General features: G+C 47.7%; 1 long non-coding RNA gene across 1 annotated transcript; it reads right to left on the reverse strand.

Moving 5' to 3' along the window:
- Nucleotides 1–9,754: 9,754 nt before the first annotated feature.
- On the reverse strand, nucleotides 9,755–37,519 carry LOC116567856. The gene is made up of 8 exons (XR_004276388.1): nucleotides 37,450–37,519; nucleotides 27,283–27,444; nucleotides 23,272–23,316; nucleotides 21,536–21,685; nucleotides 15,655–15,794; nucleotides 14,943–15,115; nucleotides 13,838–13,917; nucleotides 9,755–10,176 (listed from the first exon to the last, which is right to left on the reverse strand). It is a non-coding gene; the product is annotated as an uncharacterized LOC116567856 (long non-coding RNA).
- Nucleotides 37,520–61,361: the final 23,842 nt, after the last annotated feature.

The raw sequence follows: 61,361 nt of genomic DNA on the forward strand, positions 1-61,361 counted from the left end.
TTAGTTTCTTCCTTATTGTATTACATTGGGTACTAGGGCTTCAATGTAAGAATTTTGAGAAACACAATTCAGGCCATAGCAATGGTCGAACCATGTGATCCTCAGGGAATATGGTGCCATTTAAGGTGTTGGCTGCCCTCATCCTCTGGCCTACCCATGCTTCAGGCTTCTTTCTGCATCTTTGAATCTGACTGTGTTTCTGCCACACCCCCCAGGCGGCAGGGTGCGGAGCCTCTGAGGCACAGTGCAGGACCACAGGCTGGCAGAGCCGCCTGGGTAGCCGTCTGTCTGGTAAGCCCACCAGCACCTTGCCAACACCTGCTTGTCCCTGTTCCCCCTCCCCGCCATCGGTCAGGCCCTGGGGGAGCCTGGGGGAAGGGTAAAAGGTAGCAGAGTGGGGACAAGCTGTTACTTAGCAGAAGCAGGAATCCACCTGGGGACAGAACACAGACGCCTCCCAGAGTCCACTGGGGCAGGCTTCCTCACACACTTCAGAGGCTAAGCCATTGACACTTGGGGTCCTTTGCATGCCTGGCCTGTGATGTGGAGAAAGCTCGTCCTCTGTGGAGTCCAGGTTAATCTGTTAAATAAAGACAGGAGTGAATAAAAAACACTCGCAATTTGCCCAACACGGCCAAGAGCCCAGATGGTAGCCTCAGAAAAGTCTCCGGTCCCTGTCGTGCTTCCCTTTCTACTCTGAAAAGTGCTTGTGGTTCTCAGTCTGCACTCCCACCCCTGGCTGCTACCCTCTCTCTGCCTTTGTTTCCTAGCGGTGAAGAGCAACACCCTTCCAAAGCTCAGGGGACATTCTTCCATTGTCACAGCATCCAGCCGTGCCACCCAAGCTGCCCCCACTCAAAAGTTTATTCTTCTAGGGATGAGTCACTGGTACCGTCTTGTCCCTGTGCTTCCTGCAAGCAGATAAGGCAAGGAAAAGGAAAGGAGGGGCCCCCGGCTAGCTCACTGGCACCTTGTGGGGTTGGGTGGGCTCCAGCCAGAGGAGTCTATGGGGAATGGAAGAGACCATGAGGGAATCAGTCCAGCTGCCCTGGACAGGGGCAAAAACCTTGTCTCCATAGCATGGGAGGGTCACATGCGGCTGTCTCCCAGGTAGGGGCCAAGGGCAATCTCACCAACAGAGCATGGGATTTGGGCTCTGATAGGTATGATTTGGAAGTCCAGATCCACGGCCTCCAGGATCCTAGGCCCACTACCCACCCTCTTTGCACCTTAATTTCCTCATCTGTAGGACAGGGCCCCCAATGTCCTTCATGGGATCTGCATGAAGGCTAAAGGGCATGACCCCTGCAAAGCACCCAGAGCAGTTCCCCCTGGATACAACAGGAGCTGGGCCTGTATTAGGGTTCCCCTTGCACAATCATCCAACTGTAGAACGCTGTCCTCGGAAAGGTTCAGCCCAGAGTCAGGCCATTTTACAAAGGCCGGCTGCCATGTGCACAGAGAGAACACTTCTTGCTGGGAAACAGAAACAGCTGGTGACTGGGGAACCAATGAGCCCGTGCTCCCTGGACCAAGGGGGCCCTATGCACGCTCCTTCGTTTTATCTCAACACTGGGTTTGGCAATGATTTATTAGCTCATTCTCACATCTCAGGCTTGTGTCAAGAATTTGAATCCCCCGTTAAAGGCAGTTCTTGTCATCCTTCAGATCCATAGTCATCATTCATATTTATTATGTTCGGAGCCGTCTTCCAGACACTATATATATTTACTTCAGTCTGGAAAGCTGAAGGCGGGGAGGGGCTGCTGTAGGTGTCCATCATGTCCCAAAGGGCAAGCAGGGTTCAGGGAGTAAGTCCTTATCCACACGAGCCTGGCATTGGAGTTGAAGAAGGGATCAATGACCCTGGAGCAAGGGGACTTTTAGGTTAAGTGAAAGGTAATGCTATTCTCTTTCCAGCAGGTAATAAACCCACAGAATTCACTATCCAACAGGGAGTTCAGTGTGAGCATGAAAGTATATCGAAAGGAGTTTTAGGTAAATTCATAGTTGGCTTACCTCTGCATAGTGTGCCTTGACCCTCTGAACTTGTTGCCAGGAAGGGCGGCCAGCATTTTGCAAGGTCTAAAGAGAAGGAGATCTGTGCCCTTGGGCCTTGAGTTCTGGCCCATGCAGCAATGACTGTGTTCATGGGTTTGCCCTCGATCTCTCAGATTTGTGATTTTTCAATGCCATTTTTCTGAATTTGGGAGACAAAGGAGGGAGCATTCCTGGGAAAATGGGGTAAGAATCTTCCAGGCAGATACTGGAGAGCAAATTTTTTTTTTCCCTGCTTAAAATTCCAACGGCCTCCACCCTTTTAAGACTGCAGCAATTTCACAAGAGCATAGAACATTTGCATTGGAAGGGAGTTGCTGGACCATTTCACTCACTGCAGTTTCTGCCCTGAACGGTTTTGTGCAATAGCAATTAGAGTCAGAAATAGAAACAGTGACAGTGCTAGAAATGCAGTTGCTGAGCTGTGTATCTTTGATGCAAAAAAAAAAAGTCTATGTCCCTAACGACTGAACGTTTGCTCATTTATACAACAAATTTTCTGAGCACTGATTCTGAGCCATGAGCTTTGGATACAAGGATGAATAAGACAAAACAGCAGCCTCCTGAGAGTTTAGCAGCGGTGAACACAAACAGCTCTGATATTGTGGGTGTGGTGGGAGCAGGGAGAAGGCGGGGTCCATCCGCACCTGCAGGAGTCAGGATGGAAAGGACAGCCAGGAATTCCCCGGTGGAAATGAGAAGGGGCAGAGAGGGTTTTCTGCAGACCAGGGAGTGTAGAACAGCTGGAGAAGTGCTGAAATTCACTTGGGCTGCCTGAGACAAAGGGGCAGGAGGCGAGTCTGGAGAGAAGACAAGACAAGGTTGACATTGAGGGTGGTGGTCCAAGCTAAGGCATGGGGTGTCAGTGGTGGAAGGGAAGCTGGAAAGGGATATAATCTGTTCCTAACTGTAGAGAGATGACCGGGGTAGGGGGTGACGTGGGTGAGGACAAGACTCTAAACACACAGGAGTCAGATGGCCATTGCAATATCCAGGAGAACATGGCCGGGGACTATAGCGAAGACCTGGGGTTACTGGAAAGGCAGAACCAATAGCCCTTGGCTGCCAGAGGCACAAGGCAAAGGGAGAAAAGAGGGGAGGTCAAGAATGACCTTCTGGGTTCTTTGAATGGATAGAGGTACCATTCCCTGAATGGTAACTGGCTGGTAATAGGAAGAACGTCATGTTGAACATAACGAAGTTTTGCTAGGTTGCCCTTGATTTCTGTATGAGGCAGCTCGAGACAGCCATCAGGCTGTGTGTGTCAAGATCCAAGTTCTGGAGAAGGGTGGGGTTTGCAGACTCTAGGCCTTAGAGACATCAGCAGAGGGAGGTGAAAGCTTGCCGAGGGAGAAAGCAAACAGGACCGGGGAGGCACGCCGAGGGTGCCGCACCACAGAATGGCGCGCGGGGAGGAAATGAAGCCCACCAAGGAGAGCAAGTGAAGAGACGGAGGAGACAGGCTTACGGAAACACAAAGGAGGCTGATTTTTGAGGAAAAGGACAGTGTTGCATATGCAAAGGCCAAGGAAAAAAGAAGGCAGTAATGGGGTGCCTGGGTGGCTCAGTCAGTGAAGCAAGTGCCCGATTCTCGATTTCAGCTCTGGTCATGATCTCAGGGTCATGGGGTTGAGCCCCGCGTCGCGCTCCCTGCTCAGCGGGGTTCTCCCTCTTCCCCTCCCTCATCGGCTCCCCATGCTCACTCTCTAAAACAAATAAATAATCTCAAGAAGGAGGAGGAGGAGAAGCTGCCAGTAACTCTGGCTTCCAGGTAATTTTGCTGTCCAGGTGAAAGACTCTGGGGGGGGAGATGTAGGGAAAAGCCAGAAGGGCAGGCAGTGGATGAAAGCAGGGAGCTGCGACAGCAGGTAGACTGTTTCCATCCAGAAATGCAGCCAGGAAGGGAAGAAGAGAGCTTGGAGGGGGCGCTGAGAAGCCAGTTCAACAGAATAGCCTTGAACATCGTGACCTGCATGGGGGACATGGATCATCCAGGACATCTAAGAGAGCACATCTGCTGGGGCCGCCGGTGGAGGGTGCTGGGAGCTCAGCTCCCGCGTCACAGGTGCCATTTCCCCTCCCAGGTCTGTCCGTTCTCTGCAGCCCGACTGCGTTCCCCCAAGCCTCTCACGCCGAGATTTCACGTTCTGCTCTACAGTATGGTCACTTCTGTGGACATCTTCTAGGGCAGGAACTCTATCTGAAACACTCCCATTGCAATTCAGAGTTTTGTTTTGTTTTGTTTTGTTTTAAGGGAAACTGAGTTTTAGGAACTTTAAACTGAATTTGAAGGGAACTTTGGTTATAGCATTTTTTTTAAAAGATTTTATTTATTTATTTGACAGACAGCTCACAAGTAGGCAGAGAAAGAGAGGAGGAAGCAGGCTCCCTGCTAAGCAGAGAGCCTGACGTGGGGCTTGGTCCCAGGACCCTGGGATCATGACCTGAGCCAAAGGCAGAGGCCCAACCCACCCAAGTGCCCCGGTTATAGCATTTTTTAAAAGCTGAAGGACAACTTGCATACAGTAAAGAACACAAGAATGGTACAGTTTGACAAATGCTTACATCTGTATACATCTGTATACCTGCCACTCCAACTACATAAACTATTTCCAGCTCGCTGGGGGCTCTGTCATGGCCCACCCCAGTGGGGTCTCACCTCTAAGTAACCTCCATTCTGATCTCTATGCTTGTATACCTTTGCCTGATCTTGGTCTCATAAATAGGACCAGATGGTATATGTTCTTCTGCACTGAGTTTCTTTCTCTCAACTGTATGTCTTTTTTTTTGTCTTTTTTTTTTTAAGATTTTATTTATTTATTTGACAGAGAGAGATCACAAGCAGGCAGAGAGGCAGGCAGAGAGAGAGGAGGAAGCAGGCTCCCTGCTGAGCAGAGAGCCCAATGCGGGCCTTGATCCCAGGACTCTGAGATCATGACCTGAGCCGAAGGCAGAGACTTAACCCACTGAGCCACCCAGGTGCCACCAACTGTATGTCTTTTGTTGTGGGCAATGGTTAGCAAGTTCTTGTTTAGTCCATTGCGTAAATATAGTCTGTCCACCACAGTGTTCCTATCTGCTCATAGATGCCGGTGGGGATACCAGTTTACTATAGTCTGGGGTGACTGGAGGTAGTGCCAGTAGCCATGAATAGTCCTGCCTGAGCAGTGGGGGGTCACAGCACTCCTTCTGCTTAGTGTTTGCCCCAGAGCAGTATGTCAGGGCCCCCGGGGAGACACTTGTTCACCCCAGTGGGCACTGCCAAAGTGTTCCTGCCGACTTAGACCCCCCTTGCAAGGTGAGTGAGGGCTCTAGCTCCGCAGTACTTTTAAATAAAATGATTCTATGAGGAATGCATAAAACACTGCAAAAAGCAATTGCTTTCAACAACCTTCAACACTTCAAAAGTATCTCTTGATATGATAATAATTACTATGTAAGTAACACGTCTCCACTGAGACTGCCCTTATAGGACCCCTGGTTGGCCCGGTTTGGGTTAAGGTAAATTTGGGGATATAAAATAAGTGAGCTCCTTTGTAATTTTTATCATATGCAAAATCATCACTCATTTAAAAAGGACTTCTCGGGGCGCCTGGGTGGCTCAGTGGGTTAAGCCGCTGCCTTCGGCTCAGGTCATGATCTCAGGGTCCTGGGATCGAGTCCCGCATCGGGTTCTCTGCTCCGCGGGGAGCCTGCTTCCTCCTCTCTCTCTCTCTGCCTGCCTCTCTGCCTACTTGTGATCTCTCTGTGTCAAGTGAATAAATAAAATCTTTAAAAAAAAAAAAAAAAAAAAAAAAGGACTTCTCGCCTTACAGTCAGAGTCATGAGATGTTACTCTAATACTCAATTGTGGATCCGATTTTTCCCTGGGAGCTGGCAGAACCATCTTATCCCAACCACATGATGTATGAATCTTGGATGACACAGGAATCTGTATTAATTCTATTAGGTATTCATGTGCACCCAATAAATACACACCGAGCAGCTACTCTGTGTCAGGCACTGGACTAGGCACTGGGGGATCCCACCCCACCTCCCACCCCCCGCCCGCCACTGGATACAAAGAGCCAGAATGCCAAGGAGAAAGTGACCAAGTCTCAGACTTCACTCAAGGTGTTTCTACAGGGCGGGCCAGGTGCCAGCTTGGGTGGAACTTAAGCGAAAGAAACTGCCATTTTGGTCGCCTGGGTGGCTCAGTTGTTAAGCGTCTGCCTTGGGCTCAGGTCATGATCCCAGGGTCCTGGGATTGAGCCCCACATCTGGCTCCCTGCTCAGTGGGAAGCCGACTTCTCCCTCTCCTACTTCCCCCTGCTTGTGTTCCCTCTCTCACTGTCTCTCTCTCAAATACATAAAATCTTAAAAAAAAAAAAAAAAGAAAGAAAGAAACTGTCATATCATCCAACTGCTTGTTTTCTGTCTGGATAGAGAAGACATATCACTTGAGGGCAGATTTTGTTCTCAAATCACTTGAGTATCCCCTCAATGTAAGCCTCTCAGATACCCACTATCTAAAGGGACAGAAGGGGCAAAAACCTCTGGTTTGGACAAAGCCTGCCCTTTTATGAACACCCCCAGGAAGAAATTGGGCCAAACTGCTTAAAGCCAAGGAACCTCTTGGAACCTAGAAATCCTAGACCCTGACATGGTTCTAATCTTCCCAATTGTTGAGATGGTTCCAGGTGGTGTTACCTGGCAGGAAAGGGTCCCCAGAGAAATTTGTTAAATCCAATGCTAGGGTCTAGATGGTTGACCCAAGAGTGCTGATTCTGGCACAGTAAGCAACTGAGGAGATAAGCTTCTCCCTCTCGACCCACCAGGCTTGCACAAAGAACCTACTTTGGGAACAGGGGCTGAATATGTGCATGTGACCTTGGAATCCAAGCATAGAGCATCTTTAGCTGAATATAACTCAGGAGAGAGTGGGATGTGAACATCTAAAAGCTGAGTTCCTATTCACACTTCGAGCTGCTGAAGACTTTCATACCAATTGCAGGCTTAGCAGATATCGTTGGTTATTATAGCACTCTCTGCATCCCATATTCCCTGCAGATCCCTTTACTATTCTTGGGCATATGGGCTTCTGGGGCCTTCCTGCAGGAAGGGAAACTGTCAGGGAAAATGGTCTGCTCTGTGGATCCCGCTTCTAAGTTCATCTCAACCAACCTTAGCCCTTAGGAGTGGGTCACCGCAGAGGGCTCCTGTGGGGGGTGACAAGCTCACCTAGCTAGAGAGCAGAGAGCAGAGAACAGCACATGGTAAGGAATACGGGCCAAGCTTACCAGAGCATTCTGTCCTGGGTTGAAAAGACAATAGAGTGAATCTGGGCATCTCCCAACATGCCTGTATCTTGACTGGTGTTATAGCCATCGAGGCTGCTGGCCTCCATGTTTTCCACATCCTCCTGGAAATCCCCTCTACCTCCCTCCAGTGTTGAAACTTCTGTTCCTGTTACATCTTTCCCTTTCTCGGGGAAAGTCTGCATGGAAAATACATTCTTGAGACTTTGGTGTCTGAAAATGTCTTGATTCTATCTTTGTGCCTTTTTTTTTTTTTTTTTTTTTGTAATTTGGCTGGGTATGGAACTATAGGTTAGGGAACATTTCCTTTCAGAATTTGGAATATGTTGCCCCATTTTCTTTTTGTTTCCAGGGATGCTATGGAGAAGTCCACAACCATTCTAATTTCTGATACTTGTATGTGACTTTTTCTTTCTCTAGAATCTAGTGGGCTCCTTATTTTCTCCAATTTTTGGAAAATTTCCAATCATGTACCTCAGTGTGGATTTATTTTCATTCACCGTGACCCAAAATTTGATGTATTCTTTGAAGCTGGAACCATTTGTCTTTTTTTAATCTCTGGGAAATTTGGAGAAATACTTTCATTTGTGATTAACCCTGTTTTGTCCTGTTTTCACTTCTCTCCCCACCTCCCACCCGCCCTCTCTATCCCACAGGCTGGATTTCTTGGACTAGTCTTTTATTTTTGCTTTCTTTTCTAATTTTTTTAATCTCTTCCACTTTTTGCTCTACTTCCTGAGATATTATATTGAGTTTTTCATTTCTGCTGTTTTTTTTTTAAGGTTTTATTTATTTATTTGACAGAGAGAAATCACAAGTAGATGGAGAGGCAGGCAGAGAGAGAGAGAGGGAAGCAGGCTCCCTGCTGAGCAGAGAGCCCGATGCGGGACCCGATCCCAGGACCCTGAGATCATGACCTGAGCCGAAGGCAGCGGCTTAACCCACTAAGCCACCCAGGCGCCCCCATTTCTGCTGTTTTTAATTTCCAAGAATTTCATTTTGGCCTCAGAATGCTCCTTTTTTGTTTCTCCCGGTTCTTTCTTCTTGGATGCGGTATCTTCTCCCTGTAAAGATATAATAAATAGACACTTTAATTCTTCTCTCCTCCCATGTTCTCAGTTCTCTCCACTTGCTACTTTGTTTGTTTGTTGTTTTGGTGTTTATCTTCCACATAATTGGCTCTCCTCAGATGTTTGGTAGCATTGGGATATCCCATCATGATTAAGAGTGTGGATCTTGGGTGCCTGGGTGGCTCAGTGGGTTAAGCTGCTGCCTTCGGCTCAGGTCATGATCTCAGGGTCCTGGGATCGAGTCCCGCATCGGGTTCTCTGCTCAGCAGGGAGCCTGCTTCTCTCTCTCTCTCTCTGCCTACCTCTCTGTCTACTTGTGATCTCTCTCTGTCAAATAAATAAATAAAATCTTAAAAAAAAAAAAAAGAGTGTGGATCTGTTAATCTGATGGGAACCCTTAACCTGATTTAAAACTCTAGGCAAGTGGGTGGAGCTTCAGACTTCGTGCCAGGATGCAGGATTGTAGGAGAACCTCCTATGTCAAGTATTGCTAGGTCTGTCACTCTTGAATTACACAGAGTCCCCAAGTACTCTTAATGTTTAAAAGAGTGTTGACATATAAAAAGTGCTCAATATGTGTTACTCTTATTATTGTAGAAATATGTACCCCAAGAAGCAAATATATTCATAACTCAAGTAATCGAAAGCTCAGAGAAGCTTATAAAGGTACAATCATTCTCTAAAATTTGGGCACAAACTTTAAATGGTGGCTTCGGTGCTTCCTGATGGGTGGACGGAGGATGGAGAGAACAAACAGAATGAGGATGCTGGGGGCCAACACCGGAGAAGACGGGAGGCAGCTGGACGAGAAGGAGAAGGGGGCTAGAAGACGCGCCAAGTTGCCAGGGTAGCTTCCAGAGAATGCTAGTGGTTTCCTCATTAAGCTTGTGTCTAAACAGTCTTCATTTTTACAGTTCTACTGGATTGGGTTCTGGCACGCTTGGGGACAAATTTGTTAATTAGCTCCATGGCTCCTTGGGTGGCTGTCCATTTTATGGGTGATGGCACCAGAGGCCCAGCTCTGCCAGGGGAAAGAAGGAATATTCCATTCACTGGGCTATGGGTTATTAAGCCAGTCTTTCTTCCTGTCACAGATTGTGAATAACACTGAGTTCTCTTCCAACCCCTTCGCTGCCTCCTCTTCTGTCCACAGCCAGAGGAGGACAGTGAGTCTAGCAAAGCCTCGTTGTTCTCAGTCTGGTGGGTGCTGGCCTGTGTGGCCCTCAGTAATTGGAGAAGGACCTTTTTCCTTCTTCCCACACCTGTCGATCCCCAACCACCTGGGAGTCCCCTCAAGAAAGCTGACCTGCAGCTTCCGCAGTGCTGGGCCACTGGCCAGAGTGGCGGATTCCTCCCGGGAGCTGGTGCAGCCCTTGGCAGGAGATCAGCCCTGCAAGTCATTGATTTCAACTACTCAGCATCTTGTCTCGGCAATGCTTGTGCGTCTGCCTCTCTCGATTCAATTGTAATAACTTTATTGGCACAAAGAGATGGAGAAAGGATTGCCAAAGTCAATAATCAAGTTTCTGCGACTGGGATGATATGTGCGTGTTTATTTATTTATTATTTAGAGGCTATTTCATCAAGATAAGAAGCATGGGCTCCCATTGTGTATTCTCTTTGGATTGCTCTCCAATAAGACAGTTCCTGCTGGGAGGCCGGAGTCAGATCTTTCCTCCCAGTGATGCAGCCTCATTATTTTCTCTTCTTGTTTTATTCTTGTTTGTTTCCATGTCTTTTTCATGCAACTTCTTGAATGAAAAAAAAAAAAAAGCGAGGTAAGCAAATACTGAACACCTACTATGTCCTAGGCGGGACCAGAGTATTCAAAAACAGACCTATTTATTTGTTCTAAAGTGGGAAAAAAAAACTGAGGCAAGCCATAATGAAGTGATTACATGATGTTACCCATCCATCCAAGAGGACATGCTTTCTATACATTAGAGAGGAAAGAAAGCTGAAGGGTTATATGTGCAGGTGTCCAGCTCTGCCTGACTAGATGTGATTTGGGGCAAACTACTCTGTGCCTGTTTCCTCACTTACAAAAAAAGGGAATGGTAACAGTAGCACCTGCCTCTTAGGGTTGTTATAAAAATCATGCAAGATTGAACATAGCACTTAGAAAAAGCCTGGCACTTAGTAAGCACTACTAAATATTAGCTGCTGCTGTTGTTGTTGTCATTATTATTATTCTTATTATTATGACTTACAGAGATCTTAACAGTTTTCTCATCCAAGCTCTTCCTCTTCCTAATGAGGACGTAGAAGGCCAGAGAGACTGACATGCCCAAAGTCATAATTTGGTCTCTCTCTCTCTTTTTTTTAAGATTTTGTTTATTTACTTGAGAGAGAGAGAGAGAGCATGAGAGGGGAGAAGGTCAGAGGGAAAAGCAGACTGCCTGCTGAGCAGGGAGCCCGATGTGGGACTCAATCCCAGGACTCCAGGATCATGACTCCAGGATCATGACCTGAGCTGAAGGCAGTCGCTTAACCAATTGAGCCACCCAGGCACCCATAATTTGGTCTCTTTAACTGCAGACAAGGATGTTAATTACCTCTACACCATGCTGCCCCCTTGGTCAAGGTGTGAGTTTTGATTCTGGAAACTCAAGCAAAATTTTGACAAGGGATTCCTCTCTAGCCCACCTGATTCATTGGATAGCCTGGCTGATCTGCCCTCCGACCAAAACCTCCAGACATCAGCTACCATGTGGATGGGTGGGAAACCAGAAAACTCTCTTGGCATCAGTTCCCCCAACAACTGTTGTTAATACACGTGGCAGGGCCCTGGGAGTTTGCGGGGCAAGAAGCAAGCAGGAATCAGGAGGCCCTGTCTGCTCAGGGTCTTGTTTTGAGGAGTGTGGGGCTGGGTTGCTGATAGCCATGGAAGAGACTAGGAACGGGACCCTCTCTCTTTCCCTGCTCCACAACCGTAAAGTTCAAACATGGAGGTGGCAGGGGAGAGGGGTATGTTGCGCTGTAATGTAGCTGTGAAGTCACGGAAACACAGAGAACCTGCTCTTCTGATAGTCCTAGAGCCCCTCAGGTAGAGCCTGTCACCCAACCAATTTGAGCAGGTGGAGCTAAGAGGCAGGTGGCATGGGCCCAGGGCAGATCAGAGGAATACGGGCCCAGGCCCCCAGGGGGCAGCTCTACTGGCAGCAGCAAACTTACAGCTTTGGCACAGCTGATTTTTTTCTCTCTTTATTGTTTTATCACAGATACGTGTGGGTGCAGTCCTGATGCTCTTTGTCACCCAGCAAAATCTCCTAATTCCCGCAGTCAACTGTCTGCACGTCCTGGGAGAGGCAAGAAGGGCTCTGTGCATCTGTCTGCATGCCCTCCGGGGGCAGGAGCCAGCTCTGTTTGCCTCCAACGGTCTGCCACTCTCTGTAACTCTTCGTTCATCGATCCCTGGGAAAACTCTGATGGGCATTTTGCCATTCAGCGGTACAGGAGCAGCTGCCAAGGCAGTTGGGCATGGAAAGGAAGAATGTTATAAAAACAAGAGAGGAAGTTTGGCCTCTCACACTGAGAGAAAGGAAGGATGGGGAATTTACGGTGAAGAATGGGAGAGGGGTGCCATGGTGAGAAAACCGGACTTGGCATTCCTGCCTGGAAGAGTGGGAGGGGCTTGGAGTGGGTCCATAGCAGGGGACCAAGGAAGGGCAGGGATGGTGCCAGTGGTGATGGGTAATGAGGAGTCCGGGGTGGCTGCTAGCGTAGGACAGGTGGAGGAGGGGCATCTAGAAGACTGTTCCATTATCCCTTTTTCAGGATTGGTATGTCCTGACTTCACCAGCAGGGAGTAGTGCTTGGCAGTGCCTTAGGGATGTTTCAGCTGATGCCTCTTTTCAAACCAGCTGCTGGAAAATGGTACTGGGCTCAATCTGTGAGTTTGAAAATGACCGTTGCCTCTGGAGGAGAAAACGTCTGCTCCTTAAACCTCATGGAATGCACTATTTTGAATTCAGTAACTCCAATCGGGAAGCAAGAGCCACCATGCTGTTTGGACTTATCAGCAATTAAGTTTTTAAGCCAACGTTTGTAAAACGTTAATGTAAAACAATCTTACACATAATCCACTTGGTTTTGAAAATAACTCCAGTAGTTCCATTTTGTAGAGGTCAAATTGAGGTTTTAAAAAAGATACAAATAAGGCCACATAGCTAACAAAAGTCCATCAGACTTCCCAATTTTACTCTTCTGTTTTGCTTATTTCCTCACACTAAATGTCCCCCCCCCCATACCAATCAGTGATATCATAAGGCTATAATTTGGAGCCCATGAATGAGTGACAGGGTATCAGTGAATCTATCCTAAAATTATTTGTAAAATTTGCATGAAAGTGACTTGTGTGCACTTTTTTCTGTGGAGGGGGTCCATAATTGGAGCAGATTTATAAATGTTTCCATGACAGCAAAACATGAAACAAAACATCATAAAAGGAAAAGCTGTTTGGCTCACACTTCTTATGCTCCTAACACCTGTCTCCCGCGTACAACAGTATCACAACAAACCAAAATGAAATTGTTAACACAAGTGTAACAACTTCTAAAAGCCGTGTGAAACAGATCAATTGAATCTTCAATTCTATTGGAATTTGGGGCTCTGTGTAGGCAGAATGTAGCTCTCTTGTCCTAACTGCTTCCTGGGTCTTTGCTCCCATTCCCACCCAGCCTGGGGAGGGGAGACAGCACACAGGCAGGAGACAGTGTTTCTGGTTCTCCTCAGGATGCCATCCTTCACAGACTTCTACAGACACTCTTGATTTCCCACTCAGAGTCCCACTTTGTTGTTTGCTTTCCAACACGCACATTCCTCAGTGTGGCCATGGGCTCTCCTGACTTTGGCCCTATTCCCAGACCCAGCACATCAGTCTTGATAAACTGACGAATCATGGTAATTTTATTCCCCTTGCTAGGAACTGGCCTAAGAAAGAACATGTAACTTCATTCTGACTGATGAGATTGGAGGCTCACTCTTCTGGGGATGCTTCTGGGAAAGGTTTTTTAGCTTTTGAGAGAACTGAAAAGAATACAGCCATCTCCTTTCTACCTCTGAACATGGCTGTGGACAAATATGGTCACTGGAGCTCTGGCAGCCATCTTGAGGCCACAAGGAAAAATGGCCAACATGGCAAAGGCAGCTGAGCAGAAAGTACAGAAAAACCCCTGGTCCTTGACGAGGCTGTTGAGATACTGAAGTGACCAACCAAGGAGCTGCCGTCCGATGTTTGATGATATGTGAGATAGCAATTGACCTAATAGGTTAAGCCATTTTGAATTGAGTTTATGATCACTTGTCGGCAAAGCCATCCTAATTAATTTACATTAGTCCCATGCTATGTGACTACCTTCTATGAAATGTCTTAAAGTAAGATAATTCTCTAAGTTTTAAGGTTAGACTCACCTTGTAGAAAATAAAGAGCCAGCGTCCCCAGATGAATGACCAAAACAGGAAGTGCTGGGTAAAGTCTCATGCTTTAATCTCTGTAACGCAAAATTCCAAATTTCAGAAGGGACCTTAGGGATAATTTAGATGACTGTTAAACTGACCAAGGGACAACTACAATCATGTAGGGATACATTAGAAGCCTACAGATATCTAACTGAAATTCAGTTAGAATTTTGTTTTACAATTAAAAATTCCTTGATTAAAAAAAATCACAGTTAAATATTTCACACACCAAATGTTTATATACTGGAAACAACTGGCATCTTTAAATTGGGCTTCTAGCTGTACATGCTTCTGTGTATATAGTTCCTGCCATAAATATTTTGTAAATGTTGGTTGATTCAGAATGTCATGGCTCTGTGCAGGTCCTTTCTGTATTATTATAGTTTGGGTTTTGTTTTTTTTTTTTTAAATGCAGGCCTTCCCGTGTCTATTGACATAAAACCATACACATGAGTATCAACTATAGCATGCATGCGCCTAAGAAATTAAATGCCAGCTGAAATATAGATTTGCCCAGCACCTTGTAAGATCACAGTACAGTAATTAGTCTTAAAATAGCAACTGGACAAAGGTTGCTGGGCGATGATCGTTGCACATTACAGTTTCAGCATCTATAGTAAGATCGAATGCTTCTCTTCCTTCCTTTTAAAGGCTGAATGAGTTTACCTTGGCAAGATGAAGAGTCTGGGTTAATCCTAGGGAACTGATCAGCAAAGACACTGAACCTGAGAGGAGTATTCAATGTTTCAAGCAAAGTAGGCGTGTCTATTTTACATTTTTTAGTAAATATCTAACAGAGAGAGGCGATGGAGCAGCTGGGACATCATTGGACATCTCACCGTTGCTAACAATTGTTGTCATCATGTGTCTAGCATTATTCTGGAGCCTCACCTGTATGGACAGGTGTAAGCCACCCACAACCTTCCAAGGTAGGTACCATTAAATGTGCCCATTTTTGCAAGCAGAAGACACCAAAACAGAGGCACTCAGCCAGCGAGGGGTAGTCTCAGGATTTGAACTAACAAAGTGTGCCTCCAGAATCTGGACTGTTTCTCACCACATTAGATGTTTCCTTGAGCAATGAAGATTTCCTTGGTTGAAGAAACTGTTCACCGACTCCCTCCCTCCACACTGGACATTCTCCACTTGAGGAAGGAGAGTAGGTCTCACAGGCTGGTATTGAATCAATGCTGAGGGAAACTGTCATGCTCTTCTTTCAAACTTTCTGACCTGAAATTGCAGGGTGAACACCCTTGTACATTCGCAACATCTCATGTGTGTGAATTAGGAATCTCTCAATGGTATGCAGCTAAAACAATACTATGTTGACTGACGAGGCCAAGGTAAGACTAGTAACTGCTTTGGGTTTCCCTTGTTTTCAAATTTTAGATATTCCTTGAAACAACCTTTCTTTTGTGACATGGCAACTTCGTAAAATGAACTTACAAAGTACACGAAGGGTAATGGTCACATCCGTCAGACCTGTCCCTCCTGTTTCACCAGACTCTGCAGCTGGTTTAGGGCAAATATCAGAAAAGCACTTAGAAGCAAGGAGTAGAAACTCAGTAGTTTAAACAAAGAAGGGTTTGTGGCTCTTGCAGAAGGAGACGCCAGGAGGTAGATGGTGCTGGTGGTGGTCTGGCTTCTCCACACGTTGGCCAACATCTCTGACATTCTCTTGGCCTTTCCCCACAGACCCAAGCAGGCTGATGTCAGTGCAGCCAACACCATCACCCTCCAGACAGAAAAGAAGCAAGGAAGGTACGTACCTCCTTTGCCCCTTCCATCAGGAAAGCAAAATGTTCACAGAAAACTCCTACAGGATTCTGTTGACATCTCACTTACTTCAAAACTGTCACCTGGTCACTTCCAAGGGAGGGTGGCCAAGAAAGTACTTCACTTCCCTGGGCTTTAGAAGCAAAGTGGATGAGAGAAATGAGGTTAGAAATGGATGCTGAGTCAACCAGTCTACTGTGTCTGCTACAAAGGAAAACAAAGACTTTCTGGGTCACCTGGGGTACATGTCCTTTAGGGAACCAAGCAATATCGGCTTTGAGGGATTTAAAAAACAGGACACCCATGCACGCATTTAAGAACATTTGGTTAATTGCTTATTTTGCATGTAACACTGTACTGGGTCCTGGGAAGTCTCAGAGGTCTCGCGTTAGAGGTTCCCCCACCTGAAGAAGGAAGAGATGAGCTCGCTAACCAATTTTTCATCGTGCTAAGGAATCACGGGAAATTCTCAATCTCCATTTCTGTGTTACAAAAGGACCGGCTCTCTAAGGACACAGGAAACCTTAGAGCTCTCTGATTTTGTTAAGATTTTTATTTTTATTAAGATATTCTCTGTCCCTGCTGCAATGTCACTGTGAGGGTTTGCTGTCAGCAACATGTAATGGCCCACATTTCCCCAGCAGCTTAAGTCATCATTACATTAATTTGATGTGATGGAGCAACCAGAATGTGGCATGGGAATTTTATTTTAATGGGAAACAGCACTCCAACCTTCAGAAGCAAGGACAGATGGAAAAAGCTTGGAAAAGACCCGGAAAAGTCAACATTAATAGGAAATAAGAATTTAGAACTTAGGGGAACTTGGGTGGCTCAGTCAGTTAAGCATCTGTCTTCAGCTCAGGTCATGATCCCAGGGTCCTCGGTCAAGCCCCGTGGCAGGCTCCCCACTCCAAGGGGAGTCGGCTTCTCCCCCTCCACCCTCCCCTACCCACTCCCGCTCGCTCTCTCTCTCTCTCTCTCAAATAAATAAATAAAATAAAAAGAATTTATTTGGAGCTAGCATTAATAAACAATTTATAATCACTTTTCATCCTTCCAAGATTCTAACACTGTTTAGACACCTTTTCAGGAGTGAGTGGCCTGCCTGTTTCTGAAGGTGGCTGCTCTTCACTTAACTTCAGGTGCATATCCTGAGTGACCTGGTAGAAACAGTCCTTCATACATTTCATAAATCTTTAATGAGCACCCTTTACGTTCCAAGCACTGTGGTGGGTCCTTGGTCTCTTATCTTGGGATGCTTATGTCTACTGGAAGAGATGGGTACCTTGACTAAACACTGAAATTCACTGGGACAAGTTGCCCTAATAGAACGGCGAACCAGGTACAGAGAAAGTACTGCGAGATCCAGGTCAATCCTGCCTGTTGCAGGTATGGGACACGGAGAGCATTAAGTGGCAGAGGAATGGGAAGAATCTTCACAAGCAGAGGAAAAGCAACCTTTGAGTAGCAGGACAAGTGCAAAGGCATGGAAATATGTTTGGAAAATATCTTCTGGATTACAGCGTATATAGGGGAGAAGGCTGGGTAAAGGACTCAAGGGAGTCCAGCTTGTTTTGAAAGTGTTTTGGGTTGCCTTACATACAGAAGCATAGGCTAGCCAATTAAGGCAAAACTGTGCTGGCTATTGGTTTTCCTTGGCTTTTCTTTGCAACCAGCTTTCATTTCTACCATCTGGGTCCTTTATTACAGGGACCAGAAGCCTGAGAACTAGCCATCTCATGCTCCTCTCTGTCCAGGGCTCTGGACACAATTCGTCAGCCAGTGAGACACTCTTGCTTAAGATTTGGAGATGGAAGGGCCTGGGAAGCACACAGTGTTGGTCTGCTTCTGGCAGCGGCTTATGGGTGCTTGGGCTTTGGCTGAAACAAGGATTTAACAAAGTCCTCAAGGCACCCTGCAGCTATCCTATTCACTGCTATCCTACAGATCATCAGTGATCATCAGTGGAGGTTTTCTGCAGTTTCCTGATCCTGCTGGAAACAACTTCTTAACTGTAGGAACACAGCCGCAGTGGTGAACCCAAAAGCTAACAGCTTCTTCTGACTTCCACTAAAATCCCATTTTCCTAATAGTCTTGGAGGCACCTAATCCCCTCTATGAAATCTCTCTGAACTTCCCCTGCTACAGTATCAATATACAGGAAGGTTAAGGACCAAATGACCCCTAACTGCAGCCTGTGTTAACTGTCTCCATGGAAAATCTAGAGTTACATTTTAGAACTAGAAAGAAAGTTCATCACAGTTGCTGGATGCTAAGACTGTGCTATTAAAAAACAAAAACAAAAACTATTGCACAAGTCACAAACCCGGATGTGATCCTTGATTGCCCGTCACCTCTCACACCCAATCACCAAGTCCTGCTGATTAGACCTACTTGACCTTGCACAAAAGCGTCCACCCCGGCTCCCACCCTAATCAGACCACTAACACGTCTCCCCTACATTACTAACTTAACCCATCTGGGCTGCTATCGAGAAAATACCACAGACTGGGGGGTTGATAAACGACCCAAATGTTTCCTCACAGTTCTGGAGGCCGGGGAGTCATGGATCAAGGTGCTGACAGATTGAGTGTCTGGTGAGAGCCTGCTTCATGGTTCAGAGGTAGATGCCTTTTCACAGTGTCCTGACTCGGTAGAAGGGACCAGGGAGCTCTCTGGCCTATTTTATAAGGGCACTAATCTTACTCACGAGGCCTCCGCCCTCATGACGTAATCACTTCCCACAGGTCCCACCTCCAAACCCCATCACACTGGGGGTTGGGTTTCAACATACGAAGTTGGCTAGGGAAGGCACGGAAACGACACAAACATTCAGTCCACAGGAGCTGCCTTAACATCCTAACAGGTCTTCTGGATGTCGTTTTACCTTCCTGCATCCTTCACTACACAGCTGGAATGGTCTTCCTGAAACATGAACTCAACCCACGCATTCTCCCGCTTCGAAGGCTCCTCATCACTCTGAGGGTTAATCCCAAACTCTTCAATGTGGTTTACAATGTCCTTCACAACCTGCCCTCTGTCTCCCTCTCTAGTTTTTCTCTCTCTACACCACACTCCTCTTTTGAGAGCTCTAGCTTGACTGTCATTCTGTCATAGTCTCAAATAGCCCTTTGCATAAAGTTATCTCTCAGAGCCTTATCTTTCTCCTTAGCCCCTCCCCCTCCTCAGCTCCTAATTGAGCTTCAGGCTGAGGATGGGACCTCACCGTCTCTGACTTAGCAACCTGGGCTCTCCTAATGCCCCTGGCGCCCCTGTCCCACCACAGCCCCTTCTATCCTTCATTGTTACTGCTTGTTGAATTGTTCCCCATCAACCAACTGCAAGCTCCACGAGGCTGGGAATGTGTAAATCATTGGACTTCTAGTGCTGACACATGGAAGGTGCCCATTAAATATTTGTTAAAAAGAAACCCATACTCTAGGCCCTCTTCAGATGTTAGATTGAGGGGTGACGGGTGAGCAGGAGAAGGGAGGTCATGTCAAAGACAACCAAGCTCTACTGATGGGTTACTGTGCTACACGAACCCCCACAGGGGACCACAGGGAAGCTCATTTCCATATCAGCAAACCCCAGGATGAGGTGAAGCACTTGTCTTGGGCATAAAATTTGGGGAGGAATCAGAAAGTTCAGTAATCAAGACAACACTTTAATGAATATTAAAGTGCCATATTAGAGGCAAAAAGAAAAAAAACTGGGAAAAAATACGGATCCTGACTATATTTAATATTTGTAAATTTTAGATATTTTGTTCTTCAAGGTGTTTTTACATTAATTTTAATTTTTTATCACTTTGTATTAAGATATTCTGTTTACTTGATTACCGTGTGTGTTGGCATGCTCTGAATGTTTGCACTTCAGTCAAGTTCATCACTCACCTAACTAGAGTCCCAGCTCATCATCTGTAGACTGTTTTACCAAACTCTGATGCGAGGGCCTGTTGTTTCCTTGTTCAGTATTATGTGCAATGTGTTTTTTAAAAATATGCCCTTTCTGGGCGCCTGGGTGGCTCAGTGGGTTAAAGCCTCTGCCTTCGGCCCAGGTCATGATCCCAGGGTCCTGGGATTGAGCCCCGCATCCGGCTCTCTGCTCAGCAGGGAGCCTGCTTCCTCTGCTCAGCAGGGAGCCTGCTTCCTCCTCTCTCTCCGCCTGCCTCTCTGCCTACTTGCGATCTCTATCTGTCAAATAAATAAATAAATAAATATTAAATGAATCAATAAAAATACACCCTTTATAAATGAGGGACCTTCCTTTTACTCCTGGCTTACTAAAAATATTTATTAGGAACAGTCACTGAATTTGAAAGCAAGTGCTTTTTCAGCATCTCTTGAGATGATCATGTAGTATTTCTCCTCTAATGTAAGAAGGTAGTGAATTACATGGGTAACAGTAAGAAAAGTTGTTCTCATTTTTTTGTTATCATAAACAAACAATAAGCACATCTAGGAGACCATTTTTTTCAGTCATTCGAATTACAGCAATTAGGCCAAACCCCGGGCATTCTCACAAATGGAATTAATGGGTTGCCATTTTATTTGAAGCTTTGTCATTTTGAGCTTTTCCCAAATAAACTACACTTTCAAAAAATGTCAGTATCAATAGCAGCAGCCTTCCCTCACGAGTGGTCTGGGGGGACTTTGACACATTTTCACTTCCTACTTCCTCTCTCACCGTTTTCTGGGCCAGGTCGTGAGTGAGTGAGGGTCAGGCAGGAGTAACAGTGCAGGAACTGTTAAACCTGATGGGAAATTTCAGTACCTTTGCTAGGAAATAAAAGAAAATGCCCCACTCAACCGTACTTCAAGCAAAAATTTAAAAAGAGAAATAAGAAATTTTTAAAAAGAAGAAAAGAGAGAATCCCCACATATGGCAGGATTCTGTCAGGGGAATTTGCTACTTTAGAACCTCCCAACATGTGTGAGTGTTGCAGAAAAAAGAAAGTTGGAGCTTAGGTAGGAGAAAAGGTAGCCAGCTCTTTCATGTCTTCTCTTCATATCTTGGCTGGGAGTGTGGAGTAGAGACAACTTCATGACTGACTCACCAAGCGGCAGGCAGGTCAGCCTCTTCTCTCCTTTCTGGGGGCATCTGTGGACTGTGGCTTAATTAGATAAGTCAGTGTGAAGTCCTGCATGGGAATGAGACAGTGGCACGTGCAGATGCCGAGGAGGTGAGCGAGGTTGCCCAGGAGGCGTGTGGACAGTGGCTGGGGCAGTGCCCAGGACCCCAGTGTAAGCTGCTTGAGAGCAGGGGCGTCATTGTCTGTCTGCAGGGCTGAACCTGCCAAGCTTCATATAAAGCCTGACACACAACAGTGCCCAGTAAATACCTCACAACGAATAAAAGAATGAACCACCAAGTCCTGTTAGACTCCACCATCAAGGACTGACCCGAGGAGAGGAATATGAGAAATGAGAAGAAAATCCGGGGACACGGTACCATGACTGCCAAAGGAAGAATGTGTTAAGTGGAGAGAACAGACAACATTGTGTCAAATTATGCAGAGTAGTGGAAGTCAGCGCAGGTACAAAACAGCCAATTTGATGTAGAAAAGAAAAACATCACAGCAATGACTTAGAAGATAAGGGTTTTGATGTTATTGTTTTGTCTGTTTGGTGCATGGTTGGAAGTTCAGAGGGGCAGTGCCTCAACAATGGCCCAGTGCTTTTCTTTCTCTCTGCTATTGACAGCATGCTGGATTTCCTTCTCCTGTCACAAGATGGCTGCTGCACCTCCAGGGATTGCATCCATACCCCCACCAGAAGGAGGGAGGATGGGCAAAAGAATAAAGTGAGCCAGCTGAGTCTGTCCTTTTTTCTTAGGGACACTAAAGCTTTCCCAGAACAAGCTTTTACTTACCCCTCCCCTTTCCTCTCTAGGTCATGGAGTCACCTCAAAGTCTTAAGATTCCATCACTGCCTTAGTCAATCACATTCATTCACTGTAGCTGAAGAATGGCCTCTCCCTGAAATCAAGGGGTCTCCAAAGGTGGCTGAAAAGAATGGAAATCTGTTGGAGGAACAGAGGGAGAATGCACGTTGGGTAGACCACGGATGATGTCTGATACAGAAGTTACATTTCTAAAAGACCCAGCGGGATCAGCGGTGCAATTTGTGGGGCCTGGTACAAAATGGGAATCTAGAATCCCTGTTCAAAAAATACATGAAGAATTTCAAGGCAGCAACGGTGGAGCACTAAACCAAGTGTGGGGACCTTCTGAGAATTGGTCCCCCTGCCTGCCACTGTCTTCCTCCGGTGCCAGGGAAGTCAGCCCCAGGCCCAAAGCTGTCCATTAAGCTGGGAGCTCACTGGTCAATTCAGGTGAAGCGGGGAGGGGGAGGAGAGATGAGTGCAGTAGGTTGAGGAGTGAATGGGGGGGTGAGCAAGTGGCAAAGGCACCAACACTCGCTGGAGAAAATAGACACAGTGTGGTAGGAGAAGGCTGGCTAACTAGGGAAAGAGAGAAGAGAGGGGGCGAACTGCTGCTCAGGCATTTTCTGTCTCTCTTCCAGGCCAGCTTGCTTTGGAGCCTGGGGTGGGGGGTGCTTTCATGTAGGGCAGGTGGGGGAGGGGCTGGGGCCCGACAGCTGCCCTCACCCCTCACCAAGCACATGCCATCAAACCAGGGGATCATGGAAACAGAACCCTGGGTCAGAAAAATCAGAAAAGCTAGGTTGGAATCCCAGTTCGGACTAGCAAGACTCTGAGTCTCCATCCCTTAGCTCACCTGTCAACAGAGGGTCACACGCTTATGTAGGGGTGACTTGCTACAAAGGGAAGGTGCGGTTATTGCCCTTTGAGCGCACACCCTCCACACAAAAGCTGGGCAACCCTTCCCTGCCTACGCCTCCACCACTGTGGACCCCAGCCCCTCGATACAAATTTTTAGAGGTGGTGTCAATTTTAATAGATTTTATAACTATGCAATGATACTGTCAATACAAGCAGTGGGTCGGAAGGTGCAGGGAAGGAAGGGCAAGGAAGAGGTACGTATGTTTGTTTGCGTAAACCCACTCTGTTCCTCCCCACTCCCACCTCTGCCATCCATTAGAGACCCGCTCAGGGCTATGCCACCTGGTGATGTAAACAGTGCCTCAATGACGTCACCCCCATCAGTGCCAGGAGACATAAATTTCATTTCCCAGAAGATGCCGCAGACAGTAGCTTCTGGGCAAACAGTGACTCTAGCAATAAATATTGGCAGAGGAGAGAGACCTTTAATGGAAAAGCTTTGTGAACCTAGAGCAGCGAGGCTGTAAATCCCAAAACAGAGAGGGATTTAATATCTTAGATCAGAAGACAGATTCATCAGAGCAAATAAATAATTCTATAGCCCATTTGGGGCAATCAACTATTAAAATTTAAGTATTAAAATAAAAACCACATCTGAGGTAAGAAACCATGGAAACGAGACAGAAGCCCCCCAACTAGAAAGAAAACGGCCTAGCCAGGGCTGGCTGTGGAGGGGTGGGGTAGAGGGATGAGCAAGCAGAGCCAATCAGGAGATGGTGGGCGGAGCCTCCGCTGGGTCCCGGGTAGGAAGAGGAGGCGGACCCACAGAGCCCCAAAGGTAGATCCCACCGGGTGGAACTTACCCGATGGCAAACACAAATTGTGCAGGGAGGCCAGCAAGAATTTACCTGGAAAAGAAAAAAGGACACATGACAAGCTAACCTAAAGGCCAGAAAGTGGCCCCCAAATATCACTTATCAACAGAATGCGCTGGGAACGGGGGTGCCATGACATTATGAGTAATGTAACGTGAATTTCCTTTCATGTGTGCTCCTCTGCAGGGAGTTTGCATCAAACACACTGCCTGGCTGCAGGAAGAAAACCGAGGCTTGTCTTCATCTTGCCTGATGTCTGGGCATCCCGTGCTTTGGAACACATTGGTTCTTCTCAAAAGGTGATGCCGACATCCAGGGACAAAATCCCGCTATACTTGACCTAGGACGTTGCACACTAGGCCATGACTGGTCAAGGCCAAAGGCAGACCTAGAGTGGGAAGGATGCATGCCGGCGAGGGTGCTCCCACGCCTCCCCCAGCCCGTTCTTTGGAATGTTTGCACCCAGTGGGGTAAACAGGTCAGGTCTTTCTTGTCTCCTAAGATGCAGAAATGGAAATTCAGAGAGGTTAGGTGACTTGCTCAGGGTCACCTAATCTGGGTCTTCTCAGGAAAAATCGGGAGCTTTACTACAGTGCTAGTGTACTACAAAGCGGTGCCAAATTCCAACTCAGCTTGAGAAACTTTCCCGGCAATTCTACCTCCAGAATGAGAGATTCAAATGTGCACAGGTGGACCTGGCGATTCTCTGGGGCTCCCCAACAGGCCCTGCCACTAGATCCTATTCTGGAATTGACCCCCATGAGGGCACATCCTCTGGACAGAAGGAGCATCCTCAGAGGCCTGGAGTCCATCTTTTCTAGACCTGGCGCTATTGTGAGCAGGCAGAGGTGAGGCAGGGCGCTCAGCCGATGGCGTGTGTCCCATGGGGTGTTAGCCCTGACTGTAGATCAGGATATAATCCACGAAAGCTGGCTCTGAAACTCATCCTTACGGAGAGCGCCAGGGGAGTCAGGGATCAGGCGGCTTGAGAACCAGGATGGGTATACCCTGAGGACAAGAGCCAAGTCTTATTCACCTTTAAATTCCTCCTGCCCAGCACATCGTGTGACATTTACTACCCTCAAAACTAGCTTATGGAATAAATGGAAAGATAAAGCGAGTCTCGGCTCTGTTGCACAGACAGCGCGTGACAGTAAGTGAATTCCCTAAGCTCTCTGCACTCTAGCTTCCTTGGGGAGGTGAGTTACACCTTATGAGTTTGTAAGAAATAAATGAACTAACGCACCGGAAAGAGCCTGACCAATTACAATGCTGCCCCAAATGTAAAGCTTCCAGAGGAATTACTTTCTTTTTTAAATTTTTAAAAATGTTTCGAAAGATTGTATTTACTCATCTGAGAGAGAGAGGACACGCAGAGGGAGGAGCAGAGGGAGAAAGAGACTCCCCACTGCCTGGGAGCCTGGCACAGGGCTGGATCCCAGGACCTGGAGATCATGACCTGAGCCAAAGGCAGATGTTTAACCATCCGAGCCACCCAGGTATCCCAGAAATTGCTTTCTTGACCACCGTTATCTTTCTTTGCTACCAAGACTCTCTCTTGGTGTCCCTGTAATTATGGTCTCCCACCCTGACCTCAAGGCACTGATGATGGGTGGGAGTGCAGAAAGAGAAATCAGGTTCAAGTCATGGAGAGTCTGGCCACACATCTAATTCTCACTGAGAATCGGCAGTCCCCAGAGTGTATCTGTAATTAACACGGCAGCCTGGAGACTGCCCACCCCTCGCGTTGGTATTCGGAGCAATGGACAGGCTAGATAGATCCATGGGAGGGGGGACGGGGTATGGAGTGTGTGGGTGATCCAACTCCTGAGCCACACCCATCCCAATGGCTGTTCAGAGACTCCCACTGGAATGAGGAAGTGGGCCTTTTTTGCTATGTTAGACCAGCGGTCAGTAAACGACAACCCACGGGCCACATCTGACCTGCTACCTGTTTTTGTGCAGCTAACAAGTGAAGGATGGCTTTTATATTTTTAAATGGTGGGGGGAAAAAAATCAAAATAATATTTTATGACATGAGACAATTACATGAAACTCAAGTGTCAACACCCCTACCATAAAGTTTTATCAGAACATCCCCTCACTCCTTTGTGCACATAATTCTCTGTGGCCGCTTTCACAGTTGCAATAGATCTGCAGGGGAGACCCTGGGCAGGTCCCTGGTCTAAGTTTTTAATTCAACAAACTTTCAATGAAAACAGACTCTTGCCAAGCTCGGGGCTCGTCTCTGAGGGTACACCAATGAATAACAGTACAGCTCCGTTCTTGTGAAGCCCAAGGTCTAGAAGAAGGGCACACAAGTAAAACGCCTGTTTCTCTGTGTTCCCAGAGACGCCAGATCCATTCTGGGACCCTGGGTTTGTAGACAGATTCCAGTCTGAGGTCACGTGGCCGCTACCAGGGGTCCTAGCCATTCGTGATTTCAGTGAGGGCACAATTTTGCAGGAGAAGGAGCTGGTCCCTTGAGGCATACCAAGGGGTCCCTGAGAGTGCTTTGGGGTAGGGGCTGGCTCTCACACCCAGGTGCTGGCCTGCATCAGCCTGTTCTGACTGGCTCTTTGCAAACAGGTGTGGGGAGATCTAGTCACAAGAGTCCGAAGTCCCTGGTGCCAACTCTCCAACAGTCCATGGGTCACCCACCCTCTGTGGATGGCTGCGTCCCCTGTTCCTTTAGTGGATTGTTTTATTGTTTCATTATTAAGATTTTATTGTGGGTCCTGCCTGCAATCTGGTCTCTCCCTCTTACCGCTCTCCCTGCCGCACACAGATGTAAAGTGTGTCTTTCCTCAGGGAAACTCGCCAAGTCTCTCTCGATGCCACCTTTGGTCATAGGCTCTTCACAGCGGGCAGAGCCAGAGCCAGCAACAGTCAGCACCAAGCACGGAGCAGTAACAAAGCAGTAAATAATAAAATAACTTTCAATATGCCAGCAACTTCAGGGTTGACCGGTCTGGCGCAGAACTAGTGCAGCCCCCAGCCTAGTGTGAGGGAGAAAGTCTACCCTTGAAAGTCAGACAGGCTGAGGGGCTCTGCTCCTTGCCATGCTCCGCACATACAGAGGCGCTTGTCCAGTGGGATCTGTGAGCTGAGCCCAAAGGTAATGGGTAGGGCTAACTTGAGCATTGAAAGTGAGCCTCAAGGATAACCGAAGAAGTAAAAGAGGCTCCTCTGGGGCGCCTGGGTGGCTCAGTGGTTAAGGTCTGTCTTTGACTCAGGTCATGATCCCAGGGTCCTGGGATGGAGCCCTGCATCGGGCTCCCTGCTCAGTGGGGAGTCTGCTTCTCCCTCTCCCACTCCCCACAGGTGGGAAATGGCAAAGGGGTGAGGAGCTGCAGTGTTCTGGGCTGTGGAATTCGCTCTTCTGTCCCTGCTTTCTGGGCCTGTTTTGTCCAGCTGAGATGCAGGGAACCCTGGTGAGCGGCGGCACAGTAAGGGAGGCCGGCTGGTATGCTGAGACAGAGCACTCCCACTAAGACAGACGACTTGAGGTGGGAGCACTCTGAGGAGGCCCCTAGAGTACCGTGGCCTTCACTGTCACTGTCGCTTAGTTTTTAAAAAAGTGTGTACAAAGGGCGCCTGGGTGGCTCAGTGGGTTAAAGCCTCTGCCTTCGGCTCAGGTCATGATCCCAGAGTCCTGGAATCAAGCCCTGCATCGGGCTCTCTGCTTGGCACGGAGCCTGCTTCCTCCTCTCTCTCTCTGCCTGCCTCTCTGCCTACTTGTGATCTCTGTCTGTCAAATGAATAAATAAAATCTTTAAAAAAAAAAAAGTGTATACGAACCCAATGTGTCTAATTCCAACCAAATACTAATGAAAATTACATTTGTAATTCACATTTGTGTAGTGTCTTATAATTTTCAAGCTATTTTCAAAAGTATGGTCTTCCCTTACTCTCTAGAACTGTCATGGGAGATGGTGGTTATGACCAGTTTTCTCACTTTACAGATAAGGGTGGGGAAACAGGGCCCGAGTCTGGTACCTTCCACAGCAGCCAGTCAGTCCAGAGATGGGGAAGCTCTGTACAGCATCGTCAGCAAGCTGGCTCCTTCCCTTCCACTCTGCCCTCCTAGCCTCTTGGACTGGTCCTCAGGCCCTTTTCCTGGGTCAGAACACAGCTGCCACATACTCGCACCATGAAACCCTGAAGCAAAAAGAGATTGTGTCTTCCTTGAGTTATTTTTTAAGACTGAGGGAGTCTCTGCCAGAAGCCCTTCCCTGCAGACTTTTCCACCTGCAGCATTAGCAAGAACAGGCACCATGTCCAATCCTAGTGGAGTCGCTGGAAGGAGGAAGGCATTACCAGCCTGGGCTCAGAGGCATTGCGCTGACCGGCTTCACTCTAAATCCATGACCGCTAACCTCAAGAAGGATCTTACCGCTGCCTGGCAACACACGACTTTATTTATTCCTGCCCCAGTGCTTCTCGGATGCAAGTGTGCATCTGAGTCCCCCGGGGGCTTCTCAGAGCACAGACTGCCCAACTTGGCGCCAGAGTTCCTGACCCAGGAGGCCTGGGTGGGGCGGGGCTGAGAAGGTGCATCTCTGAAGAGCTCCCGGTGACCCTGGTGATGCTGTGTGTCCTGCCGGGGATCACACTCTGCGAACCCCTGCTCCAGATTGGGGACCAGCTTACTGCCCTATACACACCCCGGGCTCTTCTTTCTCCTCAGACATCGTGCACGTCGCCCTACCTGCTCCTCCGTCTCAGCTGACACCCTGCTGACTACTTCAGTGAGAATGGAAGATAACCAGCTACCTCCATCACAACCAACATTACAGCCATTGGCTTCCCTTCTGCTGCTATGGATGAACTGCCCTGCTCTGATTTCAGGCCGAGTCTACATCTGTGCCTTGGACCTTAGCTCCTCTCACACAGCCAGGGACATCACTCCAAAACACGTACCCCTCATCAGCTAACTTCCTCTAATATTTTCTTTTCTTTCAAAAAGATTTTATTTATTTATTTGACAGAGAGAGCGCAAGCAAGCGCACAAGAGGGGGGCGGGGGGGCGGCAGCAGGCAGAGAGAGAGGGAGAAGCCGACTCCCCACGGAGCAGGGAGCCTGATGAGGGACTCGATCCCAGGACCCTAAGATCATGACCCAAGCTGAAGACAGACACTTAACCCACTCAGCCACCCAGGCGGCCTCTGATATTTTCCATCCTAAAGCAAAACAAAACAAACACAAAAACTCCCTTGACCCCAATCCCTCCTCAGTCGCGAACTCAATTCTATTTCCCTTTATAGGAGAACTCTTGGCATCTCTCTACCTGCCCCCCTCACTTCCTGTCTTTCCTTCTTCCTTGAACCCCCTCCAACCCCACTCTGGTTGCCCCCTCTCCACTGAAGCTGTTCCTGTCAAGGTTAGCCATGACTTCCTGGTCCTGATTCTGGGAGTCATGTCTGTTTTCACACTACTCAGCTCGTTAGCAGCATCTGACACGGCTTCTCACTCCGCCCTCAGAGCCCCCTCCCTTGGCTTCCGGCCACTGATGTCACTTGGATCCCCTCCCTCCTCTCTGGCTGTTCCTTCTCAGTCTCTTCTGCAGAGTGCTCTTCCTTTCCTGACCTCCGAGGGCTGGAGAGTCCTAGAGCTCAGGCCCGTATGCACACTCTCGCTTGCGGAGTATCAGCTGGTGTTGGGATTTGAAATGCCACCTCCATGCTGTGACTCCCAAATTTCTATCTCCAGCCTGGATCTCTCCACTGAATCCCAGACACAAGCATCCGTGGCAAGCAAGCAGCTCCAGATATATAACGGGTGCGTCAAATTAACATCTCCCAAACTGGGCTGCTCCTTCTTCCCCAGCATGACGGCATGCACGTGCACTAGGCTTTTCTTCCTGCCCACAGCAAATGGAGATTTTGCTCCCCAGTTCCTCAGGCCAAAAGCTTGGAATCATCCTTGCTTCTGCTCTCTGCTCTCACACACCAGCGTGAAACCATCAGCAAATACCAGCCGGTCTCTTTCAAAATGTATCCAGATACATTTCAAAATGTATCCATCTGACCCCTGATGACAGCCTCTGCTGTAATGGACTCTGGTCCAAGCCATTCTCATTTCCTGCCTCCACTGTTACAGAAACATCTTAACTAGTCTCCTTACTTCTTCACTTGCCTCCTGCGCCCCCCCCCCCCACCAATTTTCACCAGAGTCAGCCAGAGCTATGCCATTAAAATGTAAATCAGATTATGTCATCCTTCAGCTCCAAATCCCACTTAGAGCAAAGTAAAATCCTTACAAAGGCTTGCAGGGGATCTGGGCCTGGACACTTCTCTGATGTCACCCCCTGTCCCCTACTTCTCTGCAGGCCTCCAGCCTCCTGGCAGTTCCCTGAACACAACAAGTACGTGCTCACCTTTACGCTTGCTGTGACTCTGCCAGGGGTACCCCCTCTTGCAGAAATCTCTGGGTCTAGTTGCTTCAGCTTTCTGCTCAAAGGTCTCCTATTCAGAAAAGGCTTTCCCTGACATCCCTAAATGAAACAGGAACAAACCCCTACACTCACTTCCATCCCAACACTTTCTCTTCCACTTAAAGCTACTTTAATTTTCTTGCAGCACATATTACCACCTGACATACTATATACGTGTTTGTGTATGATATATCTCTCCCCCTAGAATGTATGCAGCATGAGAGTAGGGAATTTGAACCTACCTGTAACAAGCACTCAGTAAAATTTGATGAATTAATGGAAAGGGGAGATCCCACAGTAAGCCGACAAATAGGCAACTAAGTTATACTTTGGGCATTTATGAGTTAGATTAGTCGTAGTCAGTCCCACAGCCCTGTCAACTCTGTATTTCCAGACTGAGATTCCGATCTGCAAGGCCAAGAAACAGATTCTGTACAGTATACTGGGAATCTCTGTATTGTCATCCTGAGAGACCCAGCCAGCCAGCTTCCTTCAAAGGAGCTCCATCTCTTAGATTCCCCAAGTCCTAGGCCCTTTATATTCCTTGTGGCAAATTCTTTTTACGAGGCAGATAATTCCGTCCTCATGGATCAAGTTCACAACCGCTCATTTTGTACGCTGTTTTTCTCAAAGCTGGCCACACCTATAGGCACCACAAAGAAACCTACCTAGCATAATTCACCCTCTCCTTTCCTGCCACAAGATAATATACACAGTTAAAAGAACTGTAGAATCATTTTGGTAACTGTGTCTAACCATAGTATAACCACCTGTACCTTGACAAGAAAACTGATTATTGTATCAGGCATTAATGTAATTTTCTTCTTTCATATGAGCCCAAATTTCTCATCCCAAGACAATAGTGGGTTTTTGTTGTGGTTGTTATTAAAAATAGAAAAATACAAATAACAACAAAATAAATACATTAAAAAATGAGTATATAGAATATAAAAGAGAAAAATACAGCATCTGGTGCAAATAGCAAGAATTTCCACAAGGAGCTATCTGTTTGGAGATTTGCCAGTGTGGCATTTAGTACATGCCTGCCCTAATAAGTAGACCTGAGGTGACCTCCCCAGGTGATTTTCTTTTCTATGAAGGACCACACTTCAGGTTCTGGAACAATCCAACAAATCAAGAGATTGGCAAAAGGAGATGGAAGGACCCAACTGGAAATGAGGCAGGGTGGTAGCCTAAACTCTGCTTCATCCAACCCTCCACTGAGTAGGATTAAATTGATCTAATTGGGTAAAAAGATAAGGCAAGAGTTCTGCAAACTGGGATGGATTAGGAAGACTTTCATTATCTTGCTAATGGCAATGCGTAAATGTAGCTGGTTTAGAGCAAGTCACTTGATAATAAGACGGAATTCCAAACCCAGTGGGAGAAATGGGTTTTGCTGAATGGATCCTTAGTCTCTAAGTGGTGAAGAGGAAGAAAACCCCGAGGCAGTAAACTGAGAGGCAGTTGGAACCACTCAGTTTTGAGTGGGCATCAAAGCAGTGTGACAGAGGTAAACAATACCTGATTTCAAAACAGCTGCTTCATCCTGTCTGGAACTAGGCCAAATGCCATGCCAATGGCCTGGGGCTACCCACTGGAAGGAGGGGTCCTCCTGATAGTTAAGTAGCTAGAGTTTCCATTGTGCTTGAGTTGGCTGTTTCAGCATTTTTAAATAGATGTAGAACCAACCACGTGATAAAAATGCTTAGTAAATGGCAAAAGTCTACCGAACAGAACAAAACATGTACACAAGGCCTGTTGAATTTTGTTACCTAGTTGCTATTTTCCAATTCATCGTTTCTATGTTAGAAAGTTCTGCAATTTTAGTGCTATCCATGTGCCACTGCCCCCTCGTAGGTAAGTCATTATATCTGCCGTGCCTGAACATCTCTTCTCCTCTTGTGACAGTATCAAGGTTTAAGTGTCCATGAGGAATCAATGTTCAGAACTTAGCTCAAGAGCAGAGCTTGTCAAGCTACTGCGCCTCCAAATCAGCTGGGCAATCTCGTTAAGAGATTCTAATCGTGGAGTCTGGGCTGCGGCTTGAGAGTCTATGTTTTCTAACAAGCTCCCAGGTGCTGCCAGTGCCAGCCCAGGGATGGACCACGCTTGGCTCAGCAGGGCTTTCTATACAGTCTGCAACCTGAGTTCTCTTTTTTCTTTTCTTTTTAAGATTACTTATTTGTTTTTTTATCTAGTAGGTGTTAGAGAGAGAATGGGAAGGAGAGACAGAGAGAGAGAGCTCATGAGCACAGGGGAGGAAGAGGGAGAAGCAGACTCCCCACTGAGCAGGGAGCCTGACTCCAGGCTTGATCCCAGAACACTGTTATCATGATCTGAGCTAAAGGCAGACACTCAACCGACTGAGCCACCCAGGTGCCCCCTGAGTTCTGTCTCCAATGATAGCATTTCTGAAGGGGTGGATTCAGTGTGTAACTGGGTAGATCAGTTGTCTGGACCAGTGGTCCTCAGAGTGTGCTCCAGGGACTAGCGACATGGCCGGCACATGGGAATGCATTAGAGATGCTAATCCTTGAGCCCCCTTCCCAGAATTTTTGGTTTTCTGGATTCTAAACCAGAAACACTGGGGGCGGGAGCCAGTAATCTGTGTTTTGATAAGCCCTCCATGTGACCCTGATGTGCACTACTGTTTGGGGAATATGGCTCCAGGACATTAAAATCACCTGGTGTGGGACTCCTGAGTGGCTCAGTCGGTTAAGCCTTTGGCTCAGGTCATCATCCCAGGGTCCTGGGATGGAGTCCCACGTCCGGCTTCCTGCTCAGGGGACAAACTGCCACTCCACCTCCTTGTGTTTGCGCTGACAAATCAATACAATCTTAAAAATAAAATAAAATCACCTAGAAAGTGATTAAAAAAAAAATCAATTCCTGGGTCTCCTCCCAGAGAATCTAACTTTTTCATTCTGAGGTAGGATCCAGGCATCTGGATATTCTAAAGACACCTGCAGAGATGTTCATATGCAGTCAGCATTGAGAACAGCTGGCCAAGAACAGAAAGCAAACCCTGCTTACAGTTTGCTGTAAAACACCTGAGCTAACTGCTATAGGCTGGTTGCAGGGCTAGACGTCCACGTGAACCGTGTGCGCTCTGGCTCTCCAGGGTGGTTGGGTCGGAGCCGGGGACGATGCAACACTCACCCTCATCCATGGCTGTTCTGGCTCCTTTCACTCATGATGTGCTCTGGCGGGAAGACCCTGGGGCTATCCTATCACAGCAGTCCAAAGTTTCACCCATCCTTAAAGGCTCGTATCAATCCAGGTCTTCAGAAATCCCTTCCCAAACCCCCTTGCCAAATGAGATTTATTCTGTAGATGTTCATGGTACGTTCTTTACAAATCTTATTTTCTTATGCTACCTACCTTTCTGGGCTCCTCCCCTCTGCTGAATTACAAACTCTTGGACACCCACAACTGTGTAACCCCGCACTTCCGCCCCTCTCCCACCAGTGGAAGGGCTGCTCTGTGAACCTAGTAGGCACGCAGTACATCTCTTCTTGAATCTGGGATTGGAACACCTGCGGTTGAGGCTTGCCTTTGCAATCAGGGCTTGTGACCCAGGTTGTTGGATATTTCCTAGCCTCACTTCTCTGTAAAATTAGAAGGTTGAATGAGAGGATCTTTAAGATGCCTTCCAAATTTCAGATTTGATGTTTCCATGTAGTCTACCATTATTCCTAGAAAGTTGAGTCTGCTGGTACTGTCATTGGCCACTGGGGCAGAGATGGACACAAGCTCTTTGGTCCTCTTCCCATGGAGAGGTGAGGTCTGTTTCCTCTCCCTGTGTTTCTGGGCCACGTGGTGACTTCACTGCAGCAGCAGTGACACTGTGGCAGTTCTGGGCACAGTAAATGGGTGTCTGAGGCAGACCGGGGTAATGTAAGGGGAAAGAGGGTGAGGAAGAAATTCAGAAGGTTGGGGGTCCAAAGGAAGGCCTTCACTAGGTCCTGTCCATCTTGGCTTTATGCACACTTGGGGCTGGACACTTGAGCTGTTATGTAAGATGTCCTGCCATCTTGCTGGAGAGACGACGTGGAGGGGCCTTCTGTCTACATGCCCCGATAGCCATCCCTGCCAAGGTACCATGTGAATAAAATTGTCTTGGACCCTCTAGATCAGCCTCATCACTAGCTGATCACCACCTGTGATCCCAGCTGATGCCACCTGGAGGAGAATCACCCAACTGAGCCCTGCCTCATTCCTGTTCTACAAAATCACAATACATAATCAGATGGTTGCTTAGGGGAGTTTGCTATGTAGCAGTAGGTGATCAGAACACTGTGTACACAGCATTACTCTTGTATGTGAAATTCTACTCAGTTTAGCAAGCAAATATCTGGTAGGTGTTGGAGAGAATATATACACATATACACATACATACATAACATGGGCTTGTGAAAGTGCATGACATTTTGCACTACTCCCACTGACTTTGATTTCCTAAGTCAACTAAATAGCCTGTGGATGCATTTCCAGAGCAAAATACACAGCCACTAACAAGGGCCTCCTTGAGAGCTATGCTGGGGCCCATGATGACCAAGGGCAATGTCGGCAATGTCAGGACTTGTTAAACGGATCTGGGAGGAGCCAGGGAATTTCACCCAGGGCTCGAGAAGGTGGAGCCCTTACACAAAGAGGGCTTTGTCTGCTCCTGAACACAGTGTGGCCATCTCTTCCGGGAAAATTTTCGGTTTGGGGAGAGATCTGCCAATTGAAAAGGGGGGATATGATTTTCTCCTCTCCCGGACTAATTTAAACCTCCTCCGATCCCAAGGGAGATTTTTAGTGCAGTATAATAAGGACACCTTCAGAATCACAGCCTCTTTTTCTGAACGTGTTTCTTATGTAAATGCCGCATCAGAGAAATTTCCCTCTGCTTGACACTTTAATTCTGCTTTTAAAACCTGCAAAACAGAAACACAGAGAAAGACACCTTGGAAATACTTTAGGTTTCATCTATTTTCCATTTTTACCTCCAGCTCCCACATTTTTTTTTTTTCCAAATCCTTGTTCTCCAAGTCAAGCATATTTTAAAATCATCCTCTGTTGAACTGGAAAAGCAAAAAAAAAAAGATGATTCCTGTACATTTAGGCTGCCCAAATCCACCAGAAGTATAAGGCACTTCCTAGTTATCTAATAATCCTCGGAGCACTGCAGTGAAGTCAGGTGGCCCAAAGCAGGGGAGTCAAGGGACATTTAAAGAGGAGCCCTTTGAGGACTAGGTGCGCCCCTCCCCCAGGCCACAGAGGTTCTGAAGGCAACACCAGTTCCAGGAAGGAAAAAGGCCTGGCTCCCTACCTCTCTTTCAAGAAGATTTTCTTTTTTTCCCTGGCTTCCTTGCCCTTCCCCACCACGTGCCCCTAGGTAGGAACGACCTCCTAGTTAGCGTTTATGACCCATCCACAGCGCCCCATAGAGTGACTATCAGACTATCATACGCCACCTTATTGTACTAATCACTTCATATCTAGTCGCCTGCTTGGGGAGCAGAAGTAGGTGAGAGAAGGATTATATCTCTTCTCCATATGCTCACACGCAGCAAAATAACACAAATAGACCTAATGAATGAATGGGGTTGAATTCCAACTCAGCTCACTTGCAGCACTTTCTCAGGCACTTTCCTCTTGGAGACCCAGGTTTTCTCGTCTGTGAGAAGGGTGAGTAGGAACCATCTCTCGGGCAGCTTGGAGAAATCACGGGCTAACATTGGTGATGTGCGTGGCAGAACATGCTAGGCATGCAGCAGGTTCTCAGCTAAGGTTCAAGTCACTCATCTTTCCCAGACCCACGTCCTAAAGCTGTGGCCACAGATGGAATGAGGCTTGCCTATGTCTTGCATGGGCACCTGCAGGGCTAGCTGCCCCTACAGTACTGCCCCACATTCCTGGCTGTCACTTAGATCAATTTTTCCTTAACCTGTCTTCGAACTTGAGGACTGGATTCTACTTAAAAGTCAAATCTTTTTTTTCCCCCCTCTAAGATTTTATGTTATTTATTTATTTTACAGAGAGAGAGGGAACACAAGCAGGGGGAGAGGGAGAGAGAGAAGCAGGCCTTCCATAAGCAGGGGGCCCAATGCAGGGCTCCATCCCAGCACCCTGGGATCATGACCTGAGCCGGAGGCAGATACTTCATGACTGAGCCACCCAGGCAAAACTTGAGGAGGGAGGAGAAGGAAAACACTTCAGGCTGTTATCAGTCACTGAAACTTCAGTGTGAACAAGTCTCAGACCCTTCTCATAGGACACATTATAATGGAGAAGTCAGGTAGAAAAGGCAGTAAGGCAGGGCTGGGGATGGGATAGAGAGGAGAGGGTGAGGAGGAAACGAATTGTTGGAACACAAAAGAATCAGGAGGGACTGCCTGGTACACAGGAAAACATTGCAGAGTCGGTGAGAGATCAGGTTTCAAATGTGAGCTTTTCCTGCTGCTGGTTGTGTGACTGGAGGCAAGTTACCTAACTTCCTTGAATTGCAGTTTTTTGATCTGTAAAATGGGGCTAATACTAGCTGATTTGGGAGTGCCTCTGGAGGCTAAGTGGAGCAACATAACAAGTGCTTAGTAGGGGCACCTGGGTGGCTCAGTCCTTAAGCATCTGCCTTCAGCTCATGTCATGATCTCAAGGTCCTGGTATCCAACCTTTCATCAGGCTGCCTGCTCATCAAGAAGCCTGTTTCTTGGGGCTCCTAGGTGGCTCAGTGGGTTAAGCCTCTGCCTTCGGCTCAGGGTCCTGGGATAGAGTCCCGCATCCCGCTCTCCGCTTGGCAGAGAGTCAGCTTCCTCCCCTCTCCGCCTGCCTCTCTGCCTACTTGTGATCTCTCTCTGTCAAATAAATAAAATCTTAAAAAAAAAAAAAAAGCCTGCTTCTCCCTCTCCCTCTGCCTGTGTTCCCTCTCTCGCTGTCTCTCTGTCAAATAAATAAAGTCTTTTAGATTTTTTTTTTTTAATTTGACAGAGAGAAATCATAGGTAGGCAGAGAGGCAGGCAAAGAGAGAAAGGGAAGCAGGTTCCCTGCTGAGCAGAGAGCCCAATAAATAAAATCTTTAAAAAAAAAAAAAAAAAAGGCAAAAAAACCCCGAGTGCTAAGTAGGTGGTTGGTGGCACCGTGGGGGCCTAAGAGAGGACTGACCACTGGGGGCTGGGTCCATCACTTAGTCGTTTGAGTAGGAGGCGGCCCATCTAGGTTGTGGTTATTATTTCCCTTCCCTCGGGCCAGATTTCCCCGTCTCTGCTCTGCCTGGGGCCAGTTGTGACCACAGTGACAGACACCTACATTAATTAATTATGAGAGAATGCATCTTCTCCATCCTCAAATCCCAAACCCAGGCAGAGGCGAGAGAACAATAGCATTTCATTCTCGCGGAGACAGTCGGCCTTAGGCCCAGCTCCAGGAAGGAAAGGGTGAAAACATTCCACCATTCCACTGAACGCAGGGAGAAAATACCAGTAAGTGGGAGGCAACTCCGAGGCGGGGCGGACGCGCGGGAGGCTGGAGGCTGCGGCGCAGGTGGGAGCGGTGCGCGTCCTCCGCCCCGCCCTCGCCCCGCCCCCTCTGCCCCCAGGGCGTCGCTCCAACCAGGCGCCGTCTCCTCCCCCCCGCCCTCCCGTATTCCCCATTTCTGTGCTCCGGCCACGCCCGCTTTCTCCTGCCCCAGCCCTTCCCGCCGCCCCTGCACTTCTCCCGGTGCCGAGGACAGCGGGCCCTACCGGCCATCGCGTGGTGGGGGACAGGGAGTGAGGGGTGCGTCGGTGCGGGAGCGGCCTTTGTAGTCCCTCTCCTCGACACACCCCTGACTCCTCCTCCTCTTTCTCTCTCTACTCCCTAACTCCTCCTCCCTTTTCTCCCCGCCCGCTACCTTCTGCTCTCCCCACCTCCTATAGCCACCCGGTCTAGACCACCCCAGGGGAAGGCGGGAGCCATTCACGGCGATCCCAGCACCCCGCTGACCTAGTCTCGCTTTGCAGTAAGAAGCCACTCAAAGAACAAGTCTGCACCATGCCCCTGCTGGCAGGTCCCAGTCAGCCTGCAGATGCTGCTCATACCCGTAGCCTGGGCCCGGCTTCTGGGCCTTCCACGCCTCCGGTACCGCCCTGTGTGTCCAGTCTGGGCTGCCCCTCCCCCCCCCCCCACCGAGTCCTGGTAAACTGGACAGACTCGCAGTCCCCAAACACCACCTCTGAGAGCCACATGTTGGGGGAAAAGAGAACTGTAGCAAAGCAAAGACAGGGTCCCCGCCTGCCTCTGGGTATAGAAACACCACAAAGGGCTCAGGTTGTTTACTGGGCCCCGCAGGGGTAGCGGGGGCCGGGTAGGAGTGTGGGATACTGTGACGGATGGACTGGAGGGGGCCTCTCACACAAGACTGCAGGTCCTCCTGGCAAGGCTGGGTCCCCTAGAACAGAGTGGAGGAGACTTATCCAAATTCAGCCTGGCACTCTGGAAGCCTTTGACATTTCCTCTGCAGGAATAGGCTCCATTATAGGTCACTTTGCTCTAGGAATGAAAAAAGAATCGTGATCTGAATTATTGTGGAAAGTGTTTACCTAAAATCTTATTAAGGTTTATTTTTAGAGCCTATGTTGGCTGGCCTTATCACCAGAGACAAATTCTAGAGGGGTCTCTCTGTTCTACTGACCTTTAAGAAAAGACTTCAAAGACGAAAGGCAAGCAGGGAGAGGCCAGTTCTGTCCCTGGAGAGCAGGTTTTGCTGGCAGCCCTCACCTGCCTTTACAGGGAGGCAGCCCTGGTCTGGGTCCACCAGGCATCCTGGATGCACTCAGTAATGCCAGGACTCTGGGAATCCTTTCCAGGGGTGAAAGGCACTGCCCCTCCCTTCTTCCAAGAGCCTAGTCACCATAAAAGACAAGTCTCCCCCGACCCACTCCCACCCCACCCCAGTGTCACCCCATCCCCAGCAGACCTTAGGAAAAGGCCAGACTGACCTTTGGGATAGTCTCCTAATAACAATTGCTAAGTGCTTCTGACATGCCAGTACTCTTCCAAATGCTTCACGTACGGTAACTCATTTAATTCTTACATAAACCTATCATTATCCCCATTTTACAGATTAAGTAACAAAGTCACACTGGTGCTGAAGCAATTAAACTCTGAGGTCACAGAGCTTTCTGATTGCTCTCTTCATCACCGCAGAGTCCTCGCTGGGAGGCACACTGCCTAAGCCTAGGGGCCAGAGAGTAGTCCACTGCCTGGCACAGCTGGCCACAGATGCCGAGGCATACACCAGACAGTGTGAGAGCAGGGACTTGGTGTCACACCCTTGCAACCGAGCCAAGAGCTGCTCTCCCTGCCAGGCTGCAGACCCCATCTCCAGCCTCTCCCCCAGGAGCCCACCAGCAGCCCAGTAGCTCCCTCTCCATCAGACCCCAAAGTAGTCCAGGTTTTAACAGTCCTGGGTTCCCAGTTCCCCCAGCTTTGCAAGGTGATGTGGAGGCTAGGAGTGAAATCTCCAGAGACCCAGAGCAGTGGCTGGAGGCAGACTCAGAGAGTGATGCTATGCCCCACTGTGAACCAATCAGAGAGACTGGGGAGGGGCAAGCCCTCACTCTGGAGTTGCACCCATGGGGAGGTGGGAGGAGAGGGTCGGGTCCATAGGAGATGGGGGATGAAATGCCGAAATTCATGCCCATGGTCTTGCCATGACTCAGAGGACCCTTTCGGCACCATCCTTCTTTGGCTCCCAAACTGCCCCGAAACCCCCATGTTTGCCAGCTCCCTTTGATGTGTGTGGGTAGAGGGGTGGGGGATAGGGGACAGTCCCCATGGCTGGAGCTCAAATCAATGGAGTTTCAGGAAAGCTGAAGGGGCTGCTTCCTGCGAGAACAAAACCAAGCCCACAAAGAACTAAGCTGCCTCCTTGTGCAAGGCCAGAGCCCAGATCACCTTGGAACATTGCCTTAGAGCAGCAAGGGAGGAGTGCCACGGTGGTTAGGAGCGACAGTTGTGTGGAAAGCCACCACGAGCGTGTGTGCACACATAAACACACACACACACACACACATGTGGATACACAGCTATACACCTCCAGCCTCTCTTGCACACAAACTTTAACACACTTTATGCTCATTTTGGTACCCTTCCATATTTAGACATGAGCCTTGACACATGCACACGCTACCGGGCAAAATAAAGACACCAACATAGCAACCAGTGAGGCTCCCCTCTGTGAGAGGAGATACACATCTTTCCGCGAACCCCGAGATGGGCCCAGACCCGGAGATATCAACAGGGCATTCCTGGGGAGGGTGGCCATGGCCCACTGCCGGCCGTGCCCAGACAGCAGGCCCCAGAGCCCAGGCCCTGGCACCGGGATGCCCACAGCTCCAGCCGCTCCAACCACGGCAGCTCTGAGAATCCCAGGAATGGGTCTGGAGGCGCTGGGCTTCCGGGAGAGATTTCAGACACTCAAACTGTGGGGTGACCTGAAGAGCTCTGGGAACATCCTTGAAAGAAAGGAGAGTTTTGTCTACCTTGGATTAAAGCTTCCACAAGGTCAGTGCTGATCCACGGCGCTGCCAGGCCCCACACTCTCCATTGGCTCAGATGCTAAGCATGACGGTGCCCCCAGTTTGTTCTCTACGGAGACTCACACAGGAACAGCACCAGAGCTGGAGGCTGAATAGTGCAGGTTAAGAGCCCAAATTATGGCACCAGATGGCTGGGTTTGAATCTGTGCTCTGCCACTTACTGTGTGACCCTGGGCAAGTTACAGAACCTCTCTAGGCTGTCCCCTCAACAGCAAAGCGACAACAGTGGTAATCTGTACCTCCTAGGGCTATTGTGAGAGTTAAATGGACACATCAGAGCAAAATGCTTAGACAGTACACAACCAGCTAAGAACCTGGGGAATCAGTTTTGAGAGCCTGAGGCCCCAGGGGCAGGCAACACGGTGGCTGAGGAGCAGAGGGTGGGGCAGGGAGAGGCCAACGGTCTGGAAATGACCACAGACCTAAGTCTCTGTGCTGTCAACTTTAATATTCTGGAGGGAAAATAAATAAGAGCCTATTTCCTCACGGGGCACAAAGTACTCAGCCAGAAAGCCGCAGAACACAAGAACACTTTCTCATTACTGTATAATAATATCGAATATAATGTTCTCCCTTTCAAAGGAGCCCAGAGCACTTAGAGATTGCAGAGTCAGAGTCTGACTTGCGTGGGCCCTGGGCTGGGTGACCAAGGTGGCCAGCTGCCGGTGCCGGCCTGCTCTGACAGTGGGAATGACAGGACCTGGACCACAGGCATCTTGAGTAGCCCCCAACCACACTCAGGAGGAGGACTGAGTCCTCAGTGCTCCCACAGCAGGCCAGTGCCATGCGGCCAACCTGTCCAGAGAGGCTGCTGACCCTGGAGGTCACCACCAGCTTAGAAGCACAGAAGCCTCAGAAGCAGGGGCTCTCTCTGCTTCTGGGGAGCAGCCAGAGGTACTCCCCACAAGGAAGGGCAGGAAGGGTCTGCTTTTCTGTCCAGGGGAAGCCCTCCCCATGGTGTGGACTCTGTTTTGTTCTAGGCAAAGAAACCCAGGCGGGTACAACTCATGCGTGATGGGCTTCCCGCTTCTAGAGGTTCTGCTCCAGACTGGACCACACCTGTAGGAAGACGTGTTATTTGTGGGAGGAGTCGGGGAGCCTCTGAAGAATTGCAATGAGCCCGAATACATTCCAGAGAACTGATGACTTGAGAGGGTCACTGAAGCCAAGAGAAGTTGTCCATGATCGAGTGCGAATCAGGTCTGGTGAAGGCTCACTATTTTTCTCTGCTCTTAAATCAGATTTGATTATTTTCTTTTTAAGAGAAAGAAGGAAGCATGCAGTTTCTGAACTGAGGAGCCCTTCATGCTCCTGCCCCAGACCTCCTGTCTTCCTGGGCCCTCAGATGCAAACACATATGCTCAGACCCCTGGGTGTCTTCAGTGCAAGGGGAAGAATGCTGACCACTTCTTGAGCGCCAGCAACTGGCACCAGGGAACCTCACTGTCCTAGCACTTCTTGCCTGGATTTCTGCAAGGTCCAGGTCTCAGACGGACATCACGAGACCAGTAAGACCCCTTGTACTTCTAGAGCTTAAGGTAGAGACAGGCACACAGCAGGTGCTCACAGCTTCTTACTGCCTTCCTGTGGCTGAGAGCAAATGAGCGGTGGCCCCCAGAGCTACATCTACCACGTCTGCTGAGTCTGAATCCTGAGCCAGCATGGTCCTGCATGCTTGGTATGGACTGTGCCATTCAGTGTTCTCGGCCACCTTCTAACACAGGTCCTCCTCTTAAGCACGTGTTACAGGTGAGGAAGTTGAGGCACAGAAAGGTTTGCTTCAGGTCACACAGAGACCGAGTGATGGGGCCAGCATTTGAACCTGGGTAACGTCCAAGCATCTAGCTGGGAGGCCCAAAGTTCTTGAGCATGGCCCACAGCCCCCCTCCAGCTTCAGCTCTTAACACTCTCTACCTTGTGTCCTGCTAACAGCCTTTGTGTTCTCTTCCCCTCTCTGTCTCTGTCTCCCTGCCTGGGCTGTGTTTTCTACCCACCCTGCACCCTGCCCTTTCCCCATTTCAGCACACCCTTCTCCTGGCTCACACCTACTTCTTTTTCCAGGTTAATTTCACCTGCCACCTCTTCTTGGAAGGCTCCCCTTATCTGCACTCCTAAAGTCCCCAAGGTTGAGCCGGGTGCCCCTCTTTTGTGCTTCCATACATGGGGGCCCCATCACTGTACATGCAGCACTTACCATGGGTGCATTCATTCTCCCCCACACAGGACTGTTGTCCCCTTGGGGCAACAGTGAGCGCTTCTCCGGCATGGTATCACCAGCACCTGGCAGTCCTTGGTCGTTGCCTGACGGACTGGGACCTTTACCTGGACCACAGAAGAAATGTGGACTCTTTCACTTCCGCTCCTCCTCTTCCTCCCAACCCTCTAGAAATATGAAAATAATAATAATACTAAAAATAAAATAAAATAATACGAAAACCATCTTTAGCCACACCAAAAAAGGTCGTGTGCCAAACTGTACCTCTGGTTCACAGTCTGCCGGCTCCACTTGTCATTGCGTAAGAGATTTTGAAACAAAAATGTCATCAAACGAATTCGGTGATTTTCATGTGAGAGCCTTACTGCCATTTCAAAATGGAGGGACGGGGGCGGCGGATGTTTTTGGTTGTCAAGGTGACTGGGAGTAGCAGGTGAGCAGCACTCAGTGCCCAGAAGCTGGGGATGCTAAGCCTCTGGGGCAATGCTCCAGGCAGTCCCCCAGAGCAACTCCCCGAGGAGCACAGGCCGGCCATGTGATGCTTTTCTCTCGCTGCTTTCCGGCAGCCATGGAGCTACCTTGGGAATTCACTGAAAGAAAAGACGGCAGAGAACCAAATCCTTTTCAGAGCCAATTATTTGGGAGTAAAGACAGGAGAAACGAGACTATAAGCCTTGAGGCAAGGACTCTCTTCGGTTCTTCATGGGATTTCTGGAACAGTGCGCAACACACACAGGCCTCCATGTCTGTTCATCTTGCCCATCGGTGCTGCTGAGGGCTGCAGTGCCTGAGACTTGCTGTGGCTGACTGGGTCTTCTGCAACCTATCCCAGAGCAGGGTTGGCCCTGAAGAGCTGGAAGCTTACTTGAGGAGCCTGAATGGAAGCAGGGATCCCTTAAAATAGGTCATAATCTGTCCTGAGTGGGCCAGATCCATCTGCAAGCCAGGCCCTGGTTGAGTTCACTGGGGCATGAAGCTGTGTGCTGGCAGGCTTCATCACAAGCCACAGGCAATGTGCAATGGGGAAGTTTAGTTCGCAATCAAGCCAGTAAGCCCAGAGCAGCCTTCAGAGCTGTCCACTTGACTCCCCCTTTCTCCCTCACTTCACCCCATTATACATCTGGAGTTCCTGCATATACCGCTATTTAACTTCAGTGAAACCTCACATTTTCTCCTCATGAAAAGGAATCAAATAGCAGTTTGAAACCATTACTCAGATGTTTGTAGGCACTTTAGAGGAATGTACTAATAAGTATGTAAAGGTTCACTCTTCCTTTGGAGTAGCTTTGACCATAGTCTCCCAGGCCATAGTAGACCTTAGTTAGAACTGGACACACAAGGTTGAAACTGCCTCTAGTCCCTATAAGCCATGGACTTCTTCACTCTCTAGGAGTTGTCATTTCTCCACTTGGAAGGGCAGAGTGACTGATGCCTGCTCAGCCTTTTCTTCTGGGAGTGAGTCTGGTAAATCTGAAAGAGATGTGGCCCGTTGAAGTCCTTTATGAACTATAAAGCACCATGGAAAATATAAAATCTCTTAGGAGGTCTTGTTTTTTGCATAAAATCAGAATCTGGTTCTTCCTAAAAATTTCTTCTGCCTTAAAATTATTCCTCTTTAGAATAAACTAGTTATTTGCATGAGAAAACAGGTCATATAGACCTTTCATTTTGGGGCCAGATGGTAGGTGCCAAGATTAGCTACAATTTCATGGCATCATTTGGAAATTCCATGGTGGGATTTTGTAGTGTCTTTTATTTTTTCATGCAGTCGAGCTCCATACCAAGGTGTCTACATCTGCCCAGCTGTGCTAGGTGCTAAGATTGCTGTCTTATCTTCCCCATGTTGTGGCCACCCCAAGAGAGTTTATGTAACTTGCTCCCCAAAATTCAATGAGAAGTCAACCATTTTCTTAAAATTTTTTCCTATAAAATTAAATCTAGTTATTTTAATCTTTGCTAGGAGACTTAAAGCATATTTCCTTCTTGTTAAATCACCAACATATGCACAATCAGTCTTCAGTAAAAACCAAAATATGCAAGTGAAAAGTAAATTGACGGGAAAAATGCAAATTCAAAAATCTCAGAAGCATTGCTTTTAGTCTGTTTTCTTGCAGGCTAAAAGCAGACCCTGCAAACCAGGTTGTGCAGAAAAATGGGAAAGAAGGTGAAATATGACTGACAACCCCAGAAAGAATGAAGAAGATGTGATTATGGATCCCCTGAAATTCTTTCTCTGTGGTTGAGCTGTCCTGTGTCTCAAGAGGATGGAAGCTATTTTATTCTCACATGAACCCCTCTCTTCCTTGATGCTGTGAGCCCAAGCCCTTAGGACAGGAGCAAATACTTTTCTCCAACCACTTGCTATTCCACTCTGCTTTGGCTTCAGTGACTCTAGCATTCCCCTGACTTCTGTAGGCCCAAGAGGCCCAAATCCTAGGGCTAATTCCACTCATGTCCACAACCCGGCAGCATGCTCCAGGGTTGGCCAACGAGTAGCTCTAGTGTTTTGAGTCCTTAACTTCCAAGTTCAGCTCAATTTCTGACAAGGCAGAAGGACAGATCATATCTGTGAGGTGGCAAGATATGAAGGAAGTAGAATACTTTTTTGCTATTAGCTTTATCTTTGTCACCCACCTTCCCTTCTCCTGGCCCAGAAAATGCTACTTATTTCTCTACAGGCTTTAGGAGCTACTTTCAGTTTCTGGAAAACATGTGTGAATTAAGTAGGCCAAGTGCACCAACTGGTAGCAGGCTCAGTGGGGCATCATGGGAAAGTGCCCAAGGGCAGGGTATACTGCCACTGCCAGGCAAAGTTCCCTCTAACCAACATGGTTCTACCCTAAGATCTTCACTATGGAACTGCTACCTATTCTCAAAGCCCAGTTCACACCCTTGACCTTGATCTACTGGGCTGGACGAGACTGACCGCCCCTCTTTGCCCCCTGCCGGCAGCCCTTCTCTTCACCAGTAGAAACTTCTTATCATTGAACACCATGTATCCCATTTGTTTACATAAGTGTCTTCGTTTTCCTCCTGAACAATCAGTTCCTTGAAGGAAGCTGGATCTAAGTCTCATGCAGCTTTACATGAGGGGCTCAATAAATTAATTCATTTCTAAAATAATGGCTTTAGATTTTTACAGCTTTCCCAAGTTTAATGATTTTAAAAACATATGTGGAGAAATGTCTAAACACTTGAAAATTAAAGCATTTACAAACAATCCATTAGAAAGTCTTGAAGAGGGCGCCTGGGTGGCTCAGTGGGTTAAGCCTCTGCCTTCAGCTCAGGTCATGATCTCAGGGTCCTGGGATCGGGTCTCACATTGGGCTCCCCATTTAGCAGGGAGCCTGCTTCTCCCTCTCCCACTCCCCCTGCTTGTGTTCCCTCTCTCACTGTGTCTCTCTCTGTCAAATAAATAAATAAAATCTTTTTTTTTTTAAAAAAGAGAGAGAAGAAAAAAAAAGAGACTAGAACAGGAAGAGCAAATTAGGACAAAGCAAGAAAAAAAGGGGGGAGTACAAAAGAAGAGCTGATACCAATGAAATGATAAATAGAACAACAGAGAAAAATCAATGAATCCAAAAGGTGGTTCTTTGAAAAGATCAAAAAAATTGATAAACGGCTAATAAAAAAGGAGAAAAAGCACAAATCACTGATATTAGGTATGAAAGCCTACAGGTGCTGTAGACATTAAGAGGTAATAAGAGAATTACTGAGAACGACTCTACAGACACAAATCTGACAATTTAGATGGAATGGACTAATGGACTAATTTCTTGAAAACCACAAACTACCAATTCAGTCATGATGACAAGGGTTATCTGAATAGTCTTATAATGATTAAAGACTTTGAATTCACAGTTTAAAAACCTTTTAAAAGAGAAATCTCCAGGCCTGCATGGTCTCACGAGTGAATACTCACAAACATTTCAAGAAGTAAGAGCAAGGGGTGCCTGGGTGGCTCAGTCGATTAAGCATTTGCCTTCGGCTCAGGTCATGATCCTAGCGTCCTGGGATGGAGTCCCAGAATGGGGCCTTGCATTGGGCTCTCTGCTTGGCAGGGAGCTTGCTTCTCCCTCTCCCTCTGCCTGCAGTTCCCCCTGCTTGTTCTCTCTGTCAAATAAATAAATAAAGTCTTTAAAAAATTAAAAAAAAAAAGTAGAAGTAAGGGCAAATAAGGAAGAGCACTCCCCAACTTGTTTTAGCAGCCAGCATTATCCTAAGACCAAAGCCACATAGTGACAACAGAAAACTTCATATCCATATCCCTCGTGAACATAGATGCAAAAATCCTCAACAAAATATTAGCAGATTGAGCCAGCAAAATATGAAAATAGTAATGCGTCATGACTAAACATCCTTCAGTGACTGAATGGGGCAATGATACTCCATATTCTCACTCTGGTGATGGTTACACAAATCTGTACATGTGTTAAAATGCACAGAACTGTACACACACACACACATACCAGGTGATTTTACTGTACGTCAATTTCTAAAAGTGTAAAAAAATAGGTGTGTTCTGTGTGTGTGTTAGCTCTCTGGTGATGGGCACTAGCTTTGTACTATACCTTCACCAAAGTGCTTTCAGATACGTTTCACATAATTTTCTCACCAGCAATCACACGAGATGTGTGTTACTGGTCTCATTTTACAGATGGGGAAACTGAGTCTTAGAGGGGGGAATGTCTTCACACATACTAAGGAGCAAGTCAAGCCACAGGTCGAGGTCCTCAGTGGAAAGTCCCTGTCAGCAGGGTTCCTGCGAGCTCCCTTTGGCTCTCTGTTTTCACCCCAAATGGTGGTGGCAGGGAAATCCTGTGTCCCCCCTACCATGCTGTACCCCCTCATGGAAAGCGAATACAGAAGCAATTGTGCCCAAGGCCAGGGGCCGCCAGAACCTCACTGCAAAAGGTTTTCACGCGCGGGAACTCACAGCACAGGGAAGCTATGGCAAGCAAGCTCCTGGCTATGGCAGCTAACCTGCAGAAAGCATGGTGTTCTGTCTGCTGCAGCAGCAGAGACTCCCCCCACTCTCTAAGCGCCTGCTCTCCAGAGGCTTTCTTTTCCTTCTGTAATCCCATAAGGGCCAGGTATCCCACCGGGCTCCACATAAATGGGAAGTGGGGGGAAGGGCAAGAATGGAGACCGCTAGAGGATTCTGTTCCATTTTCTCCAGTTCCTGAAATTCTAAGACACTTATCTGAGATGCCCTCTACTCCCCATCCCTGCTCTACCCTAAAAAGCACACGTATGTTAAGAGAGAAGGAGAGAGCAGAAACTGGGGGAGATGCCCACTGGGGCCCTAATTGATTGAGGTGGTCAGGAGGAGTGAGGGAGGAACCAAGAACACACTAATGAAAAATGTGCTAAGGACAGACTGTTACATACTTGTATATGACTCCCCTGCTTTCAGTTCAGTTAACATGTATCAAAGATCTGAAGGGGTGTATGTGTCCATGTAATTTCTTATATCCTCTCTTCCTCAGAGTAGGGCTCGATGGTCAAGAGCCTTTCTGAGAGGACTCAATTTAGGATGCTGCGGCAACTTCTGCCAAAACTCTGGAACCCCTCAGGAGATTTGGACAGGCAAGGGGCGAGTGTATCTCCCGCTGGTGGCGCTGGCCACCAGCGCAGACCCTCCCCTACTGGAATTCCATCTTTTTGGAGTGACAGTCTGCTTCCAAAGCTTGGTTCTGGCGGCAACACCCTGAGGCTGAGCCGTTCTCTCCCATTCCAACCCCACTGGAGTGAGTCTGGCCTGGGGGCTGCAGGGATGAGTGAGTTCTGGAAGGCACTGAAGGTGTAGAACAGACTCTGAGACCCTTCTGCGAAGGAACAGTGGGCTATGGGAGAAGTTGCAATGCCTCTGCAGTCTAGGTTCGGTGAGTAGAGACTGTAGGCAAGGCACATTTCACGTGCGGGCAGGGACAAATCATGGCAAAGGGCACGCGATGACTTCATTCTATGTCTGGAGCATGAGGCATCAGGGTGTGCTTGTCCTTGAAGGCAACTGTATCTCTCCTGTGTTTGCAGCAACAAATCCCAACGGTGGGAAGAGGGACAATCCTAGGAGAATATATTTTAGGGAAGAGTAAGAAAGACCCACCTGCTTTCCAGGCAGCCTAAGGTTACCCTGGGAGACTAGGATTCTTTCCTCTTTAAGGACCCAGAATGGTAGATTTTGACATAATATTTTTAAATATCCCTGTCTCCAGCAGCTTTCCTCTTTAGGGAGCAGACAGCCTGTTCTAGTGTCTCCCAAACAAAGCAGGGAAAGGACCTCAAGTAATCTGAAATCCATCTTATGGTTACAGGGTGCTTTATTTCAGTCTAAGAAGCAAATTTGCACACACGGTCCCATCTGGTTTTCCAATTCCATGAGGCAGGTTTTCTGATCCCCGTTCTACAGATGAGGAAGTCAAGGCCCAGAGAGATTAAAGAACATGCTCCAATTCTCTCAATGATCATATGGCAGAGCAGGGACTAACTCCTAGGTCTGTGTGCGCAGTGCCCTTCTGTGTCCTCTGTCGCCTCTCCTGTCTGGAGCCAGTCTCTCAAACCGAACAGCATCTCTAGGGATTGTGAAAATGGCACCTGCCAAGATGAGAATTTCCTTTTACTTCGATTCTGAATTTACAAGTGAAGACCTTAGTAGGTGTTCCACTGGTGGCCCGGAGTGTGTGTTGAATGCTTTAGAAATCCAGCCCTGCCCCCCTCCCTCCCTTCGTTCCCTCCCCTCACAAACACATACCGAGGCACCGCCAGGGACAAGTCATGGTGTCAGGCATCACAGAAGTTACAAAGATAAATGCGAGTTAGCTTCTTCCTCCAGATGCTTTACAATTAATCGCAAATAGGCATGTTACTGCAGACCGTAGGGAAGTCAGTGGAGCCAAGGGCTCCTGCGCTGTACTTACAGGAATCTGTAATATCCTTGTCTGTTTGCTATATTCTGTTGCCATCAGTGGCAAGCTCCCTGTGAGCAGGAACACATCTCTATCCTCTACTGAATTCTCAGTGTCTGGAATAGCACGTAGGACACAGCTGGTGCTCAGGATCTGTTGACTGAATGAATCCATGGGAAATTGATCCTTAATGGGGGTCTCCTAGAAAGTTTCAAGGAGAAGCCAGCATGTGTACCAGGTCTTGATGAAGAGGGAGGTGTTTTAGCAGGCAAGGTAGCTGTGTGTGTTCCAGACAGAGTGTGAAGAGTGTGGGGCCAGACAAGAACAGTTGCGACGATGCAAGAAACACTGAGTTGGGCTCAGTGTGCTTAAGGGACAAGTGGGGGAGAAGTGAGGTTGGGCCTACATCACACAGGGCCCAGATGGCAGCTGTTTGCTGGGTTGGCTATGGGAGACCATTCAAGTGGCGACAGTGTGGAGAGGCTGGCCGGACCCGTGGGTTGGCGTGACGGACCTGGTATCGATCAGAGCGGGAGTGACAGGAGAGAGGCTGTTGGGGTATTGAAGGTGGTGGCAAGAGTCCAGGTGAGAGGTGACTTGAATTCAGCAGAAGTTGGGGGAGTAGGAACAGAGGGCACTTCACAATTAGAATGTTCCAGTCTCAGGAAGCAGATGAATGTGGAGGTTGAAGACAGAGGGAAATCGAAGAGGATACTGAGCGGGGCACCTGGGTACCAGGAAGAGGAGTTAGGTGAGACGAGGGGACAACTGTTTGCTCGGGGCATCTCCTGCTTGAGTGCCCATGGGATCACTGGTGAGACTGTCCAGCCAGCTGTCAGAATGTTGGAGAGATGGGTGTGGCCTGACCAGCCCTTCTAAACCTTGGGTCAAAAATAGCCAGTGGAGCTGGGCTGCAGGATTACAGGCTGTAGAACATGGGCCTTGGAAGGAGTCTTGTAACTTACTCCTCTTCTGAGGCCCAGAGAGGTTGGGTGACTTGCCCAAGTCACACAGCCAGTTGGCCCTCCCTAATTCTTATAGGAGGTCAATTAACTTTTAAATGATTCAAAAACTAAAACTGAAAAGTTCCTAAGTTGCATCTCTCTATGTGCAAAGCTAATTAGGGTACTACAGTAATGAAATAAAACAAATGATCTCTGTTGGTGAACTTAGCTGCCACCCAGGTAAGAGAATGACCCTAAAGGAATCAGGTGCAGTATGGGTGGTGGCTTAGATTTTTGTTGTTGTTGTTTTGTTTTGTTTTTTTGTTTTTGGTATGTTTTTGTCTCCTTGGGTCTCCGGCATTCAGTACCCATAAGAGCCACAGTCACAGGTGATCAACTTGCTTGAGTTCTGAATCCAAAACCTCTCAAACTTCCGGACTCCCAGGAGGTGGAGGAAAGAAAACCAAGCCTTATACTGCGCCTCAAATTCCTTTCTTCCATCTAAATGACACTGTTCCAGCTACAAACTCCAGGACTTTCAAGAAAAGCAAACAAAATCCCAACTGCATGCCAAAGGTCATCCCGCCTGCGGTGAGAATGAATGATTAACTCCTGTGAAAGTGAGTTTTGAGGATTTTTTTTTTTTTTTTTTTTTTTTTAAACAGCGTTCAAAGGTACAACTTGAAAATGTCAGCCCAGGGCAAATTCTAAGACAGCTCCTTCTCCCATCCCATGTGCTCCACCCATTCCCTTTCCCTCAAAGACCGTGACCTGTGTCCACGTGAGGAATGAACCCTGCCAAGGGCAGAAGGTGTGGGGCATTCCCTCTCCCTTGGCCCCTGAGGCCTCATCCGACTGCAGGGCGGACAGGAAGGGGGAAGCTTCTACCCAAAAGCCCCGGCGGCTTGTCTCCATGCATCTCTCCCGGTCGTTGTACTGCAAAAAATTCACTAGGACAAAGGCACAAAACATGGCTTCCCGGCATCCAGCGGGGTTATCTTGAGGGAACTCGTTTTTCTCTCTGAGCCTCCAGATGCCCATCAACAAAATGGGCTTATGATGCCTATCGACCAAGGGGTTGTTGAGGGGAGGACATAAGATAAAGCAGAAAGCACACAAAAATGCGCTCGTTGAGTGGGAAGTATCCGTACACCTTGGAGTCCTTTCCTTTTCTGGAGCATCGCCCTCCCCCTTAGCCCTCCTTCCTAGATGCCTCGGGGCTTCTCCTTTTGCCTGTTCTTGTCGTTCAAGACTGTAAGGGTCTGCGAGGTCTGTAAGGAATTATAGGAGCATGGCGGCCCTTTCTCTTGAGAAGCCCCTCCACTCTCGCGGGGGGGGGCGCTGAGACCCTGCGGCGCAGGGCTGTACCACCCTGCGCTGGGTGGCCTGGTCTCCCGTGGTGCGGTAAGAAAAGAGGAGCCCCCGGGAGCACGCGGTCAGCTCGGTGGGCCAGAAAGGCCTCTCCAGGCGCCAGGTGAAGCGACGGAGAACCCCCAAAGGCGCAGGGCTCTGCGGAGGAGGCGGAGGCGGGTTGGCGGCCGGCGGGCGGGCTCAAGGCCGGCGGCATTGCGGGTGCGCGGGGTCCGCAGGAGAGAAGCCGCGGGCGCCCCCTGCCGCTTTGCAGTCATACAGCACCGAGCGCTGCCGCGGACCTCTCTCCCCAACGCAGGGCCGGGACCTTCCGCCCTCCACCGCCCGCAGGGTGAGGGGTGCAGCCGAGCCCCGCCCCCACTGCTCCTCCTCCTCACTCCTGCAAGAAACCGTGTCCTGCTCACCAAGGCCACAAGTCACGAATGGAAGCCCCTGGACAGAGAGGGTCAAGGGCGGAGAGCTTTCCTGATGTCCCTTGATCCACCGTGGGCACAAAGAACCCACCTTTGGGAGGGAGGCAGGAGAGGGGAGGGAAAGGCAAGCGGAGAAGGCGGGTCCCAGAGCTGTCAGGATCCCAGCAGCGCAGGAGCGCAGAACCCGGCTGTCTTTCATCCCTGGCCACCAAATGGCTCACACCGTGGATTTCCTGAGAGAGGGGCTGGCGGCTTGCTCACCTGGTCTCTCAGGTGTGAAACTACACTGTCACCTGGGCTGGGTGCTCTGCCTATTATTCTAATATCCCTCCACGCCCCGAAGAGGGCACATTTTATGTGGAATGCAAGAGTCTGCATTCCAGAACAAAACAAGTGTTTTGTTCCTTCACAACGCCACTCTCGCAGGAGCAAAGCTCCCTCCGTCTTTTGTATTTGGTCCTGACAGAAGACGCACAGGTTACAACGCCTGTGGACAGAAGATGGAAGCTCACAAAAGTCACATGACCAATGAGAGGACATGAATGGTTCTAGACCCAGAGACAAAGAGAATGGGACAGAGACCTGCCAAGAGCCCTACTGTTTATCCCCATACTTGGCAGGAAGGGAGGGTGAAGACTTGAACCCCTCTCAGATGTGTTTTGTTTAAATGCAAAGTGTGTGTGTGTGTTACTCACACAGTCCACAGAACACCTGTGTTGGATCCTGGCTGAGCTGGCTGCAGCAAGAACACATCAGCGTTTCCCTAGGTAGGGTGGGGAGGCTGAGATGCGGAACAGGCCCCCCTGACGGATAAGTGTACTCTCCCTCACCACACTGGGCTCCGCACTATGAGAGGGGTCTGGCCCCTCCTGAAGAAAGGCATCCACAGCTCGGAAGCAGCTCTTCCTTCTCTAAAGCCAAGGATGTGATTCCTCAACCCTCTGAAGTGTTACTTCATGGCAGGGAAGAGCCTGGCCTGAGCATCCAAAGACCTGGGTTCGAGTCCAACCCTGCCAGGAAGTGAGGTCTACGGCAGGGCAAAGTCATTCGTTCATCCCTTCCCCTAACTATCCATTTAACAAATGTTCACTGAGCACATGCCAAGCACCAGGCACGGTGCAAGAGAGGCAGCAGTGATCAAGACGACTGTGCCCATGAGAAGCTTACATTCTGGTAAGGAACAGGCAACCCACTATGGGGAGAGTAAAGCAGGGTGAGGGCGCAGAGACAAGGGGTGTTATCTGTTTGGTTAGGAAGGAGGGGGCTATGTCTGTGTGCGGGCCAAGGGATTTCTGAACACAGGAACAAACAGGTACGAAGGCCTGGGGCGGGAATGAGCTTGTGTTTGCAACAAGGCAAGGGAGGTAGTGTCCTGTGGCCCAAATGGCATGGAAGTGAGAGGTGGGGGGGAGGGGGGCGAAGGCAGAGAGAGGGGCAGTGGGCAGATCACATGGGCAGAGAGGAGTTTCAGGGTTTGTTTTTTAAGATTTTATTTATTATTTATTTGACAGACAGAGATCACAGGTAGGCAGAGAGGCAGCGGTGGGGGGGGGGGTGGAGGGGTGGGGAGCGGTGTGTGGAAAGCAGGCTCCCCGCTGAGCAGAGAGCCCGATTTGGGGCTCGATCCCAAAAGCCTGGGATCATGACCTGAGCCGAAGGCAGAGACTTTAACCCAATGAGCCACCCAGGCGCCCCTCAGGGTTTTTTTTCTAAGAGGGATGAGAAGCTTGGAGCAGGGAAATAGGAATTGATTTGCATGTCAAAGAGATGACCCTGGGTCTTGTGGGGGAGACTGGGGTGGGGTGGGGTGGGTGGCAAAAGTGAGAATGAGGACTTCCCTGTAGCAATCTAGAGAGGAGGGGGGTGCTTGGCCTGCACCGGGAGCAGTGTGGGGGGTGTGGGGATGCACACTCAGCCAAGAGGATCCACCAGGGGGGCCGAAGGTGCGGGTGATGGAAGGACAGGCTCCAGGACAAACACGTGGGCTGTGGTCAAAGGAAATGGTTGCACAGTGACTCTATTTACTGAGTGGGGGCAGGCTGGAGAAGAGACATCAAGAGTTCAGTTGGGGACGTTGTAAATTTGAGCAGGTCGTTTTCTTGCCTCTCTTCTGGCCTCTCCCTTCTCACCTCTACCACAAAAAGTGGTACAGGTCACCAGTGGGTCACCAGGAACTCCTCCGTGGTAATTAGGGCTACTTTCCCTAATTCTCCCACATTCCCACACCTTTTATTTTTATTTTTTTCTATGAAAATTGTGTTTATTCTTAAAACTACATCATAATGACAATCAATACACAATGCACAAAAATGTCAGGATCAGTCAGCACAATGCAGAGTATTCCATTTTTATTTTATAAACTAATTTTTAAATTTTTTTTATTTTTTATTTTTTCAGCGTAACAGTATTAATTATTTTTGCACCATTCCCACGCCTTTTAAACCCACGAACAGATTCTGAATTCAGAGAAAAGAAGCAACAGTGCCCTTTTAATTCTCTTTTGGGGAGAGTGAGAGGGAGAAAGGCCCCACAAAAGCAGGTCCCCATGTCCCACAAGGGTCCTGCCCATGCTGATGTCCTAACAACCATGAGAGTGGAATCAAGGTGCAGGATGAGGGGGGCGAGTCAGCCCACAGGGCTCAGATGAGGAAGAGTCACAAATGTCTGACTGGCCAGAGACTGATCTGGATCAATTCCTACGTTGCTTAGGTTGGCACTTGAGAAGTTTCAGGGGCTTCTGAGAGGATGGGGAGCATTTTAGACTTTCAGTTACCAACCAGTGCCAAGTTTATGATCTGAGCCCCACAGTTCAACCTGTCTGAACCCCCAGGTAGCTCCACTCTAAATGTAAAGACCTCTACCATCTCTTCAAGTGAGAACATTCTATGATTCCATCGTTTTGAAGGAGAGGAAAAAAAAAAACAAACAAACAAATGCACGTAGAAGTCCAAGAAGCTTGAGACCGAATGGACAGCTTCTGAAGGGGTTCTGCAAACATTTTCACTCAACATATTTATTGGGCATTTGGTATGTGCCCAGGGTCATAAAGACATAATCCTGAAAATACACATGAAGTTCCTTTCTCACAGAGGTTTCATTCTAGTGGGAGATGATAGATAAATAGATCACTAGATTGACTGGCAGACAGACAGAAAGAAGAAAGGAAGAAAGGAAAGACTGTTCAGGTGGTGCTGAGTGCCATGGAGAGAAATAAAGCCAAGCAGGAGGGGGAATGTATCAAGACTGGGGTGATAGTAGTTTGTATAAGGAGGTTAGGGAAGGTCTTCAGAGGGAACAACAAGTGAAGAGTCCCAAGGTGGAGTCATGCTTGGAATGTTCTAGAAGAGCAAGGTGTGACTGGAGGTGGGTGTGAGAAAGGAGAGGAGGAGGAGATAGGTTCAGGTAGCTCGGAGGCTGCAGAACATCTGGGCCTTTGAGTTTTGGGATGAGTGGAATGAGAAGGGATTGGAGGACTGGGAGCAGAGGAGTAACATGATTTGAAAACTGGAGAGGACCCAGATTGTGAATGCTGGGCAGAGAACAGGGAATTCCTGGGGTATCAGATACCACATCAGGATACTTGAAGCTCTAAATGTTCAAACAAAATGTTCCACCAAATGCTCAAACCGAAATCCTCATGAGAAGCCTGTCCCATCGCTGCTGGAAGCTCCAGTCAGTTGTGCCCTGCAGGGTTACTGGTTGCCTGCTGTGTGCCGCGCACTGGGCATACTGTGGGACAAAAGACAAGCTGTGTGTGTGTGTGTGGTGGGGAGTGGCAAGCGCGCTAGAATCCAAATCTGGGGTCATAATAGCAGATAACATGGGGAGGGGAGTGGCAGGAGCCAAACCCCTGCATGTAGTCTTTGTTGAGAGGAAAAAGGGTATTGGTTAACTTTTGACTTCAGCCTACAGAATGAGTCTATGTGTACAAATAGCCTTGGTAACCATTAAAAGGACAGAGTTAGCATATGGACCTTACACACTAGTAAGAAGGAAAAAGAAGTAGCAAAAGAAAAAAAAAACCCTTAAATATACATTTAAAAAGACAAGATGGTGGGGTGAAAGACAGAAGAATCTGGTTTAGAAAATGGGTCACATAGAAAATACAAGAGTAGCAATAATTCCAAATGCATTCGTCATCAGAATATATGTAAATGGATGAAACAGAGTCAGAAGACCCCAGTTGTCAGATGGGATTTTTTTTTTTTTTAAGAAAATCAGCCATTTATAAGAGACACAAAGAGGTTGAAAGCGAACGGATGGAAATGATATTCTACGGCAAATAAAAGTGGTGGTATCCTGATATTAGTATCAGACAAAACCAATGTTTACACAAAATGTTTACCATAGTTAAGGAAAAGTGACCTTACAATGATGAACTCTTCAGGTTAGAGGGAAGATACAAACATTCTAACCCTGTGTGTCCCTAATAATACAGTCTGAAAGTGTATAAGCACACGTTGTCAGCCCTCTAAGGAGAAATACAAAAATCCACACTTGTAATGGGAAATTTTAAAACAACTCTCCTGGTAAATGTTGGAAAATGCAGCCCGAAAGAAACCTGAAATACACACAAACTTTGAGCAGCGCATGGTCTAACGTTCCTCGCACCTTGCATCTAAGCTCGTTCCCCCTTGTATGCACGGACCAATGCAACAGCACTGGGCGAGAAGCCAGCCTCCATGGGCATCCCAGGATTGGGGCCTTCAAACCACTGTCCTTTTCTTTTAAGATTTTATTTATTTATTTGTTTGAGAGAGACAGAGAGAGAGCGAGCGAGCAAGTGAGCGTGAGCACATGTGAGAGTAGGGAGGGGGAGGGGCAGAGGGAGAGAGAGCAGACTCCCTGAGTGCAGAGCCTGACTCCCCTGGGCTCTATCTCACAACCCTGAGATCATGGCCAAAATTGAGTCTGACTTATTTTTTTAAATTATTTTTATTAACATATAATGGAGAGTCTGACTTTTAACCCAATCGGCCACCTAGGGGGCCCAAGACATTGCCTTTGACTATAATGTAATCTGTTTATAAATCAGTAATGAAAACATACTAGGAAACCCGGTATGTTTGAAAATAATACTTTTTTAAAAACTTCTAAATACCCCACAGGTTAACAAGGAAATCATGGTAGAAATCTGAAAATAAATACAACTAAATGAGATGAAAATGCCATTTACCAAAATCCGTGGAATGCCACTAAAATTGTATTAAAAGAGAATTCATATACTTAGAAAAGAAGAAATACTAAGGAGTTCTGAGCTAAGCATTTAAGAAATGATTTTAAAAAAAGAATACCAGAATAAAGCTGAAGAAGTAGAGGGAAAGATAGGAGCAGAAATTAATGAAAAACATATGAAGATGAAAAAGCAAACAAGAATTATTTGATAAGCCTCATTGAGAGAGGAGTACAAACACACCAAAATTTAAACACAGTATTATGAACAAATTTTTTGCCAGTAAATTTGAACACTTAGATGAAACAGATGAAATCCTGGTAAAATACAAATTAACAAGAAGCTCAAGAAGTAGTCCAAAATCTGAATATCACATATCCCTAAAAGGAAATAAATAGCTTAAATTCTTCCAACAAAGAAAACACAAGGCCCAGTCAGCTTTTTAGGGGAGTTTACCAAACTTCCAAGCAAAGAGATTACTCTAATTTTATTAGAATTGAATAGAAAAAAAAAAAAAAGAGAGAGTATTTCCTAACTCTGGTGAAAGGCAGAGCAATAAAATTATAGAAAACCACATAGCAGCATACCTCCATGACCTTAAAGAATGGAATTTTTTTACCCAAGATACAAAATGCATTCCATTATAATGGAGAAAGTCACTGAAAATTCACTGACATTAAAAGGGAGAATTTAGACTGGTGCTACTACGTCAGAAAATATGTTGACATTACCTCACTAATTTAAATATATATATCATTATATATATTATATATAATATTTTGTATTTAGAAATATGAAATATATTCAAATACAAATATAAATCTATAATGCATAATATAAATGTTTATATTTATAATATAATACATATTTATAAATATTATTTATAATAAATATTAATAATATATTTATATTTTACATGTATTTATTATATAAAATATGTGTAATTTATGTCATATATTATATATTACATGTTATATGGGGCATATGTGATATATATATTTAAATATATATATACATCTTTGTACTTGAACATATATATGTATATACACATCTTTGAACTTGAGAGTTCACTCTTATGTATATACCCTTATAAGACCAGAGTGCATCAGTCAGATACACACAAGAATGTGCAAAAAAAGGTTCAAAACACTAAAACTGGAAACCACCCAGATGCCCAGTTACAGTAATGTAAATATGTACAGTGGCATAAGCTCGCTGTGGGACATTCCACAGCAGTGAAAAGAAACACACCACTGCCACCTGCACCCACATGGGACAATCTCAGAAGCACATCGTGTCCAAAAGCCGGTCACCAGTCACGAAGACTTTGTACAACAGGATTCCATTTACATAAAGCTCAAAAAATGGGCGCAACTAAAAAGACATTCGGATGCACGCAGGTCCTGTTCTGCTGATTCCAAAATACGCTTTTCACATTCCTAGCTACCTAAAAGGGGGGAGGATGCATCTTACAAGCAGTGGTGTCTTGTGATGACATTTAGCAGCACTTTTTCTTTCTTAGACACGAAACAAAGATGTGCCTCACAATTGTGGGGAGGCTTAGGTTCAATGAAATACAATAGGTAGTTGAACTATAAAGCAAAGCAGCAGAATGACGAACATAAAATCTGGGAGGGAGGGGGCTAGGGGACGGAACAGCACCTGGAATTCTAAAGTACTGGCCAAATGCTATTTTTCAGCTAGATGGTGAATATATTGGTGTCTGTTTTATTGTTCTTCAAATATTTTCAACTCTCACATGTGTATCTTTCACTAAAAAAAGGTGTGTGGGGACAAGGAAGCGGGGTCATGTGGCCAACAGCTCAGCAAGCTGGACAGTGAAGGGGGGAGAGAAGGGGCGACACTTGCAAGAGGAAATGGAGGACACGACAGGCACCGAATGGAAAGCCCGAGACACTGGGCGATATGGCTCCAACACATGAGAAGCTGAGAGATACTTCTTCTGGTAAGCAAGAGGGACAAAGGACAAGATCGGTTTGTGGAATTCATGGTGGAATTCTGCCCATGTTTTCCTTTGATGGTTTCTAATCTGTTCATGAAGAATTTACACATGGGATGGGGGTTGTCACCAGGACTGGCTGAGAGGCAATGGCCATGACGAGTTGGGTGTCTAAAATGAGAAGCATGTACGCCAGGTTACGAAGTGAGGAGCTTCTGGCATCCATTCTTCTGCTTATTCCCCTCCCCAGAGCCCTGAGGTAGCTCCTCTCTCCTCAGGCCCAGATTTGTTGCCCAGGGTCACCATCCCAAAATACCACAGACCGCATGGCTTACACAACAGAACATTATTTCCTCATGGTTCTGGAGAATGGAAACCCAAGATGAGGGTGTTGGCAGTACTGGCTTCTCCTGAGGCCTCACTCCTCAGCTGGCCGGAGGGCCCTTCCTCCTTGCACCCCTGCCCCCAGGAGCCTCGACCCCTTCTGCACAAGAATGTCAGTCCTGGTGCATTGGGGCCCACCCTAACGGCCTCATTCTAATCTAGTCACCTCTTTAAAGGCCCCATCTCCAAACAGAGTCAGATTCTGAGGTGCTGGCAGTAAGGGCCTCCATGTACAAATTTTGGCGGGAGGAGGGGGAACACAATTCAGCCTCTAACCATACGCATGAAGAAATGGAGACGTAGAGAGGGGTGAACAACTTGCCAAGGGCACACAGTTGTGCCAGAGCTGAGATGCAAAGGCAAGCAGGTCAACGATAGGGGCTGATTCCCAACCCGTCCACCTGTGCACAGACGGGACATGAAAACAAAAGGTCTTTTGGAGAATTTAAAAAATAAGTAAATAAGCAAACACTGCCTAGAACGGAGGAGTTAATATCAGACTTTTCAGAGCCAGACACTCTGTCCCTACAAACAGAGTGGAAGGACTCCTCTCTCGTGGGCTCCATTTTAAAGTCTGAGCTTTAAGCACCAAGCCTGTAATTGCTAGCCAATGTGGCCGGAAAGGTCAGTCATTGAGCATCAACTGAAACCCTTCTCCGAAAAGCCAAATTTAAGTTTATGGGCTGAGGAGGGCGCCACCTACTGGGCCCTGAGGGGTATGGGTGGGAAAGTCGCTCTTTCTGTAGGCAGTCCTCTATTGCCCTCTGCTGCCCAGCGGAGGAACACCCAGGAATCCACAGATTCCAGGAATCCTGCTTCCTTCAAAGACCACTGGTGGATAGGGAAAGGTAGGGGCAAGAATCTACCAGAATCTGGTCTGTGGAGGATGCCAGTTCCATCCCTCTCCATAGACATACACATATTTCCAACCAATGGTCCAGCCAACTTTCACTTCTTGGCATTTGTGACTATACAGCTCTTTTCTAAACTTGCATAGGGCGCCTAGGGAGCTCCCTCCGTTAATAGTATTATTCATTTCAGCTCGGGTCAAGATCTCAGGGTGATGAGACCAAGCCCCATGTTGGGCTCTGGGCTGGGAATGGAGTCTGCTTAAGAATCTCTCCCCCTCTCCTTCTGTCCCATTTCCCCTAAAAACAACAGTAACAAAAGAACCTTGCTTCCGTTGTTTTCATCATTAAAAAAATTAACTGCTACCTTCTCAAAAATGACGTTTCCCAAGGCCCCAGAATATGAGACTTTGAATGCATATACTGATAACATTGGTTTGCTCATTGTTTGATGTTTTCAAAAATTATAAACTTATTGTACATTTGAAAGGATTTTTTTTTCAACATTTAAAAACCATGATTTCCTATGTCCCCAGCATATGGTTACAGCACTTTTGTTAAAAAAAAATAATAATTTCAAAAGGTCAGTAGTTCATACTTTTTAGAAACTTCAGCGTTCCATACTTGCGAAACATTGTTCTAAGGGATAAAGGATTCCCTTGAGCTGAGAAGCATAAATAAGTGTGGGGAGAAAGCAATGACCTGCTCAAGCCCCCAGAGTTCCTGCCCATGTGCTGCACTGGAAGCATGGCCCAGTGGACGACAGTGAAATTCAAAATGGGGGGGCTTACTGTCCTTTGGTGCTTCGACTCTCATGTGGGTCCCTCGGGCCCCCTTTATGCAGTCCCCAGAATGGGC

Source organism: Mustela erminea, chromosome 10 (genome assembly GCF_009829155.1).
Source record: "Mustela erminea isolate mMusErm1 chromosome 10, mMusErm1.Pri, whole genome shotgun sequence".
Lineage (NCBI taxonomy): Eukaryota > Metazoa > Chordata > Mammalia > Carnivora > Mustelidae > Mustela > Mustela erminea.